Source organism: Pagrus major, chromosome 4 (genome assembly GCF_040436345.1).
Source record: "Pagrus major chromosome 4, Pma_NU_1.0".
Lineage (NCBI taxonomy): Eukaryota > Metazoa > Chordata > Actinopteri > Spariformes > Sparidae > Pagrus > Pagrus major.
Genome location: NC_133218.1, coordinates 29,683,638 through 29,749,508, shown reverse-complemented (window position 1 = coordinate 29,749,508; position 65,871 = coordinate 29,683,638). Strand labels below are relative to the sequence as shown.

Below are 65,871 nucleotides of genomic sequence, written 5' to 3'. Positions count from 1 at the left end.
TGCATATTTTAATCATATACATGTGGGTATTTTATTATTGTTTAGAATGAGATGAGACTGAACATCTTCCTGAGAATTTAGCAAATTTATAAATGATCTTAATCATCTTTTTCTGCTTTATGCTCTGTAAAAAAGTTACTTAGCCGATGTCGTCTACTGTTCAGGCTTTAGCTTTATTATCGTTGACTGATATTTTTAAATATTTCTGAAGAACTACTTCTTTGCCATGTTATTCTCAAGCAGAGTGACACTTCATTTATTGTTTAAGCTTAATTTAATCAGGAAGAGCCCTCCAATCAACTGTTTGACCTCTGACCTTCTGGAAAAGAGCTGCAGGGCATCTGGACCACAATTCACGTATTTCATAAACATTTACAAATGAAGAGTTGGGCCATTTTATAAGGCTAATGATTTATTATAATTCACGACGCTTCTGCTTTTGCTTTATTGGAACGTGGGAAATTCTTTGTTAATGGCTTTTTAAATGACTTGGATAATAACGACACAAACGCCTTAAAGGTATTTGCAAAACCTGGTTCTTATCGACTGTACCTGATTTATTGAGAATTTTGAAATTATTCACGATCAGTTAATGAAGCCGTTAGTTACAACTTGTGAAGCCTTTCTAAAGGGCGCCTTATTTGAAAGGGGACAACTCTCATTTATGTTGTAATTCTCTGGTGCTGTAGCTGATTTATTTTAGCCGTGTTTCTTTTAAGTATGGATGTCTTATCTGCTGCATTATTATCATCATTAACACAAGTATAATTGAAGGGGGATGACAAAAAATATCTTAATTTCAGTCTTCCTGTTTATGCTTTTTGGCCATCAATCCACAGCAGTTGTCATCCAATACGATAAAGGCAGAGAGGGTAACTGAAGCCACACGAGGTTTTAACTATGAGCTGAATAGTAAACAACATGTGACAACCCATCTATTCAAACTACATACTATGATGCACTTAGTTGCGGTCTTCATGAGCCAAATATAATCACTTAGATACAACAGAGCTGTCTATAAAAAAGACATGCAGAACATCATATGTTTGGCCGCACATTTCTTCCTGTGTAAAACTGGCAGAGCAGCAACTGCAAACAGGATCCAGCTCTTATTATACAGGAAAACAAATCTAGTATGTGGAGCAGAGGAGACGAGAATAGCAGTGACATTCAGACAGCTCGAAGGCATCTGTATTTGTGCTACGGACTGTCTCCGTTTTCAAAATGTAATCTATTCACATGCCCTGACACATCCAGGCCAGACTTAGGCAATGCTGGCATGGTCTTTATTTTTAGTTGGTTTTGATTCCCAAATGGTGGACTTAGTTTACAGCTTACATGGTTTAAATGTGGCACATGCTAATTAGAATGATCTGATCTATTCTGATGAAGGAATCCCCATTAACTGCAACTCTACAACTGCAACACTGTATATATCTATATATATATAGATATATATACAGCATTTCTTAGTTTTAGGCGATGATACACTGATGAAGTCTTGTTTATTCCCTAAGATGACCGACTGCTGGCTTCAGCAAGAGACTGAAAATGACTGAGCACGGGATCAATCTCCTCATTTAACTCTACGCAAGAGAGCTCAGCCCATATAACTATTGTATGTATTTAGCCTACACTCATGTTGGATTATCAGTCTCCTAAACTGTCCTACTGTACATCACAACACCTGCGCTGTGTTTAAGGTACAGCAACCTGTAGAGCACTCCTGGCACTTATACATATTTGCTTGTGCCCTTTAGACAAATAGGAGGCTGCAGACTTACAGCACTGTGATAGTAAACAGAAAAGAGATCATGAAAATGGTCACCTAGAGACAAGTTGACTAAACAGAGTGCAGCAGACATGACATCAGGTAAACACCTCCAGACATGCTCAGATCTGCCTCAATAAACATCGACATGTTCACACATTTAATAGCTGCGACACTAAAAGGAAACGATGTGCTCTAATGTTTTGGATAATTGCTGTCGTAAGTGTGTTCCTGTGATTTAAAGGTTTAACGCATGGCTATGATTGCAAAGCAAATAACCTTCGGGCTAACAGTAAAGTTATTGTTATAAACGCTGCTGAACACAACTGATGTACATTCCTGCCAGACAATGGCAGAAAATGATTAAGACTGATATATTTCTTTGTGTTTTTTCAGCTGTTATCACAGTATGCAGTATGTCCCTGACTTCTCCTGTGAAATCAGATTATAGAAAGGTTATGTAATGTTCTTAAAGTTCTCAGTATAAAGAAACAAACACAAAGAGTCTCCCTGGCTGAGCCTCATGGCTTTTGTCCTTGCCCAATGATTCTAAGAAACAGCCCTCCACATTTAGACTTCCATCCAACTATTCCCGCGCTTCTGTGTGTTATTCGAGATTTTTTTTTTTTTAAACACACACTCACACACACACACACACACACACACACACACACACACACAGCACACAGTAACTCCCTCAATGTGTGCGCGCCAAAAGAGATTGAGATGAACATCTCTCGAGGAATGAGGCGTTTTTGAGAGAACAGGTTTTGTGTGCGTGCAGAAAACTCCAGTCTCAGCATGTGATACAGTTCATGTATCTCTGGATCGATGTCTGCTGTCAATCAATACGTACACACATTTGCAGTGTGTAGCTGCTGGACATGTGATTATTCACTTTGACATAGTTGCTGATGGACACACACACGTAAACACACACACACACACACACACACACACACACACACACACACACTATCAGCAGCAGGCAGCCGGAGAGGGAACAAGGAAACACGTGTTGGGTTTTTCTAAGAACTGAGTCATTCATCAGGGAGCAACAAGAAGCCAACGAGAGTTGGAGAGGGAGGGGAGAGGGGGAGACAGAGAACGTAGAGATAGGGGAGTAGACCACAGGGGGAGTTTGCAGGATGTTGAAGTTTGTGTGGATGTGTGACAGAGTGAAGAACTGGTTTATTTACTCTGTTGTGCAGGGTGATCATTGGGTCAGGTGTTCTGAGACTACAGTATATCATATCTCTATTTAAAGTCCTGTAAGTCCTATAAGTTATGGATAATGCAATACATGGGTTTGTTTTACATATTTTACATATATATATACTGATATTCAATCTGTTAGTTTTATGCCATGCTTCAGTAGTTATTATCATTTATTATCCTGCCTGATGTTTGTATGGTAAATATCAAGCTGCAGCCAGACGCTGGTTAGCTTAGCTTAGCATATAGTCTGGAAACAGCTAGGCTGGCTGTGTCCAACAGTAACAACATCTGCCTCCCAGGACTGCTAAAGCTCACTAATTAAAAAGTTATATTTTACTGTATAAAGGCTCAGTTTGTAAGAATTGTAGTTGAAAACATTAAAGAAATTAACTCAATTTATCAACAGAATGTGAAGAAAAAACAGACGTCTAACTAGCTAACGGCAGCTGCAGTTACTCTGGTGATACGCTGCCTCCTATTTGTTTTAAGTATGAATTCACCATAAATTAAAATTCTTTCATATTTCACCTTTAATTTTGTGCAAATCCAAAGTCAGGCTGACTGTTTACCCCCGTTTCTAGTCTTTATGCTAAGCTAAGCTAACAGGCTGCAGCTAGAAAGTGAATGTACAGAAATGACAATGATTTCCATGTTCTCATTTAATCATAACAAGAAATCAAAAAAGGCTTCCCACATGTCAAATTATTATTTTAAGACTGCAATTAAAAGAAGAATATTTTCACTGTGCTGCACTGGACGTCTTTAGACCCCATCAGCTGGCGGCTGGCGTACGAGATCTCTACATCCTTCCTGGGTTGAACCTAAGGTTATTTTTAGGATGTCATGTTAACTGCAGTTCTTTCAACAGGGCTGCCAGTGAATTAAACATATTCAAGTGTGAAGGATGTGAAATTGTAAACACTGACACAGATGTGACTTCTGTGACATTTCAGGAATTTCATTCATCAAAGCACATTTGAGGCCATGTGCTTTGTTTGTTTATATGGGTGGGTTAATATTTGCTTTCTGCATGCATCAACTGTGTGTGTGTGTGTGTGTGTGTGTGTGTGTATGTGTGTGTCTGTTTACAGTATATGAGTTTGTGTGAGTGCTGGCTGGTTCTCTATCGCCCTGCAGAGTGTTACCTCATGCCAGACACGTGAGAGGGACGGAGAGGAAGAAAGAAGGTGGTTTGCTGGGAGAAGGGTAGCCTGATCTCTCCCAGGAACCCTCTCTGAGGTCAAGAATGCATTCATTTCATCACCAGGGAGACGGGGGAGTTTGGGGGGATGGGCTGCATGAACCAATGGGAAGGCTGCCTGAGCCACACATTACAACTGAACTGTTCAACCCGCCCTCAAGGTGGAGTCTTACCAGACATGTTCCAGGGGCTTTAGAAAAAGCTGATTAGTCTAGTTTTCAGGGCCAGGTATGCCACCAGGCCTGTTCTGACCTAAACAACAACGTCTGACATGGGACACTGAACAAATATCTATATAATACGTAGAAGAACAACAGTTCTACCTATTGTTCAGTGTTACAAACTGACAAACTCTTCACCCAGAGAGAGAGCAGCACATGCTGTTTGCATGGCCACTGCCTGACCAACTGGAGGAGAGGCCAGATTTAACAAATCCTATTACATAATGTGTAGAAGTTGTTACATTCCAGGTTTTATTACCATCATAAACGTGTTATAATTATGTCTGTACAGTACATATGTGTTATTATTAGCATACACAACATGCTCAGGGCCAGGAAGACATTGCACCAGAGATTATAAACAATTATAGGTGCAATACGTAAGAATTTTGCCCCCTGTCAAATTCATACTCAGAACTCATAGAAAGCACCAGGGTACTCACAAACTGCTGCTAACTGTGACTGCCATTAGCTAGTTAGCTCGTTTAGCCATAGCCATGAACTGGAAGCTCAGAGCACCAGGGGAGTGTTAGTGTTTACACCGCACAGCACAGGGGCTTTGCTTTGCTAACTGGTTAGCATGCTAACTTCAGTCGGTGTTGATAATTTTAGCTCATTTTTGTTTTCAACTAAAATTCTTACATTATTGCACCTTTAAAGTTATACAATATCAAGTGAACATGCATCGTTGTAACTCGAGAATAAAACACATTACATAAATATGTCTTCAACTCGAGCCTCATTGACGATAAATAGTTTAAAACTTTAAATAGCATTTGAATATTTCTATATGGAGGGAGACAGTGACCACAGGGACAAAATAATGGCAAAAATGCCCTTCAGTTAAAGATTAACTCCAGAAACATATTATCTAAAGGAGGAAGAGGGAACGTGGAGGTGCTGCCTGAGCCCACAGAGCTGCTCACAGGCCCCTGCATAGCTGGACTATTATATAATACCTTTGCTAACTGTGGTGTAATATGCCTTTATAAGTACCTACGTGGGCCGGAGGTCATGCATGGAGATGTGAGCTGTTGATCTAGCACATGGTTATACTGCACACAAACAGAGACAAACGCTCACATGCTCTGAGTGCACAAGCAGCATGCACAGCTCTCAATAAAGTACAGGGTTGTACAACAGAAGGACACAAACAGTCATACAGTCTCAAATATAAACAGACCCGCAGAGCGAGCGTGTTATTTAATCACAGTGTTTTTAAGGACACGGTCAAGTTTTCGAGGAAAGTAACTGAAGACCTTCTGAGCAGTAAGGTGATCCCTGCTCACATCCATCTCTGTTCATGCCAAAGTTTTACTATCACATATTACTCTCAGTAAGGTGTCACAGTGCTTTTCTGTTCTCCTGTCTTATCTATGGGCAATCCAGGCCTACTTCACCTGTTTCTGATTGTTTCTAGAATTTTAGGAGCTATTTTCGTTCTAAGCCTAAGTCTGTAGTACAAGACAAAGCTCGGTAGAATGATATTTGTCATATCCCTGTGCTTTTCTCTTCACCAGTATTTCTCTTTCCGAGGGGAGACACTGCAGGTGAAAACATATTTTTGTTTATGCGCTCGCCAACTTTAAGATTTTGGTCTATTTTGCTTCAGAAACATGCCGTCTTTCAGAATAGCGGAAAGGAAATTTCTGTTCTGGACAGTTACACAAATTGGCACATGTTTAATTAGATAACGATTTGCATATTTAACCAAAAAATATCAAAAAACGTGTCATCCAAAAGAATTATTGTCATAATGTAAGTCATCAGCTGAGGAAGTTTCATGGTGATATTTATTAGTTAAAAAGGTTACCCTATTCACCTGTAGCATCTCCCCTTGCATCATACAACTATACATTACAAACTGTATATCATCATTTTAGTTTTGTTACCAGGGACCAGCTGTCATTGGGGCTGTCATCCTCACTGTAGCTGCTGAAGTCTTGCCTTAGCTCTTCCATGGGGGTCATTGCTCCATGTCACAATCCTATGCTGTCCTGAGTGTCTGCTGAGCTGCTGTTCAGTGAAATACGTTGTGAGGAGCCTGGCAGGATATCTGGATGAATCCACTTGAGAGGTCCAAGCAGAAATCTTCTGAAAGAAGTCACACTCTGAGATGTATGATAATGTCAAAAAAAGTTAGTCTCTTTCCTGCTCAGCTTTTTCTGAAATCTTTTGTGTCTTTGTTCAACAGTCCTACAGTAGTTCGTCAGTGCTTCTTGATAGATGCAGAGTGCCGTTCAAACTCTGTCTGAAGATCCTACTCTACTTCAAGACGGTGCAAAAGCTCTCTTCTAGATGGTTCTGAGTCCTCTGTGGCACTGTTTGGGTAAGTAGCTGCTGCTTGTGCGACATGCAGTATGCTTTTAGACTAAATTTATCGAGAGTGTTCTGGGAATGGACTACTTGGAGGAAATCTGAGAGGGTCCAGAGGTGCTGGACCCTTTTGCCCGTCTGAGGCCAAAGTCTCATTACACACACACACACACACACACACACACTCATTCACACAAATTCAAACAAACATACATGCATTGTGGATTTGTGAATTGACGACATATGACATTTCATATGTTTAAACACATGGATCAAATCTGTCAGGGCAAACATTGAACAGACACCATCTATACATGTCTCTGTGTGTTTTTATCGTCTGTGTAGCGCTGACTTTGTGAGAGAAAACAAAAATATTTTCTGAAGTCACCTTGCATCACATGCAGACACACCAGTGAGCTTCCATGTGGGGACAGAGGCAGCATCTGAAGGCAGCAGTGTGGTGACTGAAGCGTATTCGCCATTTGACTCTCGCTGCTTTTGATACTCAAGCTAAGAGAAGCTCCATTCGCAGTCTCAGATATCTCTTGAAGACCGGTAAAGGCACTGCAGGACACAGCTCTGCATGACAGGGACAAGATCCTTGTGCACTTAAGTCTGTTTCAGCCAGGATGTCTTTCTACAGTTTAGATTCAAGTATATACAAATGATTGTTACTTAAAAATACAGTGGGCAGTTGATGCTATATGCTGTACTTAGTAGCTATTCTTGTAAGATTGGTTATAACAGCTACAAAATCATTATGTCAAGAACAAATTAACTTTGCTTCTGGCCTGTGTTGACAGCACTGACAGTAACAGCAAGCACCCATTCAGCTGCAAACCTCCACGATCCAAAGTATTTGAACCATCTGTGGATTGTGAAGTTTAGAGTGATCAGTTCAATCTGTCCAGTTCCGTGTTCGAAATACAAATACAAGGAACATACACACACGAAACACAAAAGAAATGTAAAATGTCTGTACATTTATACAATTAAAGGCATACAGAAGTGTACATTGTGACATGCTGCCGACACAAAGTGGAGTTGTGTTTCTTCACCGGTTACAAATAAAATCACCACACAGTCTATGGAGTACAAAGCATAACAAATGTTCTACATACAAAAAGAATAAATGTACACACGTTTCATGTGCACTTTTTTTTTACATGCTGCAAATCTGACGAAATATATTCAAAATATTCATATGTAAAAACAGACATGCAAGACAAACCTGTAAAATCGCCCAATAAAAATGTTTGTTGCCAAATCGGCTACCATTGCACACACATGATTGTGTCTACCTAGCTTCTCATATTGTGTGCACCTGCAGGGGAGTGTGCAGAACACTGTGATAGTACTATAAAAACTTGAACACAGCCAAACCTGCAAACACACATGAAGACATACAAAAGCAGCACCTGCGATTACGGAGTGTAAGGAGAAGAAACGCATTGATTTCATCTTTCACCTTTGAATACACTGTATTGTACTGTACAAGATGACTCATTTAATCTTTTTATTACCAAGCTTATTCTACAATGTGTATTTTTTTAGATTATGTGTGTTTTCATTTTAGTTTGAGTGGATCAAAAAATACTCATAAAGTTACAGTGAGCTTGATTTATGAAGTTTAACATAAAACACACTAAATGCAAACAATACCATTTTATGACCAGACAGAGCCTCCGGAAAACAGCCTGAATGTTTCCTCAACAATGTTTTGCTTACTTACAGGACAACCACGCCTCAATAAAGGCCAGATAAAAACAGATTCCCTCGCCAGATAAGATGAATATCTTCAAAGATGATGACCTTTACCCGATGAATGTGTCCTTCTTGATTTTGGCAGCCTAGATCGGGACCTCACCTCCAAGTCCTGTTTGTGTGTGATCAGTTTCATATTCCATCCACAGCGTTTATGTAGCGTAATATGCAGAGTTTACTGTCTTTTGCGTATCTTGCATTGTCCATTCAGAACCCATGTTAGTTCGTTAAAAAACACTCATTACATTTCTTCTCTTTGGCAACGAAAGTGATTTCAATCGTGATACCGACTGATACACGTGTTTCAGTCATATGTGTTTTCCAGTCAGAAAGAAGAGCGGTCGGTCCTCCTTGGCGTTGGCAGTCTGGAATTCATCGCTGAGCCTGAATCTCCACTCCTCCTCGAGCTCCAGCCTGCCCACCGTCTGCCTCAAGGAGCTACGATCTGCACTGATGACACACAGAGTCGCACCTACAGGAAGGCAGACAGGAGGGAGAGGGACAGAGACTTTAACTATGACATGGAACTCAAAATTACTTCAGGATGCCTTCCTCACTGTCTCTCATAGCCAGAGCTACACAATGTTGTTCTGGTAATGTTTTTTTTTTTTGTTAGGAAGATGCTACATGTACCGCATTTAGGCACTCAACATTACATATGCGCCACCTATAACACACATACCGGTATATGTTTTCATTGTCTGTATTTGGTCTGCCTTTGTACCTTTGAGGAAAGAGAACTTCTTGAGGAAGCCAGGAGTCACAAAGGAGTCGGCGAAACAGAGGAGAAGGCCACTGAACAGCAGCCCCGTGGTGCTGATGTTGACAGAATGAGGTCTGGAACTCACAAAACACACCGTCACCTGCAGGAGGAAAGGAGAGTGTGACTTTTATATACTGTACGTTGAAATCTAGGGAATGGTTAAAGGTGAATAATTTTCTGTGAACAAATATGCTGTGATTGTGTGTGTGTGCTGTGTACCTCATGTCCCAGGTTGAGGTAACAGTCCACAGACAGTACAGGGTGTGTGTAGTTCTTGGTGCTGAGTGGAAACAGCTTCTGGCTGGTGTGCTGGAGGTATTTTTCCAGTAGGAGCTGAGCTGGTGTAGCCAGGAAAAGGTGCTTGCTGTCTGGAGCACAGACGTACTGCGAGGGCCCCACTGAGGTGGGAACATCTGTCATCTGGAGAAATATCAAAGTTTTGTTTAATAATCTACAATATCTTTCATAACCACAACACCACAACTACCATAAATACTATAAATAATATGATGTGTCGTCTTTCTGTTGTACATATTTTAAATTGAGGAACTGAATGTGGAAACCATAGAAATCATACAAGTGATTGACTGTTAAACCCGGAGCAAAATCAAGTACATTAATTGTAGTACTCACATTTTATTTTGCATACCAAATGCAATTTACTTGAACAATAATTGGTTGTTTGTTTTTGAGGAATAATTTACAAGATTCTTTTAATCAGTTTCTTTATTCCCCTCTGTGAGTAATACATGATGTGCTTCACGTGTCAGTATCTACCTTGGTCTTGATGATAAATGTCCTGTATCCACCGATTGCGATCTGCTTCTTCATGACGCTGAAGCTGTTGAACCGACAGACGAGCAGTCCGGCGCTGTGTAGCCTCAGGGTGAAGTCCACGTCGTGACAGGTGAAGCGGTTCTGGTCGTACTGGACGTTCTGACTCCGGTCCACATTGAGGAGGAGGAAGTCATGAAGGTGACCTCTGGAGAAGGGCTCCCTCTGTTTGTTACCTGGATTAATCACACAAAAATATTCATATGTTTCTCATCGTGATAAACAAAGCTAAAATGCAATATTACAACACTCGAAAAACATTGATTTTGTCAGCCATACAGGCCGTGAACTGGATAATAAAAAGATGCGAGATATAGCTTGGAAAATATCTGTAGTCTAAAAAAGCAACCAGTGAAGGTGATGAAGACATAACAATCTATATCTGCAGTTAAGATCTGAGGCATCAAAAACAAGTAGAGTCTGCCCTGGGTGTTTCATGGAAACTTTATGAACACTTGTTGAGTTGTCTAAATGGTTCTTGACTTTTTCGAGGCTTCTGAGATTGTATCATTGACCTCCTGACCTGTTAGTCCACGGCTGCTCCACTTCCTGATCCCACAGAGTCCGTAGTGGGCCAGGTCTGGACAGGCCTCCATGTGCTGTAACACCTGCTTCAGTGACACAGCATGCTCCACTGGACCGCTAACGACAGCAAGAAGCAAACAGTGGCTATGTCAAAACTAATGCATAAAATTAATAAACATATTCTTTCTTCAACTGCAAGTAAAAGCTATTTTCTCCTAGAGACGTATTCATGTAATGTGTATGTGTGTACGTACTTGCGTGCGTCCAGGTCCACTGCGTTCCACATGACACAGGAGTCATCAGCCAGGATGATGAAGGGCCAGACGTCACCTGCTGGGCCTCCTCCCTCCAAACGCCGACTGCGCTCCAGCTCCAAGTTATGATACGAAAGCTCTTTAATCAGGAAGTGAGCAGCACCTGTAGGAGATTGGGGATCAGTTACTTAGGTGGTGGATCATGAAAGAAATTGCTGATATTGACATTTCAGTACTGTATGTGTCAGTGTGAGTGCTAGGAGGGAAGGAATCCCGAAAGTAATAACAGTTACATACCTATTCCAGCTCCATTGAAGACAGTGGGCAGTACCAGCATGATGTGGTTGGGCCAGTACTTCTTATACACAGCCATCTCATACTCCTTGACCACCAGGATATGTAGATGTGAGGCTCCGTCCATAGCGTGGTACAGGTTGAACAGGCCGTGCTCATGACGGCCAGTTGTCGGGGTGAAGATTGGACTCTTGATGCAGTCTGGGCTCTGAGGTAGTGGAAGAAAAAAAAAAACACGTTATACTATCATGACAAAATAATGTTAAATACAATATATAATGCATATATTTAGACATTTCAACATAATCTTGAAAAGGCAGAGGGGAGGGGAAAAGATGAAGAAAGATTAGTAAATGTTTTGACTTCTATTAAAGCAAGAATGTATAGTAAATCAGCAGTTTTGGGTCTGACAATCCTCCAGGGGTCTACAAGGATACAGGATGCAGAGAGACGATTATATGATCAGATGCCAGTGTGGTGGTCAGAGGTTGTGATCAGAAGTTTTTTTAGTGTTGATAAATGTACAAAATATCTTCTCAAACAGAAATCTTCTGTGCCACATGTTTAAGAATGAACTCTGATCCACTTGGCTGTAGGACGATCTGAGCCATAGTCTGGCCTATAGCACCACCTAGTGGAGTTTACGGGTGTTGCACTGTGGTCAACCCTGAAAATCCCCACTGAAATGCGATGATAATGTATTGTGGTCTGTGGGTGAGTACAAAGGAGGAATTGACTTAACAATAATAACATTTCTAAACAGGAATTGAATATTTAACTATATCACTGTTCTACTGCTATGTTAAGAAGGCTCAAAGGTTTATGCATATCACCTTAAATCTGATTCAATTTTTTGTTTTTATTTATCTTCATCATGACAGGAACATTTTAGAGCATTTAGTGGCAAGGTAAACTATTGATATCCTCAGTGGCTGTGATCTTCAGCCTAAGGTGCCAGCAGACTCCACCAGAAATGCTTGCTGGATCATTGAACTGTTTTGGAACCAGCCTCCCCCGACACCTTGCAGCATTTGTTCAGCAAGCAAGTTTAGAAAGTAAGCTGATTTGATTTATTTGTTTCACCACTATTTCTGTTATTTTCATGTGTACAAACAAGTGCGACAACATGAACAAATGGCGTTTCGACCTGTCTTTTCAAACAGCAAGCTCTTTTCTAGCATAACCAGCTGGTAAAAGGAATCATTATAATGTGTTATTCGCTAGTTCACTAAGAAAGGACTTACCCAATCAGATGTGAGTGGCAGCCGCATGCTCTCCAGCTGGCCTCCTGGTTGGCTGAAGCTGAAGTAGTGCTCCTTAGACTTTGGGATGATGAAGTAGAGCTGGATCTCTTCCCCAAGCAGCAGATGTGTGAATGTGAAGGCATGCAGTGTTGACTCATACATCTGAACATAAGGTTAGAGAGGACATTCAGCATCACCTGTGACATTCACATATTTAAAGACATCAGATTGTGTGTCTGTTGTGTCCTGCTCACCTGATATCTGGGGTTGAAGCCCAAGTACTGATGACACTGTTCACAGTGGTGGTAGGTGTTGTAGGCTGCATATTTAGACAGCTTGATCCTAGAAGTCCGCCTGCGTAGGTACACATCCTCCTGACGAACAGGCGGTCCTTGGAAAGACAACAGGGGCAAAGACAGATGAGGACAAAAGCACAACATAAAGGTAGTTTTGAGGAAATGTTTGGATTTACAAGCAACAAACATTTGGAGAAGATGAATGTTCTGTGATTATACTTGTGGTTGTGTGTTATGACTGTGCCTACCCTCAGCACTGGGTTTATATCCAGGGCCATAGACAGAGCTGATGTCATCGTATTTGGGGTCATGGATGGTGTAGTCAAAGGGTATCGTCTTCATGATGTCTGGGTTTGGCCAGGAAGCATTGGGTGGGTGGTACTGCACCCCCTCTGCCTGGGCACCTAAATAAGAAACACATTTACAAGCATTGCACATTTGTTGATAGAACGGGGAATATTGTAGATTCAAATCTTTTCCTGACAAAATCCTAGAAAGCAAAACACTGACAAACAGAAAACAGTTGGAGAAACAAAAATATATAAAATGCATCGGACTAATGGCAGCATCAAATATACTGACTGTAGTTGATGTCTTCTTCATCGTAGATATCCACCTCCATCAGCCTGATCAGCATCCGGGACAGAATACCCAGGAAGTGCAGGTACGCTCCTGTCTTACCCACCTGACCGTGGAAGGAACAAAAGGAAATGAAGTTACAGATCAAGCAGAGCCTGAGCTTGTCTTTGCATAAAAGAAAGAAATGAAGACAGAAAGTACCTGTGGGGGTCCACTGAGCAGCAGCCTGCGAGGGTGAAAGTTGTCACTTCGTCCTTCGGTGCGGTTGCTGCTGTCCATGTGGTAGGAGCGGGGGATTGTCCACTGGCGATAGTACAGTGACTGTTCTGTACATGTCATCATCTTGCTCAGCAAGGGCCTACAAGACAAAGTTCATTATTACATGTCTTCTAGTGAGACTTCCAGCATCGAATCTTTCCAGGACACACTGATACTACATTATAGAACAAAACTACATAATGTCCATTCCAGTTACAGTTGAGTAATGGAGTTTTATTCCTGCAATACCATCAATTTTTTAAAAAGCAAATTGACAATTTTTGATACATTTGAAAATGTTCAAGGATTTATCGAGTTGTTGGACTGCTAGATGCTTTAAAGGTATAGTAAAGAGACCATTACATCACTATTTTGTTATGTTTGAGTTTTTTTACTTAGACATGTTCAAATAATGCTAACTGTGCATAGCATTAGCAGTCCATGAAACTTCTAAATATTGTTAATGTCGCGTTACATCTATATCATACTGTATGTGTCAGTTTTACCTGAAGCTGCTTGCCCATGCGACAGACATGTGTGGCAGGAACGAAGTACATCTTGGAAGCCCGCTGCTGTCACTGACTGTGATGATATCATAGAGGGCACGGGGGAGCAGCACAGAAGGTGGGCGACTCACCCCCCGTGCCCAGGAGCAGCTGAGGTGAGGAGAGGAGGCTCGTGGGGACAAAGAGCCAGAGGAGGTGGATTTGGAGTGCTGGCGGCGAGACTGTGCAGGGGGAAGCGGTTGAGGTTGAGGGTAGGAATTTGTTTGAGATAATGGCTGATTTTGACTCTGAATTTGTGGTTGTGGCTGCAGCTGGGAGGTTGTTTGGGCCTGGGAATAGCTCTGCACTTGAGCCTGGGTTTGGTGGTGTAGTGGAGGTTGAGGATATGGAAAAGACTGAGATGGGGGCTGGGGTTGAAGTTGAGTCTGTGATTGTGAGGGATTTTGTATGGTGTCCATGGTCCCTTTCTGGATATTTGGAGAGGCAGTGCTTTGGGCAGGGAAGGGATCTAAACCTCCACTGTCTGGGCATGACTGGAGCTGCTGGCTGGAAGACAGAGGTGAGTCCCCTGCAAATGAAAAGAGGAAAATACATTAGCCACTACATCAGTGAAGACATTTAAAATATTTTAAAATCAGTTCATCTCATCTCACCATTCTCCTGTCCCTCTTCCTCCTCATTGTCAGTGCTGCTGAGTTTCTCTGCATCGCTCTCCAGTAAGTCACTCCCTGGTCCGGGGTTGTGTGGGGGTCGTGACTCTGCCCGCACTAGATAAGCAGCCAGTCCAAGCTCTTGTTCGAGTGTGGTTCGCTGAAGGTAGGAGCAGTTTATCACTCTAAGATCGCAGTACTTCAACGACCTGTGGGCAAAATTAATTCACTGTTTTTAACTCCAGAACACATGTATTTAAGCTTCTGTCGCTTTCCTGAGAAAAACAATGGTGTTACACATACCAATTAGTACAGACTGATGATCTAGATGTTGCTACATGTTCCCTCAAAGAAAAACTGGGTGGTGAAACTACAGTACATGAGGGGTTGGGAACAAACAAACTCAAGTTTCATGATCAGAACTGTGTACCTGGGCAGTGATTCTCCCAGTGGTTCAGCTCCTGACAGGATCAGGATGCAGGGAAGGGCCTCCAACTCCAGGTAGCTCCGAGGAACCCAGTCAGCATCCTGGATCTTCAGCCATGTCTGCAGAACAAAGAACACACATTTTTTCATCTCTCTGATTGTGAGCTCATCTATTCATGAAATGATTTATAATAATGAAATAATAAAGTTTATTTGTATAGCACTTTTTAAAACATGGTAACAAAGTGCTTTAAAGAACAAAATAAAAACAGTACACTGAGTCTATATAAAAACAGGAAAACATAAATAAAAACTGAGAACATAAAACAAAAAACAAAGTATAGAATAAAAGCACGTAAATTATAGTAGTATTACGTAATTAGTATTACAAGAGGCATCGAAGCCCAGCAAACAACAGATTTACTATAAAAAGCTTTAAAAGTAAGTTTTGAGGAGACATTTAAAAAGAGGAACAGACTTTGCAAATGTATCCCCACCTTGATCTGATCAGTGAAGCTCTGTCCAATATTCAGAGCTTGGTTTGGATTCCCCAGTATGATTTCAAAGCTCTCCTCCAGACCCAGCTGCCTCCTAACTCTGGACAACCGTCGGTGGGCCCATGCTGCCAGAGCCAAAGAGGGGATCCGCAGCAAGACCATGTGACCGTGGTGGGCGGGACATTGCTGGGCGGCAGTGAGCAGTGATTGCACAATCTCCAGGGTCTCCACAGAGCTGTGTTTGTGGAGATTTTGGGAGCCGCTGATTCTGCCGGATGCCGCCATCAGAGCTACGCAGTAGTGTTGGATCAGAACTGTAGTCCGGATCACAGCACTGTGCAGTTTAGGGAACCTAGCAGACAGAGTTTGTAAGGCTCTTGTTTTTTACATGTCCATCTGCAAGTTAAGTCCAAATTCTTTGTGAAGTGTGTTTGTGAAACATGTGTGTGTTTATGCTACCTTTCTTCCAGAGCAGATGCCATGCTTTCAAAGGAGGAATCATAACGCATCAGAGGCAGGCTGCTCCCTGAACGGGTCGACTCTAAAAGCTCTGACACGCCAAAGTACCGCGTCCTCTCGTGATACAGGTCCACATCCTACACACATACACGATGTTAGGGTAAGCACAAATTCAAGTGAACTCCCAGTCAATCACACACAATCATCTATCTTACATTACTGAATGCAGAGGGCCAGTGGATCTCATTGTAGGGGCTGATGCGAGTGAACTGTGTCTGCAGAGCGAAGGGGAAGGAGGTGACGTGGAGAATTAGGATGTTTGGAGCATCTCGGACCTGTCGGGAGTTTAACAGTTGGTCCACCAGACCCAAACCACTGTCTGAGCTACTGCAGGATGCACTGATTGAGAAAAAAAGAGACAGAGACTCAGAGAAAGAGACAATACACTTGATACCAGGCAGACACAGCCATAACTCTGCATCACTATGGATTTCTTTCTTATTTTCTTGTCTACCTGTTAATGTCACAGTGGGCGTGGTCATGGACCAGGATGTAGAGTGTGTAGGAGTTGCTGTATGCCTCCTGGATGAGGCTGTCAATTCGGGCATGAGCGCACTGATCCATCTTGACCACGTAACGCTCAGCCTCCCGTTGAGACACACAATCCTGGTCTAAACTCCCAAGCTCCTGAAGGACACCTGAGACACCGACAAAGAGAAAGACGGCGGTAGAGTGTCAAAAAATACATCAACATGCACACACACAAAATAAAATGATTCTCCTTGTCTCTCAAGAAGAATGAAACAAAAAACAACTGCTGACAGAGAAATCATCATGTAGCTAACCAGAGCTCCAGAGATGGCGAACGGTCTGCTGAAATGTGACCTCGGAGGGTGGGACCAGGATGAGAAAGCTGACCCTGTCGAAGGAGCCGAGGTCCAGGTTCTGTGTGCTGGAGTCTGCTATGGCACAAACATGCGACAGCAGCTTCCTGGCGACTGCTAGCTGGATGGGCCGAACCTCACGCCACTCTACGGAGTATTCTGCACACATACAAACACATAATGATTATCCTGGTCTCAACTTTGCACATTTACTGGTAAAAGGAGGGAGGAATATAAAAAGTAAGGAAATACATTACATACACAGTGAACTTTTCAATCTGTCTGTTTCTCACCTGAACAGGTATCTTTGGGACTTGAAGCTCTCTCTTTAGGGCTGGGTGAGTCTTTTGGACACTGTGTGTGTGAATCCTTTGGACTGTGTGTGGTTTTAAGACTCCTCTCTTCAGCTGACTCCTGACTGCTGGATAAGGGAGATGGCTCGTTGCTGTCCACAGTGGCACTATCCAGCAGGGAGTCCATATCACCATCTGAGGAACAGCAAGGCCACATTAATATGAATGCACCGCAGAAACAGATGTGCATGTACAAACGAGCAGACAGTCGTACACACCTTGTCCGAGGGAGTTGCAGTAGTGGATGAGTTCCTGGGCAACACCGGTGGAGAGCTGGTGGTTGATTTCTTTCAGACCCTCGTTAGGGGAGAACATACTCTCTGCTAAGGCACGACACTGATGTTTACCTGAAACACACAAACATAAATACCCAGAATTAAAAAACTGTTTTTAAATCTTTTTGTCTCGTTCTCAGGACAACTTAAACTTCCCACCTGTGACGACCACACTGGACTGTGTTTCCTGACCCGGTGCAGTAACAATTATGACCACATAGTTAGTGTTGTCAAGTCGTCCTTCCATTAACCTGCTGAACGTCTGCTGGATGCCTTGAGCCAAAGATCCAATATGCTCCCCCAACACTACCACACCCTCTCCACAGGATGATGCAGCCAGCTGGGCGAGCCAGGGAAGCTGGCTCGGGGTCAGGGGTTGATGGCTCTGGGGAGGTAAGGACAGATGCTGGGGGAGTCCAGGCAGAGTGGATGGTGTCTGGAGAAAGAGAAGAAAATGATTAGCAATTTTATTTTATTTGTGACGACATACAGTAAAAACTTTGAGCTGCATTTTATGTATGAAAAATGCTGTCAACATAAAATATTATTATTATTAAATGCACAACAGGTCTTAAGGTCTTGTCTGAAGCATACATTTTACTTCTTCTTGTTTTTCCTTATTTGAGTTATTTTTTTTACACTAGGACAGACCCCTCAGACGCCCTGTCTCACCTCTATGCCATAGTGCCTCCCTTGGGTGGCCGGTGTTTGAGGCTGTTGGTACTGTCTGATCTCGCTGAGGTGGGACTCCCTCCATGACCGCATGAATATCTGCTCCAAGTCCTCTATCAGGGGCACCTGGTCAGGGCCTTGGATGAACATAGGTGAGAGTGAAAAGAAACACAGTGAGTATTCTGAAGAGAACTCTCAAATACATTTTTACGGAATAGCTTAGTTGAACATGTTATTTTGTCTGCCTCCCAGTGGCCATCATGAGGCACAGCAATGACATCATTAAGGCTCAGTCACTTGCCTCCTCTCTGCTGTCCCACTGTGTATGATTACAGCATTTATTGTGATTTAAGACTGACCTAGCTGAACAAGGTAGTAGACAGTAAGTAGAATCTGCATCTCAGTCGACAGTGGCTGAATGGGTGATGGTCCATAGTGCTGGTAGACTCTGGGGAGTGTCTGGGAGCTCAGGTAACAACTCTGGAGGAGAGAACTGACGAGCACTTCACTGACATTGCCAGTCAGCTGAGGGAGTGGGCCGTGTCCTGTGTCAATGAGAGGCAGACAGATAAAATAGATGAACACAGTGAGGTGGCAGAGAATTAGAAGTTACCATTCCACAAAACACGCGTAGAGATGTAATGTTACAATTATAATGTATTGGATATACAAGTCAGTGCCATCGGGCTCAAAAGTAGCTATCGCAAACAAAAACAACAAGACTGTTTAAAAGAACATATTTTATCATGACCTATGATAGATTTTATTTTGCTGTACGCAGGTATACAATGTTTTTTTCAGTTACATTATGAAAGTCTTAAACTGCAACAAACCCAAACAGAGATCAGTCAAGTAAGTGGTGGGAAAATGCAGTTCTATCTACTCCCAAAGGAGAGACCTTTAATAACAGGGATAGGAATATGTGACAGGAGACATAAAGAGCAGCTAAAGTGGTGGAGAACACAGCAAATTACAAGATGGGTGGTGAGGTGAAGCGCAGATAGGTAATGAATGAGATGGGAAAACAGGAAGAAAAGTACACACCATACTACATAAAAAGTAGATGGAGCATAGGGAAGGTGGATGAGTTGATAGGTGATACAAAAGGGTGAAAAGGGTGGAGGAGGCGAAGGGTGGAGGGGAGGGCAAAAAGGTTGAGAGAGAGCCTCGGGTTTTAGCTGACCTCTAACCTGTGAGGAGAGGTGAGCTAAAATGACCATCTGTTGGGTGATTACTGCAAACCTCACCTGTTCACCTGCCTGAGAAAGTCCAGCACTGACAGCTGGGTGGAAAATGGATACCAATCACCAACTAGTCAAGAAGGATTTTGACTGATTAGTCAGTCAAATAATGGTATTAATAATCTACAACTGCATGTGCTGTGGGTGTGTGTGTGGCTGCTTAAGAAAAACAAAGTGCACCCTGTCGTCATAAATCACTTATATAACTGTTCATCTGACCTTTAAAGATGACAGGTTGTAGTCTGCAGGTGTGTAGCAGCTGATCCGGGATTGTTACAGACAGCCCTGAGGGAGCGAGTGGGGTCAAGGACCCCTGCGATGAACTCAGCGGGGCTGCAGTCTCTGGAGAAAGCACAGAAACACATTTACATTTACACAAAGACACACAGAAACACTGAAGGCAACACAACACACAATCTTATTTACACATATAGCATTGAATAAATATCTCCAACCACATGTTTTTCTGATATATTCTTCTGTATCTATGTCTCTACCTGATCTTGCTCCAGTTGCGATGACAGAGGGCATCGATAATGTTGTTAAGACTGATGAAGATGGTGGTGTCTTCCCAGAGCTCTCTGGCAGACTGTTAGCAGATGACTCAGGTGACCAGCCTTTGTGTCTCTTTTTTGGAGGTCCAGCATTTGTATGGGGACCTGCAGGTTAAAAAATAACATCATACAGTATATTAGCTTAAAAGTTTGTAGTTTACACTTTTACCATGTACATACATACATTACATTTTTTTCCCCTTTTTGGCATTTTTTCTGGCTTGGAAAAAAAGATCTTGTTGCTGCACATAAGTTAGGCAATTTCATTTGTTGTTTTTTTGGATTCATTGCTTTCTTCAATTTCAGTTTTCTTTAGGAATGATTTCCTGTATAGCTTAAATAATTCACTTTTCAAATTCCAATAAACCACAAATCAACAGAACATGCTCTAAATGAAGTTTTAGGATGGACTTCTGTCGATACAGTAATGGAAAACAGCTGTATTTTAGTCAAACGTTAACCCGTCTCTTCCTCTTCCTCCCTGTTGAAATGCAGCAATTGGGAAACACATAAAAGCTCCACTTGTTAAAAGGGTCATGAAAAAAACAACATCGGCAGGAAGGAAGCTTTTCATTCAGCGAGACAGCAGGAAAAAAGATGAGACGGAGCGGGAATTTTACAACCCTGGGTTATAGAGGTGACAGACAGAGGGAGAGGGAGGGAGACAGACAGAAAGACAAAAGACAACCCCCAACACACTATGCAGCTGGCTGGCTCCTGTATAGCAGGGTTGTTATAACACACACACACACACACACACACACACACATGCTGTTAGGCTGGCTCTCCCTTTCAGAGGTGTGAAGAGACCCAGGGGAGGGGCTTAATGACAACGGACACAAACTGACCATGTTTACATGCACACAAGAAGCCAGATAACAGTGAGAAATCAGATCAAAGTTACACATTAGATGATAACAATACATTACAGAACTACAATAACTTTAAGTATTCAGGTTAATACTGAGGAGCTTATTTTGTGACACATCATTTAAAAGTTTTATGAAATAGATGATATGCTCATGTTTATTGCTGGGAAATTTTTATGAGAAAATGAGATAAGATTCTTTTCTAAACTTTTGATTGTAAAATTGCAATAACGTTTGTGGAGTGAAGAGCATGTCTGAGAGGGGCTCAGGTTTCTCATTTAAACGACCTTTAAGCGATCAGGATGCTCCAGAAAGCAAGGAATAAAGTAAATGCAGATATGTGGGGATGTAGAAATTAAAGGGCACAAAATATAGTTTCTGTTTGGCCAAAAGGTTTGTATAATCAAAACTCCACACAAACCCCCTCTAATGATGAGATCAACTGTTAAACACCTTCATCTTCAGGATTTTCTCATTCACATTGATGCTGTAATGGGGAGTATGCATAGCTTCAATAACATAACTAAAACTAATGTGTCAGTCTTTCAAATTACATGTCACATACACACATGCTTTAGAACTGAATTCACCAGTGCGCACAATTTATACCTGTAGCTGAGGGTCTCCCAGGTCCTGACTGAGGCTGAGGCTGGGTGATTGAAGGAACAGCATGGTTGCCATTTGTCAACGAGTGGGGGACGTCAGCTATTTGTGGCAGACCAATTTGGTCTACGTGTGATCCTGATCCTGCTGTTTAAAGATAGATAGAGAAAATGAATTCATAACAATAAAGGCTGTGACTTTTTTCCTGAAAAATATTTCTGTGATTGTTACTTATTGCGTTCTCTCTGTCACTGCTTGTTTATGTGAGCTACATGTGTCTATCAGTATACCAAAGACCACAGGGCATACTTGATTGTGCTTTTCAAGCGTGTCCACATTTCTGTGTATTTTGCTGTGCGTTACCTGTGTAGCTGCCAGGTGTGTGTGACGGGTGAGTCAGTGCCATGTTTGGTGGATGTTCATCTGATGTCACATGGCCCTCTGAGAGGCTGGACCCCATCTGTCTCATCCTGCCATCTGAAACACACACAGACACACAAACTTGTTTGATATCCAGGGAAACAGAAATTTCAAGAGAAACAAGGTCATGGTCTGATGCAAAAAGACCTCTTCAGCATATTTTACAGATAACTCAGAAAACCTGCGTCTTGAAACAGGCTAGACTTAACATGACTACACAGCTCTGGAGTGTTAAAGGTAAAACAAATGGTGCTGCAGCAGAGGAGGAGTGAGTGAAGTGAATGACTGGTATGAAGGGATTTTAAGAGCAACCTCACATGTAATTTGAACACTGTTTCTGCTTCAGTCTGCAGGAATAACATTGTATGCTTCTCTCTTTCTCTTACTTCATACTCTGCTCAGACCAAAGCAAGAGTCCAGGAAAAGTTTTCTTTTTGCCAGGAATGAGCCCTAACCCTGTACTGGTTTTACTCAGGGTTGACGCTGACAGATGACCAGACAGGTAGCATAATTTCCATTTAGGTAACCACATAGATACCCCAGCGTCTGACTTTCATTCCTGTAAACTCTTAAACTTTACTCTTTCTTTCCTGTTACAGAAAAGAATAGAAAAGAAGAATCATGCAGAAACAACAGGATAAGATTAGAAACATTGAGAGAACGTAATATCTACAGGGTAAGTGTCCCTTCTCACAGGCTGTGTCCTTTTGCACCATTTTAATTTGATGGGTTACCTCCAGGCAGTGGCCTCTGTGTACACTCTATACTCTCATCTTTCACCTGTCCTGCAGGCTTTACTACCTGTCCATCTGGTCAGACCCATACACCCAGAGTTTCCAGATCTATACAAGCCAGATTTTTGTACACTACAGCCTAAATTTAGGATAAATCCTACAGCATAAATTGTGTGTGTGGTCTATTTATATTGATGTTTTTCTTCACTTGTTTTACTTGTTCACTTCACAGTTATATTTGAAAACTATGGCATTACGGTTAAAAACACAAAATGATTAAGACCTGACTCTTCCCAGCAGGTATGATCTTTCCTTTCAGTTAATAACTCATCCATGCGGTCATCTGAAAGTAATGTTTTTCAGTTGCAGTCTCACCTAGTGCAACTAAAATACAAATAATACGTTTGCATTTATTTTATCGTACTAGAGCGTTATTAATCAATTAACAAATATGAGTGCTTGTAACACATTTTAAATAACTCGGAATCACTTCAGTTGCCAAATACAACACATGTATGCATCTCCTACCGTATCCCCTCCAGCAGATGGGAGCTCCTTTGACCAGCACGCCCTGGTTGTTTCGGTACAGATGGTACTTCAAGTGCTTCTGTTTCTTGGGCTGGGTGCTGAGCTTCAGGTTTATGTGGTTGGAGAACTCTGTGAAATAGCGAAAGCCTTTCTCTCCACAGCCCATACAGTTCCCAGAGAAGCCTGGAGGGAGCACGCATACAGAAAATGTATGATTACAACTGTATTCATACAGTCACACACAAAACCATCTCGATACTGTCACAAATCAATGTGATCAAATTTAAACAAATAGTTAAACATTCATATTAAGAGTAATAACATTTTTTTAAATTGTTTATGTTTCCTTCTGATGGAGAGCTAGGCTAAGGGTCCAATCTAGTCTGTAGATCAATTTTCTTTTCTCACTCTTGAAAAGAGTTCGACAAACGGTGATGGCAGTGTGTCTCTGTTAGTCTCCTGTCTCACCCAGCAGTGCGTTGTGACCCCGTTCGTCTGGCAGGAAGCGACGGTCCACAGTACACACAAGCAGGTTCTCAGGGAGGGATGGGGACTTCACCCCGACCAACATGAACCCTTGGGGCACATCCAGTGGGTCTGATGCCAGCGAGGAGAGACGCAGGTCTCTGCCCGCCTGACAGAAGCCTGTTTGGTGAAAAAGACAAGAGAGGACGGCCATTTTTCACTAAATGATGTGGTAACTTTTCTTTAAAATCTTGATTATGTTGTCTTAATGTAGCAGAAATAAGAAAAGTATTAATATATAGTATTCAAACAGCTTTTCTGTTGCTCATTACCATTTATCTGCTGTCATTGAGATTTTTAGTACACCCGAATCATATTTTCTCCCTCCAACTACAACGCACAATCTACAGAACTGACCCTTGCAAGCTGTGTGACTACATATCCAGCAGAATGCACAACCAACCACACTCATCATATTTCCCTTAATGTATGTGGCTCTGGGGGTGTATGTTTTTGAGTACATACATGTGTATGTTTACAAACCATCTGTGGTGCAGCATCCCTCAGGTGGGGGCTTCATCTGATAGGGTATTGGAGGGCTGTTAGACTCAGATCCATCTTCATCATCCTCATCATCATTCTCTGTGCGGCCTGTTGGAGACATACACAAAAAAAAAACATATAGTTGTATAGGTCTGCAAATAACAAATATTTTCTATTTTATTGATTATTCTGCCAACTTTTTACAATTGGTAGATTCATTGTTTGGTCTACAAAACAGGGTTCCCATGCTTTCTTAAACATCAAATTTGACGACTTTTCAAAGACTTTCCAGGAACAATTCCCTCAAATTCAAGGACCCAACATGGCTTAGTCTGAGACATGAATTAAGGCTAATAACTGTTACAACACTGAGCATTTTATATTGAGAATTAGCAGGCTTTACAGAAGCTCGCAGACAACAATTAAAAAGAGAAAGAGGCTTGAATGTGTGAACACATTTATATACTAATGATCAAAAAAGTATCAAAAGAACTTTAATTTCTATTCTTGCTCAAAATATATACATTTATGCACTTCCAATGCCTCATGTCCATTTATGTCTATTTTCAAAAACTTTCAAGGCCTTGATTTCTTTCAAACTTTCAAGGATCCATAGGAACCCTGATAAAATGTCAAAATGCAGCTCTACAATTTGTCCTGGGGAACAAGAGTGACAAGCAGAAACAGATGCAATATCAGGATTCAGATTGGAAGAAATGAACACTTTTGCTGAACCCACCATCATGCGCCAACAGCTGCTCTGACTCGAGGTAGAGCTGTGAGAAGACAGGACGAGGCACGACAGTGTTCGACCTCAGTGACGCCTCAATGGAGTTATGAAGGACCTCTTCAAAGCGTGTGGTCCGCAGCTGGCCCGCATAGGAGTTCCCCATTAGTGTCCTGCCAAAAGGACCCAGTAACCTTGTGTTAGACACAAGAGTTTCTTACAAACTCACACAGTAATTTGTTTTCGTTTGCATTAACAATTTACCAAAATCCAATGTGTACAGTTGAACTTCAGACTTGAAACTCAGTCATGCTGCTTTCAGGTGCTTTAAGTACAGATTTACAGTAATATCTCATCAACAAGGTCTTTCAAGAAAGAGCTCTGATAGTAAAAAGGACTCTGTGATAAAAGAAAGAATACAAAGAAGGTCTGTTTACACTTTTTGAAGTCCTCTGACAATGAGGATAAATGTACTCCTAAATATTGTCAAGTCTAAGACACACATCCACACACAGACACATGCACACATACACACACACACACACACACACACACTCATGCACCAATGAACACACACAAACACTGAACAAAACATTTACTCACACAGGAACACACACAGGCCTGCACGCACATAAACACTGGTTACTCATGGATGGCATCCATCCAGACAGCATGCCATAAAATCAGCTGCACTGACAGAGTCAGGGCACCCTGACCTAGACGCTATTCCCTCTTACTCACTGTTTTCCTATTCTTTCTCTCCCTGATTCTCTCTGATTCTCTGTTTTTCTTTTTGGCCTGGTTCGCCTCGGTCATCTTGCTCTCGAACAGATGAAAAACAGCCAAAGAAAGCAATTCTTTCCATATACTATTTCAAAACTTGCGATGAAGACTGTTGTTGTTGCTGTTAAGGTAAGAATATCACCACAAGCACATTTTCAATGCACTTTAAATGACTTGAATCATTTCATCTTCGATTTAAAAATTAGAAGCACTGCTTGTGCTTAAGCAAGATGCTGAATGAATGATAAACACTGACTTAAGTCTCAGGGCAGACCCAAACACGTGTGCAGCAAACAAAACTGGGTCAGTGAGGAGGGAAATAACAAGATTGGATTGTAAACACCAACTTAATCCCCCTCCTCTAAACCTTGGACTGCCCATATGCTGGCTGCTACACACACACATACACACACACACACACAAGAAGCTACACATGACTGAGAAACTGTGGGGTAATAGACTCATTGACATGTCAGCATCTTGCTAACGAGCCTAATGAAAAGACTAGCCTGTCAGATTACAGATTTAAAGCTGTTTGTGTCTTACGATTCAAGTTAGCAGGACTACAGTTTCTCCTCAGAGTGATGACTGTATCTGTTACAAAACCACGAGTCTTGTGACCAACAGCAATTCGGGCCAAATCCCAGACAATATTAGACAAACAACAGCACTTTGATTTAACTAAATATAAAGGCGCACAGATGAATGAAAACAAAGCTGTCTCTGTCTCCAAAGTGCTGCATTGCTTTATAAACTCTTGTATCTCTTGGCAGCAAAATCAAAGTTAAAGGAAAACATTTCTAGCAGCCTGGATCACCACTGGCTTTTCATACAGGAACCAATGTAGCTAAGGAAATTCTAACACTTGCTCAACGCCAAAAATGAATCTTCATTTCCTAAATGGCTCCACATTTGTATGACTTTTCATTTGTGCTATGCCCAGGTTATGTTCCACACTGAGTCATGGGTTTTAATATTTATCCATGAAAGCTTTTGATAAATGTGTGAAGACTTCATTCTGTGGTATAACCCTATACTGTAGGTTTGGCCCAAACTACAAAAATAAGACCAATATTGTAAAAACTTGAATTTTCTTTTATGAAAGACAAAGTTAGGGATGTGCGCCATTAGTCGACTAGTTAATCAAACCTTGCTACCCGCACTACTTGGCAACAGACATACAAGTCAGTTAAACTTATTGTAAAGTACAAATCTACATTACATATCGACATAATTTGCACTGCAATGCCATGTCGTTCTTATCAAATGTTGCTTTATATAACATATACAACTCGGTTAACTGTTGCACCTAAGATGTTAGGCAATATTTTTTCTGACAATGTTTACCATTAAATAGGGCTCAATTTTTTTTGTCAACTAGTCTAAGTTATAACTTTCATGTAAATGTTATGGAAAAAGTCAATAGGAACATCCCTCGACAAGACAAATGAATAAAATTACGAGGGAAAAAAATTCAGCTTGGCCAGCTCGGGTGAAGATGCACATTAGAACTGAACATACACCAATCTTTGTCCTTAATCCCCCTTAAATCTCACATATTCACTCTTCAGTATTATAACCTGCACTACTGACTTCTACCCAAAACGTCGGAGCACAGCATCAGCTACAGATTGTATCAGCTACTCTGGTTGAGATTTTCTACCAGACATCTGCAAGAGAAACAGGCCATGCCCATTTTTCTCTTGAAATTCATGTTGGAGATGAACACACAGACAAACAAAGTCTCTCTTTCTCCCCTCTGTCACACACATACACACACACACACACACACACACACACACACACACTCACACACTCACACACACACCTCACCAGCCACCTTCTGCTTCCTCACTTTCATATGTAAAGAAGCAGCGTAGACTTTTAAGGCCTTGCACCACTTTGTAGAGAGACAGAGGATGGAAGACAAAAAGCCCTGTCATAACACAGCCGGCACTGACAGGAAGTAATCACACCTTCTACCAAAAAGCAGACTGATCTTTTTACAACCAGAGAGAGGAGACAGGGAGGGAAACAGGGAGAGAGGAGATGAAAGCAGAGAGGTGTATTCCACCTTTTATTGAATCCTGACCAGAATCCTAAACTTCTGACCAACTGGTAATCAAATAACTAAGAACTGTAGGTCTCAATCTGAAGCCATTTTATACGTGTTTTGGAGACAGGCTTTTCTGCCAAATATTTATCAATTGTAAAATGCCAAAGAGAAAAGATTCTGCAGGTTTTGATTAGAACTGCAACAATTGGTTGATTAATTGATGTGTCAGTGGAAAGAAAATTAATTGTCAGCTATTTTGAAAGTCAGTTTTCAAGCAGAAATGTCAAACATTTTCTGGTTCCAACTTGTTAAAAGAGAAATTTGCTGCTTGACTTTGCCATTAAGGACAGTAAATGAGGAGTCTTTGGGTTTTGGACTGTTGGACAAAAGAAGCATTTTGAAGACTGCACTTTGGGCTCTGGCCACAAACCCTGCGGCACAGAAAAGAAAACATGCGGCAGCAGATGTGATAGAAATAAGCAGAATGCAAAACTTGCAATGAAGCTTTGTTGATCTTTTCTCCTCCCATCTCCCCCTCCTTTCGTCTCTCCCTCACGTGGAAGTGGGAGATCCTTTCATCTCCTCCCCCTTCTCTTCTTCTCTGTCTTTCTTTCACCCTGGGGAGAGAGACACTATTGTGGTGTTTTATGACCCCTTGGACCCCCTTCCCACCACCACCCTCAAACACACAACCTCCTCACACATACTTACATGTAGTTAGGGTCCTTTTAAAAAAATATGAGCCCCATGCAATCCACAGATAATACTAACTACCACACCACTGCTTTTATACTAAGTATTTTAACACTTATAAGGAGTTCTTAAAATTACGGATTCACTGTCAAAGGATAAAAGCTGAACAAATAAAGACGTAGTATATAATTCTTAGCTTTATTAATCCGGGTCATTCTGGACATGATTGTTAGCATCAAATAATATGCTACCAAAGGTATGCCTTATAGAAGAAAGTGTAAGGAAGAGATTTTATGTCCTGCTTAGCTCCTTGCTAATGTATGCAAACCCACATATGCGCTCTCTGCTTTGAGGGCATGGGTGTTTTAGTTTGAGGGATGTCTCATGACCGCAGAGGTCAAAGGTGAGTCCAGATAACAATGTTTAAGTAAGACTTTGATGTGGCCTATACCTCTAATACACACGCACACAAACATATGCGGATGCGCACACACGTATAGGCACCCACGCACACACGCTCTCCCATGGGCTCACGCTCGGTGGACACAAAGGGCTTGTCTTGAGGGGTGAGAGGTCGTCCTGGGAGAGGTCAGATAAGAACCCCAGGCTCTTTCTCTGTTGGACAGGCCCACATACCAGTCGTACACACACAAACACATCCAGCATCCCTGCTATTCTTTCTTTCTGTTCAGTCTGACATGCAGGGTTGCAGTGTCCAACCTCCACCCCACCTTCAATAGATGATCATATTACACAGTCACACACACAAAAACAGACACATGCACAATTAAGTGAATGCATGCCCATGAATATGTCCAAAATTGTTCTCGAGTGGTAACGTTTGTGTGTGTGAGAGGGAGCGATAAGGCAGAGACATGTGGAGCAGTGTCAGCTGGTCAGTGCAGCGTCTCTTTCAGCCCCGAACTGGAGAATTAACAAGAGAAAAACTCTCAGCTTTGCAGATGCTCTGTGATCACTGACCCGCTGCAACACATATGCAAAGGGGTGTCAGTTGTATACACAAGCACACACACAGTGGACCCTCAGATGGGCTCATCACTGACCACTGACCCACATTAAATGCACCCATTCACAGTTTGCTCAACAGACACTGGATCGATGGCCAGCCAGCCAACTGGCCAACTGGTCAGGCAGGCAAAACCCTCCGTCGGCCATTCAGCTACACATCATCGCACTTGTCCCCACGCAAACTGAACTGGCCTGACACTCAGCTGCCACAACACAGAATTTCGAACTATTATGTGCAAATGATTATTTTTCTTTGTATACATGCCTGCATAAACTTGCGACCTTTACAACGTGAATCTATGAAGCATGCTGCAGTACAACAACACCTGGATAATACTGTCAGCTGTGAGCTACGGTGAAACAGTACAGGCAACCATACAGATATAGTGTCATTGTGTGTCTACATACACGGCAGTATACAATCAGTGTAAAGAAAAGGTCAGAAGGAAGGCACGCTAAAGCTTCAACCCTGCCTGCTAGTTTGCTATCCTGCTCCACGTCCTTGAGCAGTTTTTTCTTCTTTTTTTTCTGCTCTCTCTATATCTTGGATAGCTCCAGGGGAACGTGTGTTGTCTACAGGCATGAAAATCTGGCTGCAAGTGTACCGTAGCATGATTTTAAACCTTTCAGCTGCATCATCACGACTTGCATCAAGCAAGTGTTTGTGTGATCAAAATGTTTGAAACCATCGGCCATGTTAGATGTGAAATGTCCACACACACACACACACACACACACTCGGCATCAAATGTTATGAGCTGTATCAGGAGTCCACACAAGAAGTACATGCACACACTTTGTATACACACAAACAAACAGCAGCAACTCTACTTTTCTTTCTGGTTTTTTTTCAAGTCTGAAAAATATTATATTATCATTATATTTTTTATTATTATATTATATTATTATATTATGTTTTTAAGTATTTTTTAAAAGGCATACTGTTGTCTTATAAATGTACCAAGTCACCCACTCTGTTATATAATGCCACGTTGTTACTAACTAAGGCAGCAAGTGGAAGTAAAAACAAAATCATTAAGCTCATTACATAAGAGCAACACACTGAAATACCTGACTGTTTCTTTGGTGGGATGTTTTAGGGAGCAGCCAAATTTAAGTCAGAGCTGCATCTGGAGTGTGAGTTGAGCCTGTATTTAAAATCTTTACATTAAAATGCACAGAGGAAGAAAAAATAATAAAAGACTGCGTGGCTGGCCATTTTATCTGTTTATAACATACTAGACAGGTTTGAGAAAGTGTACCGAAGTTTTTTTTTTTGACAGTGAAATAAATTTTGTGTGGACAAATGTGAACTGCCTCTAATAATGATTACATACATATGAGCATGAACAAAAGGGATGAAAAAGCACGCATTTTCCAGCCAAACTGGCACATTTTACAGCTAGAAGCCACAGCGCCACAGTTAAGCCCCCCTCTCATTAACAGCGTGATTGTTTCCTGCTTCCTAACAGCATCAGCAACAGCCGAGCGGACAGTGAAGGTCTGATTTTCATCATTGAGACCCCTCATGAGGTGACGTGCTCCACCTGCGGAACATACTAACATAAAGTTAACCCTCAAAAATTGCGACTTACCTCTTGGCTGCGGCGGGACAGACCCGCTCACTATTCTTCACCAACAGGCTGCAAGTTGATCCGACGCGCTGTCATCGTGTCTCCGGCGCGAGACCTACGGCGGGACTGGGTGTAGCGCGTGTCATCACCTCTGATCCTTGTGGAAAAGGTCCCTCCCCCTCTTCCTCCCCAAAATGGTACGGTCCGAGCGGCGGTTGACTTGGTTGTGCTAATTACTGCGTTTTTGACTGATTATTCTTCTTAAAGGTAATGTCATATCGTTGGTGAAGTAATTTTTATTGTTGTTTTGTGATGATGAAGAACAGGCAGTAACACACAGGTAGAAATAAATGTCCTTAAAAACGGTAAAAGTTGATAGCTACATCAGGTATTTATGCTAAATCAGACAACACCCCTGACAAATAGTTAGCTAACGCTAGCTAAGATAAGGAAGAATCCAAGTATGGTCTTTGGTGATGAAATTCCCTATTTCTGTATTTCTTACTTGTTAATTTAGTCAAACAATATAGGCTTTTAGAATAAACTGTAGATTTATTTTTTCAAACTTTTCACATGTCCCTGTTAAGTTTAAATTGCTATTTAATTAGTAGACATGCATGTGTTAAAGGGGCACTATGTAGCCTAAATCAAAACTTTGATATTTACAATATTAATGAGGTAATAATACAAACTCAGACATATTGATTTTTTCCATAATTGAATGAACAAGCTGGTCTCAGAGGAAAATAAGGTTCCCAGTGGTTTGAAGCTAGAAAGGTGGCAGGGTCCGCCAAACAGAAACCAAAGTAAAACAGTACAAAACTGTTGTCCTTTAAGATCTTTTTTTGTTTGTTTATTCAGTCGTGAAAACAAAGAGTTTGTTTAGGCATAAAAAATCAGTCTATGAAGATCTTTCTCCTCTGATTAAAATTTCTAAATACTGCAGCTTCAAAGGTGAATTATCATTTTGTCAGTCCACCCATGGATCAGAGCAGAAGTTGTGTAAAATAACAAGAGACACTCCTTCCAGTGATGATAATGAGGAAAAAGTATATTTAAAAAAATCATCAGCAAACCACCTTACCTGAGATTGTTGGAAAAAGTAACTAAAACATTCAAATAAAACTGGACCATTAGTTCTGTGAATTGTATCAGCTAAGTCAAGCAAATTAAGATGGTTTGAGACTTAAAATTACACCACTCATCAACTCATATATCTATATATCTGTCGCCCTCTACTGGATTAAAAGTGGACTTTCAGTGTGGACCTACGAGCAGGAGAGGAGCGTAGAGGGACTACTTATTATCACAGTAATGTCATATTAAAGTTCACAACAACTATGTAGTATTCTGGCCAAGTTTTGATCATGAATATTACATTTTAGAGTTACAATTTTAATAGTTATCCGTTGTCATATGAGATGATCGTCCCTCTTCATACCTGCCCAAATGGCTTTTTACTGATGAGAGCAAAAAAAAAAGAAACCTACCTACATTGGCAGAATTGTGAATATGTGACAAGTTTACGTCACAGCCTCAGTGGAGAGAACCCACCTATGCGGCGATGCAGATGTTAATTTCTCATTCAGCACCTCCCCTCTCTCCCAGGCAATCTGTCATGCAGATGGGACAAGAGAGAGACCCCCCAACCCCCCTGTGCTAAATGTCCCTGTGGCCGCAACAGACCAACAGACAGACAGGTGAGTACATAAGGGGCGCTAATATTCACCTCTCCATGTAGTGTTGGTAGAAACGCATGGATCATAACTGGTTTATATTCACCTTTTGTCACTGCAGAATGTCACTTCAGAACGAGGTGTTTCATGCGGATGCTAATGTGTTAAATTGCATTTTTCACATTTTCTAAATTACATGGCTTCATATACATCCCATAATTCCCCTACTGTATTCCCATCTGCCACATTAAGTCTTGGTGCTGACACAAACCAAATTATAGTGACAAAAAGACAATTAAAGGTCACCAATCAGTGAATTATTAGATATGTGGGAAAACTCTGACTCTGCTGAGCAATTTCAACTGCCGCAATGTAATATTTTGAGAACTGTATATTTAACTCATGAGGTTAACTTTGCTTTTAAGTCACAGTCCCACAAAACACAGAGTAAGGAGTGCATTGGCAACAAACCTGATTCATGTATGGTTGGATTTTATTGTAGATGAATACAATCCTTTGTAACTCCGCTTTTTCTGCAGTCTTTGGAAGTTTTAAAACTAAAACTACATTAGACATTAGAGTTGTATGATTATTTTGGCACCTGGATGTTAGTTATTTCAGTAATGTCCAATATTTCTGTCAGTTATGGCAACATTTTAATATTTTATTTGCTGAGATTTGGGGATGCAACAACTTTGTTAGACACAGTGTTAAGAGTTTAGTCTTGAGGGCAAGCAACATGAGCGGTCCAACAAGCACGTAGGTTGTAAAGAAATTCTCTGTATAATCATATTATCTACACCACTCACTTAGAGAGAAAAAGTACTTGAAATGTCAATTTTCATCATGTTTGGCATTCAAAACCTTGTGTGTGCACAACTGTGATAAGTAGGGAGAGTTGAAGTTTCACTATAAATGATTAAGATTAAAGGTAAAATATAAATTCTTTATTAAAAATATTTAAAACATAAAATGTATATTATGTTATAAATATGAATTACATCAATTTATTAATAAATCATACGAAAGAAAAAAACTAGAGAAGACTTTTGGCTTTATTCATGTGACTGATGTATTTACAGTGATTTAGATCATGCTTACTATGAGATATTTTCTTCTTTGAGAATACTGTGCAAATCAAATCCAGCAGCAGCTGAAATGGTTCATCTACCTGCTAAAATAATAATGTAATTTATTCATAATTAAGTTGATTAATGTATTGTGTTGTTAAGACTATTATGTCTTTTATTCCAATGTGATACCTAAATCCTATAATGCAGAGGATATTTATAAGTCATGGCCGTTTTCCACTGTGGTCCTCCCTCCTAATTACAGCTTACATTTAGTCACTGGGAATCTCATACTTCATCCTTTCTGCTGCCCCAACTGGGCAGTGCCAATCTGTACAGTGGCATAGCCACGCCACGCCAACACAACATCCCCTGATGGGAGAACAGGTGTTGGACAGGGTCCAGTGGAGCAGAGCGGAGCGGGCTGCCATGATATATCAGATGAACCGGCCAGCACCGACTCCTCTGGCCCGAGGGAGGGGGACCCAGCCATTTATTAAGTGTGCGCCAGTGTGTGTGTGTGTGTGTGTGTGTGTGTGTGCGCCAGTGTGTGTGTGTGTGTGTGTGTGTGTGTGTGTGTGTGTGTGTGTGTGTGTGTGTGCGCGCAGAGGTTCTGTGAGGGCAGCAGCAGTCCAACAATGAGCCCCAACAAAACTGATTGGAACCCAGAGACCCAACTGGGAGGCAGGCTAATCTGGGAAATCCCTGAACAAAAACTATATGTTTTTCCTTGAAGCAATTCAAAATGTTACCACCCACAAAGGACAGTCTGTTTTGACATTATGTACCGTGATCTGAGACATCGAGATGTCAAATTAAAAGATTGCAAACTTTTTGCATATGCCTTTTTATATTTTGAATTAACTCTATATAAATCTTTTGTTAGCACTACTAAAAAACAAAGCAGAAGTCATACAAAAACACTATCTATTTACTTGAACTCTCTCAAAAGAAATACCATACTTTTTTTGCATTACACTTAAACATATTTTTCTTAAATTGTGGGTGGCCTTAAAACAGGCCCCGATGACCCGTTTCTGTTTCCTGACTCAGACCTTAAGAAACTGCTTTATTGGGTTTTTGAGATCAGTTTCTCAAGTCCCTTTACTGCTAATTTTACAGCCAAAATGACACTGGGTATAATGATTTGCTCAGTCGCTGTGGAGCCATATTGGCCAAGGCAAGGCTTGTAGTTCCTGTTAATGGGTCGAATATAATATTTTATGTCCCGTTGCTATAGCCACGCTGCTTAACTTGTGATGTAAAAATAGTCAGGCCCATTCATTTTAGTATAAATACTTCACTTCGCTTCAAGACACAGACTGAGCTGTATGTAAAACATGTCTATTTGAATGTGCCCCGGCAGAGGGAAAAGGTATTGCTACTTTACACATAATGACGGCCCAGGTCGTTTGGCTGAGAATAATGGTGGTTTGGCTGTAAAGCATATCACTCTCATTAGGTTTTTACACACTGGTCGTGCCTAACTGGAGATGCACTTGTCTGGACACACACACACATGTGTGCATTCACACAGAGAGTGCACTCACGCACACAAACACACACACATCCATCTCCAAAGTCATTAAATCCCTTTGAAAAGAGGCCTCATTTGAGAGAAGCAATAAAATTTTTAATCATTTTATTACCAAAAGAGTATTTAACAAGTGGGTAATGAAACGCCAAAGGCAGGTTAGCTGAGTTTAACCTTCATAGAGGAAGCCATGTATCACATGCTGCCCCGAGGCATGGTGGGACAGAAATGTCATCCTCCATTATCCACCATACCTGAAGTGTGGCGTTGCGCGGCTGGCAGGCAGGCGTCTCGCTCTGCAAGGCGAGGCTGACGGGAAATTAGGGGGAATTCAATTAATGGACGTTTTTTACGCACCAGGGAGAGGGCACAGCTGCACACACACACACACCTTAATGCGCGGTGCACACACATCGTAACAAAGGTAACACACTTGTGAATGCGCACACACGTACCTCAAAGCGTATCCTACACATCTCCCACTGTGAAGGGCTACAGACGGGACAGGAGAGCAGGAGGAACACATGTTCTTTCCCCGGTTTACAACCGCTCTGTCTCTTTCTTTACTGTTTCTTTCTTTTGATACCTCTGCTACTTAACTTTCTGTCTTCCTCACTCTGCCAGTAGAGAGTTGGCTCTGTTGAATCTCCTTCTCCCTCCGTCTCTCTCTCTCCCTGAGGTGATAGTATAGCGGGGTCGCTCCACTGCTTTCCCTCAGCAGGTCAATTAAGGAGAAAATGAGGCAGAGGGGGACACTCTCAGTCTGTCACCATAAAAGAACCATACCTTGCTACCTACCTGCCTGCCAATTGCTCATATAATATACCGTTAAACTGCCCTGCAGTGTAAGTGCAAGTCTGACTGTGTGTGCATGTGAGAGGAGAAAGAGAGCGTCTCATAGAAAAGCAAAAAAAAAAAAAAACGGGAGGGGTTGAATCGTAGATGTACCTGTTAGCGATCGAAAAAAAAATTGGTGTTTCCAGAAAAGCAATCGCCAAGTCCTTAAGGGAGGGGAAATACACTGGCCACCTCTGGAAGCGCCAAATACAGGCCCATACATTACATCTTTCAATTTCTTTGACATGCAGGAATAATTTATGGCTGATAACAAAAATACTCTATTTTCAATAACAAGCTTCTGCGGTACTTAGAGGGACTGGCCCCCAAAGTTAATTGAAAAGTGTCCTGGCTCTCATTTGCATAAGAAACACATTTAAAGGTGAAAAATTATAAATAAATATGCGGCCACCTGTGAAATATGGCTTTTGGCCTGCTGGTCATTTATAACTTTGCCTTTAATTACGTGACAGGCCGGGGTTCTGCAGCTGTAATGAGAGGCTGGAGTGATGGAGAGGAGTGTGTGAGAGACAGAGGGCTATAGGTCATTTAGTGTACGAACAGACAAACATGCATGCAGACACACAGATGGACAAACGCACACGCGGGCAGAGAGATATTGTAAATATACAGACACACGTGAAGATAGAGAGACACCCGCACAGATTTAAACACACAAACATAAGTGGACAGATATCCACATGGTCATACACACAAAGATGGACCAGAGAATACCTATACACAGAAACACACACATGATCCTATTTTAAAATTTTAAAGGTGACGAGCCGGGATTATACACTCTGTAAATGTTGGAATTGATTTTTTTCAGCAAATCAAAGAAGATAATTTGTACTTAAATTAGTGACATCTGTGATGTGAGTGGCTATTCTGTTGGGTAAAATTTGGCTTTATATATTCTCCATGATTGGATCTGACAGCACATCATTTTTATCCCCTAGCCACAGACATTTTGTCCTTTTTACTTGTTTGAAATTACAAATAAATACAGAAAAAGAAAAAAGGAAAGGAAGAAGTTAAAAAGCTGACCACAGAGGACAAAGTAGAGGAAAAAAACTCAACACCCTGCCAGTTCCTTCCCAAATCAAGCAAGGATGTGATCCTTGTTAAATATTAACTATATAATAGTTTTTCACAATTCTAAAAATGACTGTAACTGTAAGTTTTCCTGACAGGTATTTTATCTTGTAATGATTCACTAATTCACTGTATTTTTAATAAACAGTAATACGAAGTTCACAGAAGACAACAAAATTGCAATTTTCAATACATGTTCCACAAGGGTTCAGAGAGGAGGGAAAAAGTCTACGAGACTTGACAAAAGAAATGCTATTACAGTTATGGAATATTAAATCATCTGTCTTTGTTCACTACATTTTCGCCTTTCTTACTTATGAGCTTTTCATATTGTTATTGGTCATGAGAAGCAAATAATTATCAGTTGTTGGTGTCAGCTGACAAATATCCCTATCGCATGTCCCTTATACAGCGTGTTTATGGACAGTAGCAAATTTCCGACAGCCAACCCAGTACATTAAATGACAGGCATATTTTAGATTAAATCATACATAAGTCAGGCGGAGAGACAGACAGGTAGGCATTACAGAACATCAGACAGATAGATAGACAAAAGACTGGGTTGTGGATATGCGGTGTGGGGCACTTCTGTCTCGGTGTCTCCTCCTCTCTCCCTCCCTCCCTTCCTCCCTCCTTCTCTTTTATGCATAAAGAAAACAGCTTGCATTGCCCTGCAGGTACTACCAGAGCGCTGTGCCGCCACGCACCGCTTTCACTTTCACCTTCACACCTTCTCTGCGGTCACTTCCCGGTAGAGCTTGCGTCGCAGCAGAGGCACTTCCTGGGGTGTTCTTTCTCTCTCTCTCTCTCTCTCTCCTCGTCTCCTTTTTTTTTTGTTTAACCCTCTTTCTCCATCTCTGAATAGCAGTAAGGAGGGAAGGAGGGAGTCACAAGCATGCCCCGGCCCGGCTCACTAAGTCCTATTATAAGTAGAAGAAGGCGATATTTCACCATTTCACCCCCCAGAAATATTACAAGATAGACAAGCAAGCGGGGGCTAATCCCTGGGATGAAATTAGCAGCGGAGGGGTTAGCGGCAGGATGGAGGGATGATAGAAAGGGGGGTTGGGGTGGGTAGCTGAGCCCAGCTAGAGGCAACTCGTCCACAGGGATAATTACAAGATGCTCCCGGGATCTTTCTGTCTGTCTGTCGGCTGTGCTGGGCTGGCCTTCATTTTTGATGGCTCTATTTTCAACAAGGGGGACTAGTTCTCTCCCTGGCTCTGTGTGTGTGTGTGTGTGTGTGTGTGTGTATGTGTGTGTGTGTGTGTGTGTGTGTTGCCCTTTCTTTCTATGTCTCCAGTGCTTCAGATACATAGTAAAAGCTATTAAAATTGAAATTGTTCTAGGGGCAGTGAGCGAACGGGGGAGAGAAGCGACACACTCAACCCCCATGACAGACTGTTTAATAATGCTTGGACCGTGTGTGTGTGTGTGTGTGTGCGTGTGTGTGTGTGTGCATGTGCGCGCATGTGTGTGTGTAAAGTGAGCCAATGACCCAACTGGCTTGGTTTGAATATTTCCTCTTATTTCTAGCTGCACTGAATGCCTTTTTACAGAAATATTAAAAAGTGGATATTTGTCTCTGAGTTTGCTCACACTTCACGACTTCTTCTTCTTCTTCTTCTTCTACTTTTTCTTCTTTTCTTCTTCTTCTTCGTCTTTCCTTAACATAACACATGCTGCTAAACTTCATTCTATACAAGAGAACATGTAGGGTACTTGTCTTTACCTTTGTCTTTCATTGTAAATATTACAATTACCGCATATACAAAACAAATAAAATAGAAAAGTTGCAGAAGAAACAGTGAAAGATCAGACTGTTATTTTAATTTCCCTACATTACAGGTATAAGTCAGTGCGTCTCTCCCCCTCCCTCCCTCTCTCTGGTCAGTGGTGGGAGGTGAGCAGAAAGCTTTGACCAGCACACTGACCCCTCTCTAGGGAAACAATGACTTTGAGAAGGCTGGAACACACACGCACACACACAAACACACACAATGAAGAATGGAATGGGCAAACTCATTCATCACTTTAACAAATATAACAGGCTATTGTAGGAGCTCGCAAAATAGAAGACAAAAGCTAAAGCAGTTGCACTTAGGCCAATGGCTTCATTCGCTCAGCCACATACAGAATATGTACCCGCGGCGTGCGACACACACACGCACACACACACAATCTATATTCACATGCAGTTCAGTGCATTTTCCCAGTTTATAATGATAAAACTTCTCTTTAAAACTTTTATCTAAAAGTACTTTGTAATAAATATGAGCTGTAATTGAGTAGAATATGAAAAGAACCAGTCTAAGACATTTAAATCAGGAAGCCATAAGTTTAGTCTTTCCAGCTGACAAAGTCAGGGATTCATATCATAATCTTGTTTTAAAGCATACTTCAGTTTTGTTCTTCCCGCAGCCATGGCCATTCATTGCAAAACAATATGTTTTGTGTCATCCTTTGCAGAAGATGGCTTTTTTAAAATAATGTATTGAATTCTATCTATTTATACATAGTGTGCCTGTGTGTTGACACTTATCAAACATCACAGTCATTACTGTTTGTCTCTTTTGAAAGCAGCAAATGGGAGATTTGAGTTGCACCTAAGATGGTGCTCATAGGACCTGTAGATGGCGCTCTATACCAGGAAATGACACTGGACTTTGATGGAATGCGGACCGTAGCGCAGGACAAATGTGTGTGTGTGTGTGTGTCTGTGTGTGTGAGAGTGAGAGTGAGAAATAGAAAAATAGAGCAAGAAAGATGGAAAGTGTGTGTGTGTTAGAGAGAGAGAAAGGGGGAGAAAGAAATAGGGAGAGAGAGAGAGAGAGAAAGGGGTGTACAGTACCTGATGTTACAGAATAGTCTAATGACCGTCCTTCTTTGTCTTTGAGCCGGCAGACAGAGTCATCCAGCACATTCAGCACCAGAATAGCTACAGAACAACCACGCATAAAGTGAAGTTATAAACAAAAAAGAGCGCACTAGATCATCGAGACAGGCAGAGCAAGGATGACATTTTCCTTCTGATAACTGCAACCTCTCACATAATTCACAAATTCATCCAAATGCTCGGCCTGGAAGCTCCTGTGGGTTCAATTAGTTTTGAAAGGTGTTGTTTTGCTGCTCAACTTCTATTAAATATGTGCAGGTAAATGGAACAGGCTGAATATATAACACTGTAACAGGTTTACACCTCAAATCACACTAAACAGGCCCACACAAAGTTTAGGGTAAGACGAGGCATTTTTATGATAGTTTAGAATGGGATTGATATTTTCCTGATGATCAGATTGACTTGTTTTTATTGAAACCATATCATCATGCCATTTCCATTACGTTGATTCCTAGTAGTGCTAGTTACAGTAGTCATTGGACAGTAATTAAATGTACAAAATGGTGAATTATGATTTGTTCTGCAGGAAGTACTAACATGTGAAAAAATACAGGACAGCTGGTGTATTTGTCTTATGGTGTCACCACGTCTAACAGTGTGATTAGTAAATTCAGTCAAGGTCGGTGAATAATTGGCCTGGTGGTCGAAGCAGCTGTGTCACATTTTGTTACATGTATTTACGCTATAATTATACTGTAATTACAGAAAATAATTAATAATAATAATAGTTACTCACACTAAAAATAATGTGATGACTATAGAGATTTAATTCTTTGTCCTGTTAAGTTGCATTAGATTTTTAATGACAATAGTTATTTAATTGAATTTTCAAAGGGCATATCACAAGCTATTACTTCTTTATAATAATGCACACATTGTGACAAAAGAAAATCATGACTGCCAGTGTCTTATTGTGATCCATTGAGTCACACAGATGTCCTATTTTTTCTGTCAAGCTTTTGAATGAAGAAGTTTCAGGGTGAAATCTGTTTATTATTTTGTTAGTGGCAATGACATTCGTCTGACTGGGTTTCCAGTCTAAAAATAGAATTACAGATGTGACCAAATAACATGCAGAGTGCTGCGATCTTGACAACGACCTGTATGTTGCAGAAGCATGAATGTATAGACAACATGCTGCAAATATAAAAATGCTTAGAATTAAAAACAAAAAGACATGCAGAGACTAGAAATATGTACTTCCAGATTTTCTGCCACAGCCATATTTTTATTACCAACATGAATATGCATGATTAATAAAATTAATAAAGTTAATCCCTGGAAATGTTATTCAAGTGCATTCTAAACAATCTGTTGTTTATATTTCTTATTTTTTAGCTGACTTGGTCTTTAGTGAATCTCATTTAAATCAGATGATTAAACATTTGGCTGATGCTCCATGCACAGATCGTGAGAAAAAACATTCAGATACGAGGCTGAATCTCAATCACCCTGACTTTAAAAAAAAATCTTCAACATTTGGTTTGAATAAAATATACATATGCAGAAATTATAGATGTCAGATATTTTGTCTCTTAAGAATTTAGTTACTGATAAAAAATTGCAGAATCCTTTTGGACCATATGCTCTCTTGTTGTCGGCAGTACAGTCACAATTTTGTAGTAGCTGCAGATGCATGATCACATATGTCCTACCCTGCACTGAATATAAAAAAGGTGCCCTTGACAGTGACTCAGCCTTTCTGTATTGATGCCTTCTCTCCTTGTTTAATCTAACTTTTCTGAGATTTATTCTTGTGTGCTGTTCCAGTTTAGAAGCAGGTGAGGTTTCGCACATACAGAACAGTTAAAGGCAAACTTGTTCTCTCTTCCATCTTCTCATCAATTGAATGATTCAAACTATTTTAAATATTGTACTAACAAGGGCAATATTCTTCCTCAAGTAACTATAAAAAACAATTCAGACTTAATATTAAGTTAATATTTTCTATTGTGTTTTATATGATATAGCTGCTGGCATCGCTGTGATGTTGTGAGTGTCCACTGAACAAACATATCCTCTTAAAAGGTATTAGGAAAGTTTTGTATTTTAATTTACTTTCTTGTATTTCATTTGCTGCCTTCAGAGAGGTCAGAGGGAAAGATTAGCTGTTAAAGAGCACCCATGGGAACCAGTGAGGGTTCTTTTGCTCAAGGACACTACAGCAGGAAAACTGCTTCTTGAAACAAGGGGCATTTTTGGGACAAACAGTACAGTTTTTTGTAGAAAAAAAAAGAAATCTGTGACATACACAACAAAATCTTTAAAAAAAAACTGCATATATGTGAATAATTTGCTAATAATTGTTTTTGTAGTAAATGAAATGTTTTCCCTAAACAGGCTGCAATTGTGCTGAAATCGGCATATTTTTTCCGCACCAGACTGTGAAACTGTTGCAGTGTATCCAAGGGACCAAAAAATGTTTATGTCATACATTTAAAAAGTGTTAATGTCCTATTAAAAAACTTAAATCATGTGCATGTACAAATATGTTATGATTTTTAATTTCCTTCATCTTGTTTATAGTTCAAACAGGCTTTGACTTGACCATCATCACCTTCATACCCCCTCAAGGTGTCTCTCACATATAAGGATGCAGATACACACACACACACACACACACACACACGCACACGCACACATGCACACACACACTACTGGCTCTTTAGCACTCACCATTTTACTGTTCAGCATGTCCCACTCAGCAGTGTATGAAAATAAAGACAGCGCCCTTGACAAAGACACTCCAATGTGGCGCGTGTGCTTTCTTTTTTCTTTTAAGTTTTCTGATGAGATTCTTTGTTCAGCGTTGCTTTAGCAAAACTCAGAGGCTGTTCTCAGACAGCAGTCGTTACATGTGGACTTGAAATGACATAATGAAGTCACATTTGTCTTTTCCTCAAAATGAATGTAGTCTTTCTTTACTCATCTCAGTATCAACTAAAGCCCTTTATTTTCAGTACTACAATAAATGTCAAATTCTATCATTATTACTCTTACTTGAATAATGTTAATATTAATAGTAGTATAATTAGTATAATAATGTGTGTATCACATGCTATTAACTAATTAGTTTGATGATTGTCTAACAATTAATTGCAATGCGAAATACATAGAAACACAAAAACATAGGATTTCTATATAAGTGAAGTTACAGGATAATGGACACAATAATACATAATAATAAATAAGAAATTAAACTATTTCTGTACTAATTCATGAAATTGCGGTAGTTATTTTATACAATTTTTGCGTCACATTTTCATAAGACATTAATTTGTTTGTTTTGAGTAGCGTTAAAAACAATGAACTAGTTTTTATTATTTTATCAGATTTAAGTTTGAGCTTTTTTTTATTGTTACCCAGAATGATCTGGTCTTGTGATATTTTTTAAAAATTCTGAATTGCTATTTATGACACGTCTCAAGAAATACATGAACACAGCCGCACACACTCTTCCTCTCCTCCTCTCTGTCTCGACGCTCTGACTTTGTTGTGTGCGTAATAGTTCCTAACGGTTACAACTAATGAATTGACCAGCCTCGGGGAGGTATATATAAACCTATTAGCTTTAATAAAGTCTGAAGGTATAAAATTACTCTCTGAGGTATTTCACTATACACTTAGTACTCTCCCCAACCTAATAATACCAGCTTCTCTTCCGACTACATTGTCCTGCTCTTTGATTGCATTCTGGGGTCTGTCTGCACAATTATTTTCAATTTAACCACTTAGAGGACAGTGGAGAGAGAGAGCGAGGAGAAAGAAAGAGTGTGGGTGAGATGTGTTGTCTCCCTGCTCTGAGATGCATGTAACCTTAGAGTCAACTAGGAAATAGAAAGATGTTCAAGGAACGATGGAAATTAAACAAGTAGACTGGAGAATGAGAGGACAGATGAGGGGAGAAAATGACGAAAGAGAGACCGACAGAAAGAGGGAGAGAGAAAGAGAGAGAGATGGATATATGACTCCCCTCCAGTTAGCTGAGTATGTGTATGTGTGCTCATTTGGCTGCCTCCTAATCCCTGATTCAATTTCCAGCCTTTAAACATGACGAATTACATTCCTGTCCTCACCTAATGCTTTTAACACATCCCTATAAGAGGCCTTAATCAGGTGAGATGGGCCCCAATGCTGCTGGCTGTACACACACACACACACCTACACACATATAGGCTGATTAGCCTAGCCACGGTGCTAGCCACCCTGGATAAGCCACCAGGTGGATAATGTGCTGCTTTAGCGCCTTAATTACGCCATAATCTGTTCAGCGCCTCAACCCCCTGCACAGAAGGACAGAGAGAAAGAGAGAGGGGCGGTGGTGGAGGTGGAGGTGGGGGTTGGTTGGAGGTAAAGGGGGGCTGAAAGACGGGACAAGAGAGGAGCGGGTGGAGGGAGAGAGGGAGTTGGGAGAAGGAGAGGAAAAGAAGCCTGGAGGCACTCTACTTCTTAACCTATACCTCCGCCGCCCCATCTCATCTCTAAACTATATGCTCCCGCTGTGTTATACCAGCTTGTAATGTTCCCTTTCTTCCTTTCCTTCTTTCCCTCCTTCCATGCTCCCTTTCTTCCTAAATTACTTCATACAACCCCCAAGACACACTTTTTAACCAGTTTTGTGACCTAACACACCTCAACACTCTTCTTCTGTTTCCTGTGCGTCTTGAAGCCCTCCTGTATCTCACGTCATACTCCCTCTCTCTTTCTTTTCATCCCTCCAACCCCCTCTGCCCCCCATGGCTGGCCATTCTCCCTCCATCCACCTCTCTCCTTTAGTTGCTGTGTGTCTTAGTATCTCGGGTCCTCCTGTACCCTGTACCTGTCACCGTGCGCAGCCCTTTGACAAATCACGTGAAGGGCAGACTGAGTTTTGTAGGACGAGACAAAGCTTAAACATATGGCTGCCGTGTCCCCAGGTGCTCTGCTGTGTGCTGTAGCCAGTCCCTGGGAGTCCTTATATATAACATTAGCTACCTGTCTCTGTGCCTTTCTGTCTGTCTGTTTCGCTGTGTGTCTGACCAGGTACTTCTGACTGTCTGTCTTGAGAGGCATAATCAGACTGTGAGCCTTACAACTGTTTTTCTTCTACCTTCTGTGTGTTTGGCTAGTTGTTTACCTTAATGACTTTTCCCACTTTTTCTTGGTTTTTGACCTTTAAAGGTGGTAAATTCATTGTTAAAACATTTAAAGTCCAGCGTGTAGTATTTAGGAGGTTCTGTTGGCAGGAATTGAATATAATATTTATTGTTATGTTTTTATGTTTCAATCATCTATCATTTATGAAGTGCTTTTGAGGACATTTCAAAATATTGAGATATATCGTGTATCGGGATGCAGCCTAAAAATATTGTGTTTTATTGTAAGGCCACACCGCCCAACCCTACTGCAGAGGGACTGGGTCTTCTTTCAAGGAATCTGAGATGTTGTACTGCCATTTTTCCCTGAACGGACAAACCAAACAGGACATTCTTATTTGAACTTATACATTTATTCTTATACCATTCATTGTAGCATTGAAACTGCTATAATATAATAGTTTACTATTCATGAGTGTCATGTAAACCAAAATAATGTCTTGTTCAGCGGATGCATCTTGTACCATCAGTAATATAAGAACTCTGTTACTTTTTTCAATTTGATACTTCAAAATTTGCAAGAAACAACCCTAATTGAAAAGACATATTAAAGAAATCTGTTTTTATCAAGTATACGCATGCACACACACACACACACACACACAAGCAAATCACATCCATTTTTCCCACTAATGAAGATGAAGTAAGATATGAGTGTTTTCTCACCACGCTCGATGCCCCATTTAATGCCAATTAGCCACTGAACATCTATTTGTGTTATGTTATTTATTCTTTTGAGTTTTTCTTTCTTCCGATAACATCAGTCAACACATTTTCCTGAACTTGAATCTCAAATCACAGTAAAAGGTTTAAATCATGGACATGTTCATCTTTAGTGTTTTAGTGTCTTTCAGCTCATGACAGTGTGTATAATGCAGCAGGAGTGCTTTAAGAAGTTTCTAAGGATGCTTTACTACTTTTTATGTCAGGAAAACTTGTCACCACTTGAATTCAAGCTGGAAGCTGCCTCTGAGTAAACAACCAACGTTTATTGTAATTGAACCCTTTCAACCAGGGGTGAGTAAAAAACAAAAAACTGTTTAAAAGAGGTAGATTACGTACTGTATATAAAACATTTATTTGAGTAGTGCTTGAATACAGATATATACATTAACATTACGAACAAGAAATCAAGTAGCCCTCAACACAGAGGGGATGGATCAGCATCCTTGAATTAGTTGTCTAAATGTTTTATTTTACGATTATTTTATTTATTTTTTAAAAGTCTAACGTCAGATGACATTGAGGAATTGCCAGCGCAGATGTCATGCCAGTATTTAACACATTACAGTAACACCAACAAAAAGTTAAGGTTAATGTAGTCACTTGAACTTGTGTCATTATGGATCTTGTGCCATTGGCTGTGAGGGATAAGCAAAGGGTACAAAAAACAATTTTATGTTGTTCGAAACTGAACATGGCTTTATCTTTGCAAACAAATTATGATGAGTATAGATAGATGCATTTCAGAGTGCAAGGGAAAGCTAAAGGTAGAGGCAGAAGGAGAAAGAGAGAGAGAGAAAGACCGGTGTTTGGGAATGTCCTACAAAGTTTTAAAGTTATTTCCTTTTTCGAAACTTTACCAGTATTTGCTGTCATGCAGAATAATTTTGGGCTTTGCTCGTCTCCGGGGCAATGGCCTCAGGGGCAGACAGACCCCCATGGGGGACAGGTGTCAGGCAGGTGTGTGCGCATGTGTGTGTGTGTGTCTGTGCGTGTGTTTGAGAATGTATGTGTGTCAGTGAGTAATGGCGCTATCAACTGGCCTGCACGATCCATCATGCGCGTCCCTGGCCTAGCACCTCTAGGGCTGCAGCACACATGCACAAACGCACATTTAAATGAGCGAATACACACACACACACACCCACACACCCACTCATATATGCACATAAATACACGCCTACACAAGCAGATGTACTTAAGCATGAAAAGACTGAAAAAAGAGATGATGTTGCAGCAATCAGCCTCATTCTCCCCTTCAGACACACACACAGTAAACATTGCATACAATGTATACAAGGTATGTCTCTCAGATTACCTTCTTAAGACTTATGTTACATGAGAAAGACTGAAGTTGAGAGAAAGTTTCAAGATTGTTTGTTGAATGTTTCTTGGTTTTATGCTTTTAATGTTACGGAAACTGCGTCTCCGTCAGCAGAGGGCAAACATTTTAAGAGGTTGTCTAGATTTCCATCAGCCATCACAGACACTTGCTGCTTCAAAGGCCATGCTACTAGAAACTTAATTAAACACTAATCACAAACGCTGTTGTACTGTTTAGTGTATTTGCATCTGAAAAAAGGCCATTCTGAATTCTCACTCCCACACATCACCCTCCACTTCCTGCTATTTTCTCTCAGCTCATTTATTTTGTGTCTTTTGTTTTCCGTCTTTCCTTCTCTTTTTCTCTCTTTGTCCTGCCAATTCGTTCGTCGTCTTTTCCTTCATGTAGCAGAAAATCTTTCTGAACAAATCGCTCTGTTCCGTTATTATCTCAACGGGGGAGGGTGGTATTATAATTAACAAAACAATAAAAGTTTATTAATGAACATTAAAATGCAAAATAGCAGGAAGAGAAGACGGTGGGTGCTATCAATCAAAAAGAAGTGACTCCCTTGCTTTTTTGAGTCTTAATTAGCCGTCCGCTCATTAATGGGATGACTGTGTTTGTGTGTGTGTGGGTGCAGGGGAGGTTACAAAAGGACTTTAATTGATCAGTGGCCCCTAAATGGGCTATCAGCAAGTTAGTGACAAAAAAAAAAAGTAATTTATAGAACGGTGTCAGTTTTATTTCCACACCAACTAATTATGAATGCCAAGGAGTGCGGCTTTTACTTGGTTGAAGGCCTCATCCAATCAGCCGTAGGCAGTATGAAAAATAACAGACAGTACGCTGGACTGCAAGTAGCCATAGCAACAAAACCGATGCTTTATGTTGTGCTAATGGTTAAACTGTGGATGTATGATCAGAACTGGATACTGTGTCAGAAATGGAGCCCCGTTCATTCCTATGACAGCTGATCAGTGGCACATGAAGCCAGTAATGTTCCCGGGTAGACTCCTCGGGTATAAAATGACCTGCATTGTGGAGCCCATAGAGTGTACGCAGTAGAGCTGGCTGAGCTGGCTAACTTCCGCTTTAGCCCCTGGCTAAATTGAAAGGTGATAAGATGATTTAAAGAGGGTAGTGTAACATGACACAATGGTTGTAAGTTGACTGCAGAATATCACAAGCATGTCATGCACCGGTAAGACACTAGGCTGTCCCGATGAACCTATATTTAACAGTATACTTTGAACCAATCAGAAGCTGGCTCCCTTTTTCCTCCTATACCTCTCACAAACACACACACACACACACACACACACACACACACACACACACACACAAAGGCACACACATTCACACAATATCACACCAGCACAGACACACCTGAACACATATACAACCCAGCTCGATTTATAATAGTTGGCATGACCCGATGCCCCCTCTCAGGGAGGAACTAAGAGAGTTCAAATCGTGGCCTAATTACGCCCCGCTCCGCTTCGCTCCCTCCGCCCTGTGCTCTCAGAAAGTAGAGCGCATGGCTGCAGCACACACACATGGGCAGCAACATGCACACTTGCTCTGCTTTGAGAACAGACGGCCTGTTTCAGAATGAACTCCCCTGTTCATACTCACACACACACACACACACACGCACACACACACACACACTCTTTTGCTTCTCTTCCACAAATATTGCCTTGTGTAGCACTCTATATCAATTATACCCACACATACACACACAGATATGCTGGGTAAACCTACATTTTTCTCTCAGCGAGACCCAGTCCCTGTACTGGGAGTTCATGAATTGTAAATTCAGATACTTGAGAAAAAAGGCCAAAAAAGCAAAAGAGACATGGGTGATACTGAAAACTATAGACAAAACACATCTGAAAGTTAACAAAACATGAAATAAACATCTGTTTGGTTTGTCTGTTCTGGGCACCTGTGGAAACATGGCTCTGCAACATGGAGGACCTGCTCCCTCTGTAGCTATATAGGACTCATTCTAAGGCCAATAGATCCCCCTCAAATCTCCTCTCTGAGATGGCTGGCTTCTCATCCAGGCTTTAGTGTTGTAGTGAGTAATGCCCACAAACAGCCAGCAAAACTACGGCAAATGCACAATGTGTCATAATTTCGTCACAATATCTTCAACATGCATCAAAACTCTCCATGGCTCCAGGTAACTTAGGTTACTGGCAGAATTCAGACTGTTGTTTTAAGATTTAAATGTTTCAAAGAAAGAGTTTCACTAAGTAAGAAGAACTATTCAGCTCTAGTTTTAAGAGTTTTGCCACTGAAAGCACTATGGCCCCAGACGTTTCCAGTGCTTCCTGACAGCTTACTGACGAGCTTCAGCTTCCGGGAAAGTTAAAAAAAAAAAAAAAAAATCTGGGTTCTGACTGATGTTCTTAAACATCAAAATGTAGTTGAAGGAAGGAAAAATGGAATCACTGGAGGCGAAAAATGTTCCAGACCTCTCAATGTCACAACTTTGCAGACACAAAGCTTTGGTTTAGATCGCCTGACTGTGTTTGAGGATTGAAAGGCTTAAAGTTGTAGAAATCTGCCCGGAGAAGTTTAATTTTCATTTCCCATCAAACATGCTCATACATGCTCTCTCTCTCTCTCTCTCTCTCTCTCTCTCTCTCTCACACACACACACACACACAGGTAATCTCTGTCTGTGTGTGAGGAGAGCAGACCTGATGAAAGAGACCAGGAGTAAATTGGACGCTGAGTGTTTGATAACTCCATTTCTTCTTCTCCTTTACATTTCTGCCATATGCTCACTTTCCCTCGACACCAGTTTGTTCGCTGACATTCTGCACCACTTTCCACATGTCCCTTGGTTCAAACAAGGATTACTGTAAAATAAAATCAAAATAAAGATACACGGCGAAACAGAAGGAGAATGAGGGAAACAGAAAACCAAAGCAGAGACTGACATATGCAGGTGTGTGTGTGTGTGTGTGTGTGTGTGTGTGTGTGTGTGTGTGTGTGTGTGTGTGTGTGGGTAGGTAGGTGGGTGTGAGGTCTCACTAGAGAGAGAGATTTGAATTGGCCCAGTGGAGTCGCAGCAACTCGACGGCTCTATTCTATTTTTGCCTTTTTTCTCTGGCCAGACCCACAGGCTTTTCCCACAGAGCTGCCACAATACATACAGTACTACCGCCTCTATATGTGTGTGTGTGTGTGTGTGTGTATGTGTGTGCGTGTATGTGTGTATGTGCGTATGTGTGTGTGTGTGTGTGTGTGCGTGTGTGTGTGTGTGTGTGTGTGTGTGTGTGTGTGTGTGTGCGTGTGTGTTCACGACTTTGACCCGTCCTTGAGAAGATGTGGCTTCCACTGAAACTGCCGGGAGAGAAAGGAACAGAGAAAAAGATGGAAAAAGAGGAATTTCAGAAAAGAAAGAAAGAAAGAAAGAAAAAAAGAAACTATAACTTCATTTTTCCCTCTGTTATTTTTTACTTTGTTCACATTGTCTACTGGCTACTGCAGAGCTGGAGATGTTTGCTACTACTATACACTGATGAACGTTAAGGATCTTTTATTGACACAAAGAAGAACACAGCTTGCTCAAACTACAAACTTTACAATAAATTAGAAAGTACGAACAATACTTTCCAAAGACTGTGAAAACACTACTTAACAAATCAAACAGATCAAATCAATTGATTCAGGATTTACATAAAACCACAATTTGATTTTTGTGTTGTTGTGTCCTGAGTCTGCTCAGGTCAGATCATATCTGCTTAGTCATTTTCGCTAACTACTGAATCCAGATAGAAAATGTCACCAAGAAATGTCTTAACTTAAAAAAAAAAAGTCTCTTGTTCCTTTAACCGAGGGTTGTCCAAAGTTGGCCCACAATAAGGTTGATTTGGCCTGCAAGATGTTTCTAGTAAAAAAAAAAATCACTTTTCAAAAATCACACACACATTTTTAAAAATATTAAAATAAAAATAATAATATTTAAAAAAAAAATAACCACTTAGTGTAAGAACAATATCTGTTCCAATTCATGATGTTGTATTGATGACAGACGTCATAATTTGAATAAAAACATAGGCACTTTGTCAATGGCATGCCATGATGTGACATTAAATAATTTGGTTATGGAAAAATCTCAGTTGGTTGTCAGCAACCACCTGGAATTGCTCTTTGACAGTAACATTTTCATTTGAGTAGGTGACTCTTTTATTTTTAACCCCTTCTTAACAGCTCTGATAGGGTTACTAGAGCATTTACACTGTGGCAATGAAGTTAAGCTAGTTACCTTGCAACTTTGAGTTCAAACAAATTACCTTAACAGAGAGAGAAAAGGGGCTGAATTATCCATGTACAGTCTTTTCACCTTTCTCTTTTCTGCTTCTCTTTAACTCTTTGCTGACAATCACAAGATGTTTTTCAGATTTTTCCCTCACTTCCTTTTATCAGTGTTGAGTTAATGATAGCCTGCAGTGTAATATGTCCCTGTCTCATTTCACTGCTGCGCACTGCTTGACTACATAGTAATGCAATTGTTACATGGACACATGCGTGCAAACACACGTTGCTCTAAATACAAAGCCTTGTACGCACATGTATGCACACACCGACTCTGATGAAAATGTGACAGGACAGACGAATGTGATTTGATTCTCTTTATATGCCTGCCTGTGACGCTGACTGCGAGTGGAGCTGATGATATGGCACATCGCTCTGTGCGCGAGTGCATGTTTGCTCTGTGTTGACATCTTACTTCAAGGAGCACAGACAGAGAGATTGAGATTAATGAATAGAAGGGGAACAGAGGAAGGGAAGAGAGATGAAGAGAGGTAAAGAGAACAGAGCAGGAGGAATGGAGGAAAGGACAGGAAGAGAGATCAGAGGAAGAGGGGATAAAGAGCCACAGAGAGGAGAACTGGAAAATCTGAAAGAAAAGGACAGTGGCAAAAGTTGATGTACGCATTAGCTTGTCTGTCTGTCTGTCTGTCTGTCTATCTATGTACAGTCTGCTCTTGTTTACATGTCATTGGTCAGTTATGTGAACAACAGGACAATGAATTAATACTTTTTAAATGACTTCAATTAGCTTTAAAAGGATCAATCAATAACTGCAATTATTCACACTGGACACAAACTGCTCTCTACTGGGCAGGCAACATTAAATGCTGTGTGTTTGTGTGTGCTTGTGTGTGTGCACATCTCTTTCAGCACTCACACACCCACACACACACACACACACAAATATGTGTTTGTGTGTGTAAATGGATTCTTTTGGTAATTTGGCATCCATTATAAATGCGCCGCAAATGTCTTTTTAAGCTGTTGGGGGTAATTACTGTTTGTATGAGTGTGTATCCGCCCCCAATGGTAGCATGTGCAGTCAGCTTAAGTATGTGTGTGAGTGTGTGTGCATGCTCGAACCCTAAGGGAATTTTTTTCTCCTGTTGGAAATCAACTGTCTATCTCTACAGCAGGCTGCCAATATTTCAGTCTGCTGTGTAATTAATTATTTATTTAATATAATGTGTGTGTGTGAGTGTGAGTGTGTGCGTGCACGCGCCTGGAAAAGGAACGTCTCATCTCATTCAGGTATTGATGTGCTTCAACCTTGACGCCTTCCTTTCTCACACAACACACACACACACACACTCCTACAGTATACCTGACTGAACAGAGCAAGGTGTAATGGAACTCAATTCATTGGGAAGCAGCACTGAGAATAGATCACTCATTACTTGTCCCGAGGTCATCACACACACACACACACACACACACACACACACACACACACACACACACACACACACACACACACACACACACACACACCTGGCTGCAGGTGGCTGCTGGCATACATCGTGTCTACCCTCACTCTGAACCATGGCAGCAGATGCTTTTCCGTTGCCGTTGCGTGGCAGAGAGAGAACAACATGACACTAACACGGTTGGGCTGAGGGCTCAATTTCCAGTCATGCCACCTGTGGCAATCCTGTATTATATGTAACTGGCATTTGAATGTTTTAATGTTCAAAGGTGCTGTTAAATCATCACAATACTACCGTTTTGATTTTTTACTGGCCCTATGCACAAAATGACCATAATAATAACAGTGTGGTTTCACGCTGACACAAAAAGTCACAAAGACATGTTTATATGAGAAGAGAAGCACCGGGATGGATACTTAAACTGATGATGACTTAATTCACTTTATTATTAAATTCATTGTTGTGACTTACTGTGTCACTTGAACAGAACAGAGCTGTCACTGATATGTAGTACTATTGGCACCTGGTTTAATTGTGCAAAACTAGATTATATGTGATTATATCTTGTGGTCCAGTAACTGTGATGGCGCTAAGGATAGTCACGCAAGAGAAGCAGGGCTGGATGTTACTGAAGCCTTGGTTGTTTTATTTATTTATCTTTTTCTTTCTTTTTTTTTTTTTTTTTTACAGATCCTGGCAGTTATTAAGGGTTAGGTTTTTAATCATGTTCAAGCACAACTAAAATTGTGCCAACAACACACTGCTTGTGTCTTATTCCCTAATATTACTTTATTTGTTTCCATGAATTAATAGAATACCAGACTCATGCACTTATTTTGGTGGATTAGACCTGGTCTGACAAATGTGTGCCTGTACAGACTGCACATGATCGACACCTGTCCAGCTCTTATATTCATTTAGTTGCATCTTTTAGGATTTACTCCTTCACCATGCATCACTCTTATTGGTTCCTGATGATGTGTGACGTAAACCTGAGCTGTTCAAGGTAACACAAATCTGAACAAAAACAGTAACGAAGCTGTAGCAGAACGTTTTTTCACCAAGCATTTACAGTGATTTAACTGTGTTTATTCTGTTTGCAATTATTTTAAAATTACATTGAAGAATCCACACAAAATATGTGTTTATTTGTTTGTGCCAAGTGATTAAATAGGGCAGTTGTAGTCTGGTAAGAGCAGTGTTTTGTGTGTGTGTGTGTGTGTGTGTGTGTGTGTGTCTATGTCTGTGTTACGGGGAGATAGACGTAGCTCAGTACGTGACGTCTGCTGAAAAGAGAACATCTCCGATCTCATTTGCCACAAAAGTGACATGCGTTGGTTGTGTGTGTGAGTTTGTGTGTGTGCGCGCGCGCAGTGCCAGTCAGGGCGAGGACCTGCCTCGCACTGCTGATGACCTGTCGAGTCCAGTCAGACCCCAGTGGGTGTGTGTGTTTGTGTGTGTGTCGAAAGGGGGGTGAGAGGGGAGTCTTAAAATGTCACTTGGCACTCTTCCCTGCAGCTGCATCTTTGACCTGATGGTAACCTCAATACACACACACACACACACACACACACACGCACACACACACACATAAACACAGATGCATACACAATTTTTTCTTGCTGTCCCTTTTCAAAAATGCTGCAACTGCTGTAAACAGTAAACAACAACTCTGGAAGCAGCACATATTAAGATTTAAGTTTTAATTTCTCTGTAATGCTGATGTGTAATCACTGACAGGTGAACCCGTGGACGTGTTTATGATAGTTATCTCTGTCATCTCACAGTGAGTAGTTTGGTGTAACCGTCTTTGTTATGTGGTGACTGGTGTTTTGGCAGTTAATGTTACATTATTGACACAGGTTTTAAAGTCAGAGTATTGACGTTGTAAGAGTAGTAGTGGGCTAATTGATCAACCACTTGCTTAACGCTGACAACATTAAGAACATATTGGAAGTCCATTAAGCTCTGAGTAGCCTGACAGCAAACACATACACAGACACACAGGCCTACCTAAGATGATTTGAACAAAGTATTGAAGTGCATATGCAAATAAGCACATACTAATGTAATTAGAGTTTGTGTATCAGTGAAAATTCAATTTTCCAACTTCCCAATGCATCTTTGTTTTATGTGATCTTAAAACAATCAGCTGTACAAGAAAGTTCCTTAAATATATGAAAAATGAGGAAGGTTATTGTAGTGACCACAAAATGTCTTGTCAAAGAATAAATAAACAAAACCAAAGCATGCACTGTCAATCTTCAGCTCTCGACCTTTTTGACAGTCGATGTTAAGGACATATTTTGGTCACATAGATGAAAGAAGAAGCAAACTTGAACTCCCCTCGCTCTTTCTCTTTGCGCCTCTCTGAGATGTTAAAACAACTAAAAGCAACATCTCGGTCTGCTATCAATCCCCTCTCTGCCGCTTTTTGCCCCTCTCTCTCTCTCTCTCTGTAAGATGCCAGCCATAATGGCAGTGCCAGGCAGGTGATGGTGATGCCAAGCTGGAATGACACGCACACACACACACACAAGCAGACACAAACGTATCCCTACGGACGCTCTTAATTAGACTCCACCCGTCCCCCACGGTCCCTGTGGCAGGCGAGACAAAGGGAGGCTCACTCGTTTGGACGTGTGAGTGTGTCTCTGTGTGTGTGTATTGCGTGTTTGTGTCTGAGGGGCCTATCTTTAGCAGATGCTCATACCTCTCCCGTCTCTCTGTGTGCGGAGCAGTGGTGCTATCATTAAAGTGTCATTGAGAAGTGGCACCACTTAATTTTAGCTGCTCTCACTGGGGGCACTGAGGGAGACGCTGGAGACTGAGTGGGGAGGGAGGGAGGAAGAGGGGGGAGAGGAGGGAGAAGAAATGGAGACAGAGAGGGAAGCTTGTTGAAAGATACAAAGGTTAGATGGAAGGGATTAGGAGAGAAAAGGCATGTAGGTTTAAGAGAAAAACGCAAATGAACCGTGATAAGAAAACTTACTGCAGCCACACGCGTAACTGTGTTTCCTTAGGAGCAACACACCTTCATCAAATGTGATAAGGTTTTATCTGACTTTCTTGTATAATCTTGTATTGTTGCCCGTTTATTTTGCTCCAAAACAACTATTATGCAACACAGTATCCGGATCCAGTCTCCTTACTTTACCAGAAGTTGGAATGAAATCCTATCCTGAATTGGCCAAAAGAATCATCTCAATAAACACACGAATTCAACAAAATATCATCACCAAATTGGAGATATTCAGTTGCATTTAGAAAGTCAAACTTCTAACTGGGGGGAAAAAAAGCTGTGAATATAGAAAACACAAGTACATTTTCTTCCTTTGGTTGTGCACATTCCTCTGCTTATGATGACTCCTCTCAAGCACAGTATTTTCAAACATTGTAATATTTCAAACTCAACCGACATTCAAAAATGTTTAAATCTGCCGAATTAAAATGTCCATTGTGTTTTATCAAGGAACCCACTAGCTACCTTAGCTAACGACATTTCTGCATAATACTGATTTATATTTTCTGCTTTTTGTATGGAAGAAAAACAAAAACTATTAAACAAAATATGATTTTTATGGCTGCCAAACCAGAGACCAATTTTCGAGACAGTGTTTAGACATTTGGACACGGTTGGACATTTTCCAACCGTGTTTGTGGTGACAGAACCAGATAAGCCAAAACATGACATTTTCCTAAATCTAACCAAGTGATTTTTGTGCCTAAACTTAAGCAGAATGTATAAGCACAGTGTTGTTGCAACATAACATTGAAAATTGAAACATAAATTTGCAACAAAAAGTACTATAAAGTTTCAACATATCCGTGGTTTGCAGACACGTACATTGACCACATATATTCTGGTGATTGGGTTTGGGATGAAAGAGGAAAAGAGTGAAAATTACAGTGAGCAAGGGGAGCATATTACACCTCCCTCAGCAATTTCCCAAACAACTGATTGCCCTGAGATGAGTTACATGAGACACGCACACACACAGCATCCTAGTGGCGTCGGGCTCAGTAATGAATCCATGTCTCAGGGACGTCAGGTGAGAAGCAGCACTTCCTATAGAGAACCCAAAATAACCGAGTGTTTGGAAGAGAGAGCAGGCACACAGATAGTAGGAGATACTGTGTACCTGTAGAGTGATATATAAGTGAACGTGTTTTCCTCCGTGAGAGAATGACAAGTCAGAAGTGTGTGTTATATGTATGTATATGCTTTTTCATCCTGACTTTTCTCATTGATTTATTGACCTTGACCTTGGCATGCCCACTCTTTCCCTCCCTCCTTCCCATTTGTCTGTCTGCCCGATGTGTCAGTAAAATGTTAGCACGTTGTCGTCGTCTTCAAGAGCAGGTATAGACTTGTTAATGCTGCCCCCATCCACCCTCCACTGCTATCTGCTATTTAGATTTTGTCTGGAAGGCTCAAGTGTTTTCATAAGGCAGTTGCCAACACATACAGAACGTCCACAGTCTCCACGAACTGTTACTTTTACTGGAGGGACTTTTAAAACTTTTTTTTGATTCCCTATTATCACATAATCTTCTCTTTCTCACCTCTCCAGCCTGCCATCACTTCTCCATCTCCATTCAAGGTCTTTCAGTTTTTAAAGTTTTGTGAAGTTTTACGACTTACTCAGCTTTGGAAGTGGCACTGAGCTGCTCAAACATCTGTTATCATTGTTTTTATTTCTCTGTTTTAGCTGGCTTGATCTTAAATGTCTGCTTGATGGAAAAATATCATAATCTGGTCCTTCTTTTCTTATAGTGCTGTGAAAACAAATCTGCAGTATTAGATGCATAAGAAAACGATATCAAAGACGACACGAAAAAGAGTCTCGTTTGACATTTGTTACGATACGCTGTTTACTTGAAATACAGCCTCAGTATGCCAACAGTACAGTATGTGGTGTGGCTCGCATCATGAGTTAAGATAAGAACAGTAGTTCTTTGAAAAATTATCTACTTTCATTGATGACAGTGACCTTTTACGAACACCATTTCCTGTAAACCCTTGAACTTTGCGGGCTAAATGTCACGGTTCAACAGAAGATATGAGTAAGTGGAGGGTCCACAGTGAGCTCAGACATTTCTGTAATAACAGGACAGAGAGGCGCAAATGCCATAAAAGTTTTTGATAAGAGTACTTATGCTGCCTGGAAGTCGTACTTTTGGCTCTGCTCATAAAGTGAGGTTTAACATTCATATAATAATTGATCATGTGGGAGTACAGCATTAAGACAGCCCTCATGAGTTAGGATGATAGGAAGTTGACAAAAGAAATGGCGACACAAATGTATCATCAGAACAACTCCTAATTATATTAAAGGTACCATATTATAGAACGCCGGATTTCCATCCCTTTTTTCATTAGAACATCTTGTCTAGGTTCTGTATAAATACTGTGTAGCTATCAAAACACTCAATCTACAGAGACATTTACACAGCCCGTATTCAGAAATGTTACCATCAAACAAACCGTCAGGATATTCCCTAAGGTTGTGATGTCACAAATATGCAGTCACCGCCTTCAGCAAAGCCTCCAGCCATTGTCGCAAAAACACTGACTGAGCTGATGCAGAAGCACAGTGGATGGAACCTGCTCAGGGATGTGAGAGAGGGCCAATCAGAGCACTTTCTAATAAATAATTAACCTGTAAATGAATATACTAAAATCCCATTGCTAACGCACCAGTCAGCTCAGAAGAAGCTCATTCAGTTTCACCCAAATCTCATCGTGATTTTTGCTGTGCTTAGACAGTGTAACATTTGCTTGCTTTTTACTTAATGTCAGGCCTGTGTCAGTGAATCAGACAAATATAATATAGTGGGGTGGTACAGAAGCTTTTTTTTTTATCTGCTACAAAAGCATTTTCAGTAAACACAATATCAGCGTTTGTGATGACCCTTTGAGGTCAGAATCACCGTACAGTATTATGAATACAAAGCATGTATGTAAGTCCTTTTCCCAACCACAATGTCCTTCAGTCTTGTTTTAATACGCACTTCCCACAGTCTCCTCTCTCTCACCTCTCCTTGCAGCCACCCACTGCTCTCCCTCCACCCTCATTCTCTCCTTGTTTGACACTCGCTGTCATACATTTTTGGCATCTGCTCTCTGAACCACCGCCCATGTGTCTCCCTACTTTATCCCACCCATTACAACTCCATGTATTCCTTTACTCACTTTACATCTCTGTCCTTCTGTCTGCATGCTGTGTCTGTGTCTCGTCTCGTACCATGTGGTGTACTCGATAGGGCAGCTGACTCCAATGTCCTCATATGAATCTCTGTGTGTTGTTGGCTGGAGTTTAATTGTCGTACTTAGTTGGAACCTCGAGTGTCTTTTAGCCCTGGCTTCTCTCAACATGGGATCCTTCTTTAACCGTCTCTGCTAACCTTTGTCAGCCGTTTCTACTTCCAACACTGGGGTGAGTTTGTAGGTGGGGTAGCATAGAAGTATTTTAAATAAACTATAATATATTATAGCAAAGCAAAGCAAATTAAAGGGGTTTGTGTTTTTCATTTTTAATGAAATACAGCCTATATGAAACAAACATTTTTTCCCATATAGCCTCTTTTGTTGTCTCTGTCTTAAATAAAAACACATTTCTGCTTTTACCCTGACTGAAGGTAGAGAGAGGCAAAGAAGACAAATATTTGAAGCTGCTCTATTCATTCATAAACATGTTTCTAGATTGGCTTTTATAAAACATTCATATATAGTACAAAAGAAAATGTATACAGCTACACAACATAAAATCAATAAATAGAAAAATAAGTTCCATAAAAATGGGTTTAATCCCAGAGAAAGATAATCCAGACAATTATACCTAAATCATCAGCACATTAGATTTTTAATTTCTATAGAACATGGTATGGTTTAGATTCACTGAAAAATATAAACCAGTGAAAGTCTAATTTTCTAAAAGGCATGAACAGTCTTCAAAGTCACAGGACTGGTTACGTAAGTGACTGTGGCGTACCACAACATCAAGGTGATGTAATGAGTCTTCAGTTGGTGTTTGACTGCTGCGTTTGTGCGTTTGGACCACTAATTAATGGTCCAAAGTGTTTCCTTCATTTAATCACAGAGGGTTATTTGTCATGGCTGCAACATCTGTCCCTTACAAGTATTGCTGCACCCTACATCCTTTGCGTGTGCGTGTGTGTCATTTACAAAGAGGGAAAGGGTCATAGGATTCGTGTTATGGGTAGGAAAGAAAGACCGACAAGTGAAAAAGATGAGATAAACAGAAAGAGAAGGAATGAGAAAAAGATTGCAGATGAGGAAAAGAGAACCGAGAAGGAGGCGTCGGGAGGTGAGAGAGGAGACGAGCGGGGACCTGAAGAAGGGATGAGAAAGGAGAGGATGAGGAGGAAAAAGGAGTGAGGCCCTCTTCATTTATTGCTCCAGTGGAGAAGAACGTAGAGCTCTCTAATGGCGCTGCCGTGGTAATAACAATAAAAACCAGGAGAACAAGAGGAAAAGAGAGACAGAGAAAGAGAGACAAAAAGAGAGAGGTTAGGACAGAGGGGGAAACATAAAGCATGATTGTTTTCTTTCTACATTTCCATATTTCCCCATCTAGCTCCCCCTCTCTTTCTTTCTCCTCACCCTTCCACCCAACACACACACACTTTCCCCCTCTTCCTCGTTCCTGTCTTTCCGCTGTTGGCGCTGTGTGTCCTTGCTCTATGCTTTGTTAGGCAGGGCAGTGGCACTGCTGTAGTTGCTGTGTCAGGGCTTTCTATTGGTGGTGATTAATGTATGGAGATGGACTGATCGTCACCAGCCACCAACAATATTCTCACCGCCGGCACAGTGGAGGTGCACACAGGGGGGTAGGGGACGTGGAGACATCCTGCATGCGGGTGTCAGCAGCACAGTATTGTAAGTGCTTGCTCTATTTGGACGCGGATCGGAGGCACGCAAACGTATATGAAAGTGCGTTCCATTTGTGAAAGAAAAAAACTTTTTCCCATATTATCTCAGAATTACAGGAAAAAGATCACAGAATTTTATAATTACTGAATTCATTTCTAGTTAAGTTAAAATAACTCACCGGTGACTTCTGGTTTCAGACTGGACATGAACAGCAGGCTTCTGAATGAAAGTCCTGTGCTTGTTTAGCCTGACCGTTCATCCCTGACCTCCTCTGTGTACGGACTTTTCACTCTTAATGCTACCTTACCTCACTTAGTCCTATGCAGCTGCAATAATTGCTACAGCCACTAGAAGTCGCTACCTAACAACAACCGTAAATATAGGTAGTAATAAGCTGCTTTCATTTTCAAAATGAATGGTCATGGACAGGCCGATTTTAGCCTTTTCACACACGCATTGCTAGCCTGACATTTTACAGACGTTACTGAGAGGAACTGTATGTGTCAACGTAAATAACCATATCATTTGGCCTGGACATTTGACTCTACTCTGCCAGCTCTCTACTACAAAGTCAATGTAAAGTCTGACTGAATAGAGTGTGTGAATAGAGCCGGTCAATGTCCAGAGAATTGGGCATGTTGAGTGGGCATGTTGATGACGTTTCACAGAATGCCTCAACCAAATGAAGTATTTCCAGTGGGTGAGAAAGCGTCTTGACACAGGCATTATCCTTTTGTGTGCTACATATGTGAAAGGGCAACTCCAGAAAATGTCCAGGCCCGAAAACTGCAGACATGAGAAAACAGCTTTTTTATTATTTTTGTATATAGTTATTCTTTTTTAAGCTGCAGGCAGGCACCGAACTGGAAAGCAATACTTTTTCCAACAAATCCCAACATGACAAATCTCTCCTTTGGGGATCAATAGGCAGAGCATCTCGTCTCTTGTGTTAAAAATAATATCAGTCTCCGCTAAAGATGTGTTAATAGCAACACCAATTTGACACAGTAGACATTATCAGGCCAGGGGTGGCCTCATTACATCAGATCTTTATGAATGAATCTAAGACACTGTGATGCTGAAAAACAGAACTATAAAATAAAATCGAGCGCCGAAAACAGTTGTTATTTAATGAGCGTAATTAACAAGTAGAATTTGTGCGATATCCGAGTACCAAATGGCGTGCCAGCTTGGCATTTCTGCCCACACTGCATATGTGTGTGTGTTGTGATTAGGCCACTGAGACAGTAGATAAATTAGCTTTGCGAAGAAAATGAAAGTGCAAGATATACTGAATTGCCCTGTGAGAGTTCATGTAGTAAGTAGCCACACACACACACAACACACACGCGCACACTGAACCTTCCCTCCCTTCCTTCCTATCCACCTTCCCATCCATCAGGCCATCTCAGGGAGCTGCCCGCGGTTCCACTGGCTGGTTTAATTGTTAATGCTAATTGCTATTTATTGGCTGAGATGCAAATGATAGGCTGGCCAAAGTGAAATTTTATGAGGAGTGAACTCCCCCTCTCACACAAATTGAAAAAGTGAAACAAGAGGAAGAGGGAAATGAGGCGAGAAGAGAAGAGCTTAATGGCGGCTCTTTAATGGCAGAGAGCAAAAATTAAGACTGATTTAAGACACAGAGCTCAATCCCCCCCAAAATCCACTGTGAGCCCCTCTCAGGGAGACTCATTTGGCACAGAAAGGCACAGAAGGAGAGGAGAGGAGAGGAGAGGAGAGGAGAGGAGAGGAGAGGAGAGGAGAGGAGAGGAGAGGAAAAGGGAGGAGAATTTTAGTTTTTTGTTATCAATATTACATGTTAAAATCTGCCAAATTCTTTGTATTTTTAAGTTGTTGCAAAAGTAAAATTAGCTGTAGTTTTTTACCTTAATAATAATGCTTTATTTTTGGATAGGGACAGTGCACATTAATGAACATCGATATTAAACATCTCTGTAAACATGCCGGATTATGGCAAAGCTGCTAATTTGCATCCGTAGTCCCTAATAAGCCCCGAAACACACATGTAGATATAAAATCTTACATTTCAGCATTAAAATGTCCAAAAACAACTAGACAAGGTCTTTGTTGCATATTATGATGGGCATTGTCCCATGGTTTTCAAACAATATTCAAGTCCAGAGAAATCAGTGTTTTTATTCAAGGTAACGGTGCATTTCATTTGGTCGCCTGTCGCTATAACTCGTGGGATGGAGTCGGAGAGGAAGGAAGAAGTTGGCGAACATAACTAAACATCATAAGAATAAAACTTTAATACGTCACCTCGTCCATTAAAGCTCCTGTAAGTGTTATCGTCGTTTTAGCTAACTTCCTGTCCGTTTTGCAGTTTGCAAGCCCCTCCCTCTTCTCTACATCACCACATTTCTTTTTATAGAGGCAGCTCTCTTTGCTCCTTTTTTCTTCAAGCGTTTTTCCATACTTGGCCTGTGAGGTAGTTTTTAAGCCGTCACCAGGAGCACTGGAATTGATAACTTACCCTGTTATCTGTGTGTGTGTGTGTGTGTGTGTGCGCTCTACCAGAGTCCAAGCCCAGGACACAACAGTGTCCTCTTTTTAGGCTCACTCATTTGTTTTCCATCCATCCGGTACTGCCGTCCTCCCTCCTCTCCATCCCTCGCTCCATCACTCCATCTGATTGAAGGGTCTTCTCTCCATCCTCAAGGTGTGATCGCCCCGCCAATTAAAGACCAATCCAATCGCATCTGAGCTTCGGTGTGTTTATGTGTGGGGGAGCGGTTAGTGTGTGTCTGCATGTATACACTTATACGTATGAGAATGCATGCACGTGTGTGTGTGTGTGTGTGAGATGTGAGATCTGGGAGGTTAATGCAGTTAGGGTTATTTCACAGTCCATTAAGAAGCTTATGTTGACCTCCTGACCCTAAAGCCTACAACACAGAATCCATTATCATGACAATAGGACTGTGCGCACACGTGTGTGTGTGTAGGCTCTATTTGACACTGTTATGCCATGTGGAAAACCTAAGTTAGCATGCATGTGAGAGATGATCAGAGGGGGAGAAAGGTAACGAGAGAAAAATACAGACACCATGACAGCAAGAGAGAACAACTTCCTGTTGTGTTTCGCTGTGATTACTGAAGGTTTGGTGAGTTCATTCTGGCCTGTAGAGTAATTTGTACCATTATAGTTTACAGGGTGGAGGAGGAAGGACAATCAGTGGCCATGCAAAACAAACAGGAGATGCTGACACCACACTTTTTTTTTTTTTGGTGGTGGAGAATTTGATTCAATTACGTAGAGAGCAAAACCTAGTAGTCCCATACGTGCTGGAGTGTGATGTGTGTGTGTGCGTGTGTGTGTGTGAGGGGCTGACAGATGAAGCCATCACTGGAAAAAGAAGTTTGTCAGCTGTGAAGGCAACCTGAGTGACTGCTGCAATAAAAGCACGACTGAAAAAGAATGCTTTTTTTTCCCACTTTGCCTTAACACTGTCTGCAGATCTTTGGATTGTTATATTGATTCATTTTGTTTTCCAAAGGTCATGATGTTATGATGTGCAATTTTATTGCTTAAATATTTATTTTATTTTATTTTAACAAAAACAAAATTTGTCACATAAACAGCTGGGTAAGGAAAAATGTAGAAAAACAGACAAAGATTTCAATCTTCATGCACCTGCACTCTTCTTCTTAAGTCATAAATGTTTACTTTTTGTTGAAAACTGAATTTAAAATGAGCTGAAGGCATGTAGTAGCTCATGTAGAAATCACACATTGACTGAAAAACAGCCATCTTGAAAAAAGATTTTAAAAAAGATAAACAAATTGTAGTAAATCCATCATTCATAAAACGATACACAATTCCACACTGAGTCAATATCCCTTTTTCTCAATTTCTCTCCTGTAATTCATTTACTTCAATCTCTCTCGCTCTCTTTCTCATCTGTTTATCCACTTATTTCCCTAACACTAGGCGGCTAACCCTGACCCTCACCTTGCCCCTGACTATCCGCACCTCTAGGATGGTTATTGATCCACATGTGCGCGCACACACACACACACACACACACACACACACACAACACGCTGTGTCCATGGCTAATGGGACAAACGGGGCCAGTCTGGGTTTGGATGGGTTATGGTTTGGAGGCCTATAAATAAACTTACAATACCTGAGGGAATGGCAAGATTGAAACTATTACATTTTTGGTCACAGCTTGAAAGATTTTTTTTTTTTAAAGAACAAGGTTTACATTTACAGAATTGAAGGCAACAGGGAGGATGATGTTAATGAGAAATAATAAAAGAATGAACAATGTTTGAACAAAATCAACCTTTTCTGTTATTGTGCAACAGTAGCTCTCTTTTAGCAGGAAACAGCTTAACACCATGAAATGCCACCAGAGAATTTCACAAGGTGCATACTGGGAAAAACAAAACAGAAAAACTGAAAAAAACAAAAAGCTCTTCAATACACACACACACACCTATAGACACACCTCTTCTCTTCCCTTCCCCCTTTACCTCTGCCTTCCCCTCACATGTTTTGGGGTTGAGTGTGTGTGTGTAGTGTGTGTGCTGAAATCAGTCAGTATGTGTTACACCCTGTGTGGTTATGTGTATCTGACAGTATGTAGTTATGTGAGTGTGTGTGACACCACATAGACAGATGAAATTGATATCCCCGGCCATGTCTTTGCGTCCCAGGCAATATGTTGCCTGTTCAGGAACGTATCAAACTGATGGATGGGAGGGGGGCCGAACCTTGGGGACCCCTGCCTTAATCAACCATACACACACCAACACACACACACACACACACAGCAATAATTTAAGCACTAACAACTTA

At 41.0% G+C, this 65,871-nt stretch overlaps 1 protein-coding gene across 1 annotated transcript; it reads right to left on the bottom strand.

Moving 5' to 3' along the window:
- Positions 1–8,799: 8,799 nt before the first annotated feature.
- greb1 (growth regulating estrogen receptor binding 1) lies at positions 8,800–25,110 on the bottom strand. The gene is made up of 33 exons (XM_073464787.1): positions 24,957–25,110; positions 24,218–24,325; positions 23,678–23,854; positions 23,210–23,392; positions 21,891–22,004; positions 21,534–21,665; positions 19,999–20,160; positions 19,721–19,843; positions 18,620–18,805; positions 18,261–18,397; positions 17,748–18,024; positions 17,532–17,660; positions 17,254–17,448; positions 16,922–17,119; positions 16,591–16,774; positions 16,292–16,475; positions 16,077–16,213; positions 15,618–15,969; positions 15,125–15,240; positions 14,698–14,903; positions 14,045–14,612; positions 13,482–13,638; positions 13,284–13,386; positions 12,950–13,105; positions 12,660–12,796; positions 12,406–12,567; positions 11,165–11,369; positions 10,868–11,030; positions 10,612–10,730; positions 10,032–10,264; positions 9,474–9,674; positions 9,216–9,354; positions 8,800–8,963 (listed from the first exon to the last, which is right to left on the bottom strand). The coding sequence occupies exons 1-33, from the start codon at positions 25,108–25,110 to the stop codon at positions 8,800–8,802; spliced, it is 5,961 nt and encodes a 1,986-aa protein (XP_073320888.1).
- Positions 25,111–65,871: the final 40,761 nt, after the last annotated feature.

Excerpts from the sequence above, each read along its gene's own strand:
- greb1 (XM_073464787.1), bottom strand. The coding sequence starts at position 25,110 with ATGGGGAACTCCTATGCGGGCCAGCTGCGGACCACACGCTTTGAAGAG. Across the intron at positions 21,666-21,890 it reads CACACCTGGCAGCTACACAG|GATCACACGTAGACCAAATT; the intron begins GTAACGCACAGC and ends CAGCAGGATCAG. Across the intron at positions 10,731-10,867 it reads GTGGACCTGGACGCACGCAA|CGGTCCAGTGGAGCATGCTG; the intron begins GTACGTACACAC and ends TGCTGTCGTTAG.